Source organism: Caretta caretta, chromosome 8 (genome assembly GCF_965140235.1).
Source record: "Caretta caretta isolate rCarCar2 chromosome 8, rCarCar1.hap1, whole genome shotgun sequence".
Classification (NCBI taxonomy): Eukaryota; Metazoa; Chordata; order Testudines; family Cheloniidae; genus Caretta; species Caretta caretta.
Window position 1 is genome coordinate 54740129 of NC_134213.1, and position 58836 is coordinate 54798964.

Sequence of the window (58836 nt, forward strand, 5' to 3'; positions counted from 1 at the left end):
GGCCGAAATCCCCAGGGTAAACAAGGCCTAAGGGAGCTGTATCCGTCCCCCCACTATCCTTCTCGCTTGTTAATTTCCCAGAGGTCATTGCAGCGTGTGATGTAAAGTGTTTTTCCCCTCCACAGAGACAGCGGGAAGCCTAGTGCTCCGATGTTATTAGCGGATGCTGCAATGGGAAAAAAGTTCTGAGTTTCAAGAAACATGCACATGCACAGAGAAACTTTCTGCTCAGATGCTAACAAGTGCAGAGAATAAAAGGTTCTGTTTCCTTGATCTGTTCCTAGTGCCCTTCTGTCTTCGTCTACATAAAACTAGCAGAGCAACCTCCACAATGAATTCCTGTCCCTTCACACTCTGAACACACCATATGAGCCTCTGAATCCATCTCCTGTTCTCACTCTCATCCCCTCTTTGGAGATGCTAGAGAACTTCTGGCCCTGGGGCATTTACACCCTGTTAGCATAGACCAGACAACTGTTTCTCCCCCGCCCCCCCAGCGTAAAGGTGGCAGTGGGAGGGAGGGGGAGGAGCAGAGACCTTGGCTTCCAGAAGCAGCCGGCAATGTCTCTGCGGCCCCTGGGGGGAGCCAAGGGAGTCTCCGCATGCTGCCCCCGCGCCGAGCACTGACTCCGCAGCTCCCAGGAGTCAGCAAACAGAGCTGTAAACAGGGGAGTTTCAGTGGGAGTTCTGTTGGAGGAGAAGGTATTTGTATTTGGTTTTGTATTTGTATTATTTGTATGTGTAGAGGCTTGTAGGGGCTTTGTGCTGGGAGAGAAGCTGAGCCCTGATTAGGGGGCGGGGCTTCTCTGGTTAGGGGTCCTATAAAGGTAGCCAGCCAGCGGCACAGGAGCCAGCAAACAGAGCTGTAAACAGGGGAGTTTCAGTGTGAGTTTGAAAGGGGAGTTTGTCTTGTGGTGCATGTTTGGGGTTTGTTTTTGCTGTGGGTGGTGGGTTTTGGTGTGGTTTGTGTTTCCCAGATTAACAGGATTTAGGAGGGAAGACTATGACAGATACAGAGGCAGCAGTGGGAGTGACCCATGTCATGGAAGACACAATGAAGATGGCTGGATGTGGAAGCTGCGGTATGTACCTGATCCTGGAGGGGGTACCTGGTAAGAGTTTTTTGTCTGCATGAAATGCCATCTGATAGAGCTGATGGAGGAAAAGATCTGAGGATTGGAGATGCAGGTGGAGACTCTGGTTGAGTTTAGGAGCGGGTTTGAGTGGATTATGGAGCAAAGACATGAGGCAGCTGAAGGGAAAAGCTCAGACTTGCAGATGGAAGCAGAACTGAAGAATTCTGAGGGGAGACTGCTGGGTGAGGAAAGTGGACAGTGGAAGCATGTGACTAAGAAAACCAGGCAGAGGAAAAGATGGCTAGTGAAGGAGAAATAGAGTTCAAGAATAGGTTTGCAGAGTTGGAAAATGAAGAAGGGGCTCAGCAGGTGGTCACTGAAGGTGGAAGGGCAAGGAAGAAGAGAAGAGCGGCTAGTCCTATAGGAAAAGGGGAAGAGTCAATGGAGACTACACCAAATATGAGCCTCAGGAGGATACAGGATGTGTTGAAAAGGATTACAAGGGAGAATAGGAATGGAAAGAACTTGCAGCCAGAGGGAACAGGGGATAGACTGGAGAATAGTACCGTCACCAGGAAAAGGCAGGTCTACATGACCGGGGACTCCTTACTGAGAAGAATAGACAGGCCTGTAACCAGAGCTGATCCAGAGAATAGAAGGGTGTGCTGTCTTCCAGGTGCTAAGACACGGGATGTAGACCTGAGGTTGAAAAGGATCCTAAAGGGAGCGGGAAAGAATCCACTAATTATCCTTCATGTGGGAACAAATGATACAGCTAGATTCTCACTGGAAAGTATCAACGGAGACTATGCCAGGCTGGGGAAGACGCTTAAGGAAATCGAGGCTCAGGTGATCTTCAGTGGGATTCTGCCTGTTCCTAGAGAAGGGCAACAAAGGTATGACAAGATTATGACTATCAACAGATGGCTCAGGCAGTGGTGCTATAAGGAGGGCTTTGGGATGTATGGCCATTGGGAGGCATTCATGGACAGAGGACAGTTCTCTCGGGATGGACTTCATCTGAGTAGGGAAGGAAATAGACTTCTAGGATGGAGGCTGGCACAACTGATTAAGAGAGCTTTAAACTAGGAATTTGGGGGAGATGGTTGGGAGATGTCCAGGTAATCTCCACGCTGGATTTTAGCATTGAGAGGGAAGAAAACAAAGTAAAAAATGATACAGTCGTGGGTAGGAGAATGGACATAAGGAGGAAGGGCAGTGTGGATACCAGTCTAATAGGTCATACTGGCTGTAGAATGACCGTGCCTAATAGGGTACAGAATGTAAGCGAGGCCAAACAGCAAAAATTAAGATATCTGTACACCAGTGCGAGGAGGATGTCACCACAGGATGACTATGAGCCGCCAATGTGATATGGCCGTGAAAAAAGCTAATGTGGTCTGCATTAGCATTGGGATGCATCAGGCGAGGTATTTCCAGTAGAGACAAGGAGGTGTTAGTACCGTTATACAAGGCACTGGTAAGACCTCACTTGCAATACTGTGTGCAGTTCTGGTCTCCCATGTTTAAGAAGGATGAATTTAAACTGGAACAGGTACAGAGAAGGGCTACTAGGATGATCCGAGGAACAGAAAACCTGTCTTATGAAGGGAGACTCAAAGAGCTTGGCTTGTTTAGCCTAACCAAAAGAAAGTTGAGGGGAAGATATGATTGCTCTCTATAAATATATCAGAGGGATAAATACTGGAGAGGGAGAGGAATTATTTAAGCTCGGTACCAATATGGACACAAGAACAAATGGATATAAACTGGCCATCGGGAAGTTTAGACTTGAAATTAGACCAAGGTTTCTAACCATCAGAGGAGTGAAGTTCTGGAATAGCCTTCCAAGGGAAGCAGTGGGGTCAAAAGACCTATCTGGCTTCAAGATTAAACTCAATAAGTTTATGGAAGAGATGGTATGATGGGATAACATGATTTTGGCAATTAATTGATCTTTAACTATTCATGGTAAATAGGCCCAATGGCCTGTGATGGGATGTTAGATGGGGTGGGATCTGAGTTACTACAGAGAATTCTTTCCTGGGTATCTGGCTGGTGAATCTTGCCCACATGCTCAGGGTTCATATTTGGGGTCGGGAAGGAATTTTCCTCCAGGGCAGATTGGAAGAGGCCCTGGAGGTTTTTCGCCTTCCTCCGTAGTATGGGGCATGGGTCACTTTCTGGAGGATTCTCTGCCCCTTGAAGTCTTTAAACCATGATTTGAGGACTTCAATAGCTCAGACATAGGTGAGAGGTTTATCGCAGGAGTGGGTGAGTTAGATTCTGTCACCTGCATTGTGCAGGAGGTCAGACTAGATGATCATAATGTTCCCTTCTAACCTTAATATCTGTGAATCAATGGGAGCTGCGGGGGCGGTGCCTGCAGGCAGGGGCAGCGTGTGGAGACCCCCTGTCCTGCCCTCGCCTAGAGCCGTTGCCAGAGAGATGTACCAGGTGGGAGCCGCCCGAGGTAAGTGCTGCACCCATCACTCCCTCCCACACCCCAACCCCCTGCCCCAGCCGGGAGCCAGAACTCAAACTCCCTCCGAAAGCCCGCACCCCCTCCTGCACCCAAACTCCTTCCCAGAGCCCGCACCCCCTCCTGCACCCAAACTTCTTCCCGTACCGTTCACCCCCTCCCACAACCAAACTTCCTTCCAGAGCCCACACCCCCTCCCGGACCCCAAACCCCTGCCCCAGCCTGGTGAAAGTGAGTGAGGGTGGGGTGAGAGCGAGCAAGGGAGGAAAGGGGGGATGGAGTGAGTGGGGGTGGAGCCTCAGAGAAGGGGTGGGGCAAGGGCTGAGCATGGGGGGTTGGGGGTCCCTGGAAATTTTTAAGTCAAAATGGGGATCCTTGCGTTGCTGAAGTTTGAGAACCACTGGCTTAGACCTTTGTTGTAAACAGACCTCACACAGGAGTGAACAACAAGTTCCCAACACCCCGTGGTCTGGCTACATGAGAGTTACTCTATAGCGAGGCCAGGATTGCTTGCTCATGTCGCCCCGGCCTCTGTGGGGCAGGTGTAACCAACTAGTTCTATGCCTGATCTGCAGAGGATAAGAGTCCGTTACAACCCTAGCTAGAGAACTTTAGCTCAGCTGTAGCAGCCCACGCATTTAGCTCTGAAGGTCCGCAGTTCAGCCTCCCAAGTTGTTTGAGGGGAGTGCACCCAGAACTGTGAAGAGAAAAGATATGATGCAGGGAACTGAGAGCTTTCATAAAGACACATCAGCCTCGGGGCCAATGAAGGCCTTCTCTCCATTCTGATTAACACTGGCAGAGCGTGCTTGTGAAAATGAACTGATTAATTTGAGTTCCCAAACTGGAGATATTTACCAAATAGATAATTAAATCCCACCAACCTCTGTCTACACGGCGCAAATGCTCATAGACATAAAATGTCAGATCTGGGAACCGGTCAACAAAATACTGTGATGGGTTCTGGATTATTTCCTTGAAGCTAGAATAGAAAACGGATGATTTTACGTGGGGCATCTCAATTCATTGAGAAGTATCAAAGAAGTAGGTTTTCCCACTTTTTGCTTCTGCTAGTGAAGTTTCACCAGCCTTGAGAGAATTTCCTGAAAACCAACTAAGGTTCATGCTCTCCCTGCTTTGCGTCTCTGGCTTCTTCCATTCTCACCCTAGTTCTCATGCCCTGGAATTTAAAAAAAAAAAAAATCACTTCATGGGGGGAAGAGCATTTGGCCACTAGTTTTCAAAATCTGGTTGCAAAATGCACTTAAAGTTGTTTTTTGTTTCTTTATAATGCTGGAAGTGAGAAAAGGACCTGTTCCACCCTAAGTCCCCTCGCAGCCTCCCCGAAACAATCTTCATCTGGGACATCAATCCCGATACGACCACTTACCATTGTGGTTTTCCACCATAGTGCGCCCCGACATTTCTGATTAACCTCAACAGGTCAGTGACAGTATCTTCATAGGGGCGTCTCTTTTCCATGTTTTTCAGGACATCTTGATCAATCTGAAAAATGACCCATAAGAGATCGGTCACTCCATGAGGTTCCCATACCACAGAAAATACTCTCTTCCTTCCCCCTCCTTCTTGTCCCCTGGCTACTGCGATCTCCCACACTGGAAACAGAGTCACTATCCCATTATTTCTTACATTTTCAACAGAATTGACCACACCTATTTTATAGCTACAGCGATAGTTAAGGCTGCATAATTGTTTCCATTGTAACCCCCTATGTCAGTCACTCAGAGCTCTCCAAAACTTTTCACATCTCAGGCTGAAATTTTCCAGGTTCAGTGTCTGTCTGGGGATGAATTGGGCTGTTTTTGTTTTTTCACAGAGTATGAGCTAAAACAGTCCCGCTGTTAAGAACATGTTAAAAAAAAAAAAATTAAGAACCTTCCCTATTATAAACAAAACCACTGCCCAACCTTGCAACCCCTGAGAGCCAAAAGGACGAGATCAAAGAAAGTTGAAATTTAGCTGGGAGAAAATAGACCTATGCAAAGAGAACTACCTCTGGTGACTTGTGGTTTTGTTTCTGCAGAGATTGCAGGGTCTTGAAACCACAGTTTGCACACCCACAGTGCTTTGTACAAGTACAGGGTTTTTTAGCCACTCTTAGCAGAGTTCTAAATGCAGGCATGCAGCACTACATGTGTGCTTGGCTAGCCTAGATGCACTGTGAGCATGCACAGCTATATTATGCATTGAGGCCCCAATATCTGTACAGAGACTCACTGAAGTGTCATAGGGGGCTACCCAGACCGAGCAACTTACACAAAGGCCTCAGTGAGCGTACATTTACTGCACACCAAAAGTGTTTGTTCCAACAGGCAGGGCTCCACACAACCTTTTGCATTACTGACTAAGGTGCACAGTCACTGCACACCTGATATAGAGAATTCTGATGGGTCAAAACCATTCTAAGTTATGGAATTTTTTTTCCCTTTGAAGCCATAGGAATACCATTCAATGTCAGGAAGTGCCACAGTGAAGACTGTATATGTAACCTTAACTAGCCTTATACCAGGGGTCGGCAACCTTTCAGAAGTGGTGTGCCGAATCTTCACTTATTCACTTTAATTTAAGGTTTCGCGTGCCAGTAATACATTTTAACGTTTTTTAGAAGGTCTCTCGCTATAAGTCTATCTATTATATAACTAAACTATTGTCGTATGTAAAGTAAACAAGGTTTTCAAAATGTTTAAGAAGCTTCATTTTAAATTAAACTAAAATGCTGATCTTACGCCGCCGGCCCGCTCAGCCCACTTCCAGCCTGGGGTTCCGTTCACCTAGACCGGCAGCCAGCTGAGTGGGGCCTGCGGCTGGGACCCCGGCTGGCAAGGGGCTGGCAGCCAGAACCCCAGACCAGCAGTGGGCTGAGCGGCTCAGCCTGCTGCCACTCAGCCCGCTGCCGGTCCGGGGTTCTGTCCACCGGCTCCTGCCAGCCAGGGTCCCAGCTGCCGACCCCACTCAGCCCGCTGCCGGTCTGGGATCCTGGCCCTGCCCACCTAGAGTGGGTACCTACCTTCTCCCTGGTTCTAGCCCATTCTCTTCCTCTCTCTTTCTGCACTGAGCTGAGGGTGGGAGTGCACTGAGCACAGGGCTGGGGGTGAAGGAGCAGGCTGGGGGTTGGGGTGTAGGGTCTGGTCAGGAGCTAGAATGAGGGAGGGGGCTCAGGGTTTGGGTGTGGAGTGCTTACCTGGGCAGCTCCCATTTGGTGGAAGGGGTGCAGGTTGGAATGTGTGGGGGGTGCAGGAGCTCCCGTTTGGTGCTCAGGGTGGGGGTGGGAGTGTGGGGGGTGCAGGAGTCAGGGCATGGTGTGTGGGGGGTACTGGAGTCAGGGATGGGGTCGTGGGAGGGTGCAGGTGTCAGGGCAGGAGGCTGGGTATGTGTGAAGGGGGTGTAGGGGTCAGGGCTGAGGGCTGGGAGTGTGTAGGGGTCAGGGCTGAGGGCTGAGGTCGGGGGGGCAGGGGTCAAGGCAGAGGGATGGGGGTGTGGGCTAGGGTCGTGGGGGTGCTCCCAGCCCCCTGCCCAGAGCAGCTCACGGCAGGGGGCTGGAGGGGATATGCCCTGATTCCACCCCCCCCCTTCCTCAAGGCCCCGTCCCCACCTCTTCCCTGGAGCAGCGCGCGCGCTGCGGCTCCACTTCTCCCCAAGGGCCATCAGCTGATCGGCGGCAGGGAGGGAGAAGAGGAGAGGGCAGGAACCCAGCACGCTGGGGGAAGAGGCAGGGGAGGGGGGACCTTGCCTGCCCTGCAGCAGCAGCTGGCAGGACCAAGCTTCTTCATCCTGCCCCCCGCCCCCCAGGGTGGGGGGGGGCGCAGAGAAGAGCAGGCCGGGGCGGGCAAGATTGTTAATGGCACGCTGCTGCCTGTCGGGGTCCTAGCCGCTGGCCCTGCTCAGCCCGCTGCCGGCCTGGGTTCGGCAGCCAGCTGAGTGGGGCCGGCGGCTAGGACCCGGCAGGCAGCAGCATGCCATTAAAAATCGGCTCTTGTGCCATCTTTGGCACGCGTGCCAGAGGTTGCCAACCCCTGCCTTATACATAATGCATAGTATTCAGGACCAAATTCATGTAACAGATTTCAGAATTTGGCTCAAAGACTCTAATTACGTTACATACTATTTCTCAAATAATACAACACAACACTGTTTTCCCCCCTAGAACCTTGAAAGGTGCATCTTGTAAGGTGTGCAGTGAGGGCTTGATCCCTGACACCTATGGAAAGGCTTCCATTGACATCAATGGGCATTGGATTAGGCCCTGTGAAGCCCATTCACTACATATCTTCAGGCATACACAAGGGGGCAGAGTTAGAGGAATGACGGTTTTATGGTTAAAGCACTGGACTGGGACTCAGGAGATCTGGCTCTGGATTCAAGTTTCCAGCAGACTCCCTGTGTGACAGACTCCCTCTGAGCCTCCAGTCTCCATTTGTAAAATAAAAATTATACTTTCTTTCTCCCACCTTCTCTCTCTTGTCTATTTAGATTGTGAGTTCTTGAGGGCAGGGATTATCTCTCACTAGATGTTCACGCAGCACCTAACGTGATGGGGCCTTGGTCTTGGTACAGGCTGCTAGGTACTACTTTAATACAAAAATAAATAATAATTAGCATTACATGTGTAACTTTAATTTTGTCATTTCCTAATATCTGAGTGCTCAAGTGTGCAACCTGCATGATAGTATGTGGGGGAAGGGATTTGGAATGAAAAAATGGCAAAAAAATATACTTGAAAAGGTACAAAACTGATGAAGTTTTCAGATATTTAAAATATGAAATGGCAATATAGGAAAAACACAATACATTTTCCTGAGAAGAAAATATCTAAAGTATATTTTAAATATCAAATGTATATTAGCAATTTGGCAAACCAATTCAGATTCCATTTGGTACAGGAATCCACTGATAATGAAGTTATTTAGTATCAGTGCACTGGAAGAATATGTATATTGGATGATGCCTTGATTATGTGTCAATTTCATTCTGCCAAATCCCTTGGTTGGCCATTAGCTGCTTTTGATCACTAAATCAAGTAGGCTTTGGCAAGAGGTCCTCCATTTCACTTTGCAATGGACAGGCTGAGTAATAAACAGCATTTATGGTTTCCTTCGGCCTTGCCACCAGCAACAGGTATCCTTGTCTTTGAAGACACGGTGGACACAGAACATGAGCAAACTGAGAAAAGGTTGAATACAGGCAGTAGTCCAACCAACCATCAAGCAGAAAGGACTATGATGACACTACCAAAAAGAGAGAAAAGGAAATTAGTCTTGATCCACAGTAAGGAATCTAGGCTGAGACATCTGTGGCCCACATACAGAAAACCTTTGGGCCTAGAGGTCTTCAGGGACACCTTTCCTAGTACAAGCTGCCTATTGTTATTTATTTTATGATTTAAATGCCAGCAGTGTGCTGGGTGCTGTATAAAACACTAACTGACAACGGTCCTAGCCCTGGAACATTTGCACTATACAACAAAGATAGAGAGAATACAAGACACAGCAGGAAGCCTATTTGGAGGATTATTCTTAATATATAATTAGCTGATTAAAGCTTACCTTCTTAGACCTGGTAGAAGTGCTTCTCAGTTGTTGCCTTATTGCAACTCAAAGCTTTCACAATCTGGCTCTCAGAATTGCGTTTTTCAATGTCTGGATTATTCCCGACATCCACAAGAAACTCAAACCTGCTGTGGAATTGAAAGAGAGGAAGGGATGGCCTTCAAGAACATGCACCTCCTAAGGTGAGTCAGGGTCGTCATGGCACATTTATTATCCCAGAGCTGGGAGGTTATGGCAGGAGCATTGCAGCTATTGTATCTATTGTTTGAGATCCTAGAACTATTGTTAATGACACTTACCTCTCATGGGTCCAGAAAAATGGATGGTGGATCAAGTCTCCTAACTGAACTGTGTTTCCTCCATGGGGGGAGACCAAACTTCTTATGAGATCTTCAATCTCCATGTGACCCTGCAAATCCGTTGGACATCTTGCAGCCACATCCTCTCCATCAGGTCCATCAAAAGGGACCTCACCCCTTGTTACAACATATAGGACCAACCTTCCGAGTGCCTGAGCAGGAGAACAAGCATCAGAATATTTCACTTCCAGAGCCAAAACCTCCAGCAGAGAGAGCATATAGGGTTTGATCCTGCTCTCCTTGAGTTCAGAAGAAGCAGTACTGAGCTCATAATCCGCATAGATTCAGTTATATGTTCATCCTATGGGCCAAATTTTCTTTGTTCTGCTATTCTCAAGAAACAGCAAGTACAGGGTCTTTACCAAAAATAGGTAAATGAATTGATAATATCTCCCACTTACAGTATCCCTTAAAAGAAGCTGTTTTGATACTGAAATCAAGGTTGTTGGGCTTTTTAAAAAAATGCTGCATGTAAAATAATGGAATCCGTGGATCAAGGTTAAGGTTGTTGTGTTGTAATGAAATATACATTTCTTTAGACTAAGAAAGAATAACGTGCTTACGTTTATTACATGGGTGTAAGATGTTATGATGTTTTAACTATTCACTTCCTTGCTGTTAAAGGTTTGGGTTTTGTAAATGATATGGTAGTTAAATAAATTGTTGATACTTAGCAACCTTCACTGTTTTTTTCTGTTTGGGAGTTGGATGAACAATTGAACCAGTGGATGAACTGCTTTGCCTCTGGTGTATTCCCATAGGCCTAAATCCTGCAAAGGTTAACACGTGTGCTTAACTTCACACACCGTGAGTGATGCCGCTGAAGTCAATTGGATTGTGGCCTAAGGCCTATTTTATGTATCTGTTACTCTCCCTTTATTGTGCATGTAATATAAGGAAATGACTTGTCCTTCAACAGTTTTATTTATCTTTTCTCAATGAGTAGGTTGCAACCCCAGGGAGTCCTGAAAGGTAACCAGGGGTGTCATGAGGCATTGAAATTTTTAATTAGAATCTAAAGCAAAGTAAATTTCACTCCCCCACTCCCAATTCACCTTACCCTTCAAAATCAAGTATTCTCTGTCAACCTCTCAAAACACACACACAAATAAATTTATATAAGCTTAGCATTATCATCGATACTTTTTTATCCTTACATTTACTGTAAAAGTAACGAGGTTGCAACATTTTTTTAACTTTCCATAGGAAGTTATCAACCTGAAAAGGTGGAGAAACATTGATCTACACTTAAAGAAACTAAAAATTAACTTAGCTATAGTGAATATAGCTATATTTGCAGCCAATTTTTGTCTGTTTCATTTGAAGTGAACACTAATAAATACATTACAGCAGTCAGCCCAGTTGTAGCTTAGAACATGCTGGCCATTTCAACCAGAATAGCAGAGATCCTCTTGTCAGATTAGTGCACATTGTAAATAGCAACTTGCAATAGCTCAGAGGAAAAAGTCTTCAATGTTCACCTCTTGTAACACCCAAAGGCCTTGCTTCTGATGGGGAAAAATATCCTTTTCTATTAAAAATTCCATTTTCCTAGGAGCTATGTCAATTTCTTGTGATCTATGGCAAGAAGCTGACCAGCTCCTGGTCAAATTGCCCATATGCTGCAGTGTGCTGTAGGTGTCACGGCCACTGTATTTTTATATCAAGTTTAAAATAAACTGAAAACAAGATACATAGAAAAGACTATGGGCCAGATTGTCTCCATCTGTGTGAAAAGCAAAGGGATGGAACTTTGGGTTGTAAGATTTTCATATACATTGTTCCACTGATGGAGTTACGTTTCATCTCCTACCCCCACAGGGAAAAGCAACTTCCTACCAATAGATCTGGCACTTGGCAGCCCCCTTCCTCCGAAGCTCCTTGCCTGCATGGCTCCAATGGACTGGTATAGCAATAAAAACAATATAGGTATAAAAGCATGAAAAAAAAAATCACAAGACATAGATCTAGCCAGGGAGAGCTGGCTCTGTCTAAAGAATAGATTGCAGTGCCACAACATGGCTGCAACCCTTTGATTTCTTGGCTGTTTCTGACACATCATTATATTAGCATGTTGAAATTAAAGGATCAAGAAGGTCCCTTATCAGAAGTGACGGAACAATCCCTTATTTCTATCACATGCACCTGCAATTTGTATTTTTTTTTTTAGAAGCATTGGAAGGTCCAAGAAATCAAGCCATCTGATTGGCTGATGCCAAATTGATTTCCTGTCAACAATACTCTGACCTTCTGCATTGTCTATTTCTACGTATGATTCTGCAGAGACCAATAACTATATTGTTAGGTTGGGAGTTGTGTTAACCACTGCCATTTCTTCTGTATAAATGTAAGAAATAATCGAGCTCCTTTATGGAATAGATAGCTGAAACAATAGAGACCACCACTCAAAACACCAGCCATGCAGATCAGGTCAGAAACTGAGCTACATGGGAAGAGAGGTTTTGAAGTGTATTGTTTGTTGGAGTAGGACTTGTGGCGGGGGGAAGAAACCCACAGAAGCAGACAGAGAAGGCAGCCAAGGCACAGCCAAAGATGCGCTTACAGCCTGACGCTGACAAAAGCTAAGAGACAGCACTTTTGGGTTGAGTGCTGGCTGGGCAAAAGGCTTGGGACTGTGAGCAAAGAAACTGTCGCCAGCTGTTTGATTTCTTTTGTGTTCAGGAAAACTGGACTTTATGTGCATTCTTTGTAAATAAGCAGGCGTGCATCAAAGAAATACCTGGCTCCATAATTTATTTCTTTTCCTAACAGAATCAACTCACAAGACCCCAAATGTTAGCTAATCACTTGGCTCAAAAGGCATAACCACATGTTATTTTTGTATGAGCAGAGCAGGCTAAGATCTCTCCCCCCAGGAAATTAAAAAAAAGAAAGAGACTAGGAAAAAAACAGAAAAGAAAGGGCAGAAAGTTGAAAAACTGTAAACACAATATTGATATTAAGGAAAAGTACCTCCAAGTCTTCTTTGATTATAAGTTCCCTTTGACCTTCAGCAAAACTGCTACTCTTATCAAAATCTGCAAGGAAAACTTTATCATCCGCATCTAGCAAAGCAACATAATTTGTTAATAGTAAATGAACAGTTCCTGTGCGGTGTTCCACCTTTCTATTGTGTGGCTGAATTAACCCTTTGTTCCCCAGAGCAGGATTACTCAGAGGGATGCCCTGATCCCTCCAAATAGTGGTAAAGCTGCTCAACTGCAGGCTTTGTTGCCACTGCGATCAGGTTTCCTTCCCCCTTGTCTGTCTGTCTGTCTGTCTGGGATACACACAATATCCTTGTCTTTCACACATATACATACTACAACATCCTTGTTGTGAAAACACACACACACACACGGTGCAAGTCACGGGTTTGAATCTTCTCTAATACCCTGCTTTCTAGAATTTCTCTCCCAGCCAGGCTGCAGGATTAAATGGAACTGAATGTAAAACACACAAACCTATCAAAATGTTACGTGGGTGCAGGTCTCCATGGCCTAATTCCAAAGAGTGCAGATCTCTCACTGCTTCCAAGAGTGTCTTGAGGATGTCATGATTATTCACTCCCTGTACAGATTTGCTCAGATGATCCTCAAGGTTGCTCTCACAGAAGGAGAGGCAGAAGAGCTGGCAGTTGCCATGAGTCTCAGTCCCATGAAGTTTTACCATATGTCTGTTTCTATGGCAGTGACTGAGACACATGGATTCTTGTTTAGCCTTATCACTGCCAAGAAGGAATCTCTTCACAGCCACCTCTTTCCCTGCATGGAACCCCAGGTAGATGCCTCCTTCAGAGATGCTCTCAATGCATAATACTCATCAAATACGATGTTGAGTTTTCCAATCTGAGGGGAATTTATACCGTGAAGACGCCGTAGTGCTCTCCCCAGCATTTGCTGGTGGGTGCCCACTCTTTAGGAGGCTGACTATTAGTAGCCGTTGCACGGTATTTGAGCAGCAACACCACCATTTCATTGTTGTAGTTCTCTTTGGCAGCAAAAACGTCACTACCATCTGCCCTGGCTCCGTTCTCACATAACAGCTTGGCTATTTCCTCATGGTTGTTTTCCACAGCTACCTTCAGCGCTGTTTCGCCATCATTGCCCATGGCGTTAACATCAACTTTGCTTGTCTTCAGTAACAATTCCACCAAATCCTGACTTTGCCTCTCTGCTGCCAGGATGAGTGAAGTCTTCCCATTTTCATCTCTTCCAGTAACGTCAGCGCCACAGTCCAGCAGAAAGGAGACGATCGATTCTATATTCTTGTTTTGTCTAAGTATGGTGTTCCTCTTCTGAGGCAGCTGTAACGCGTGGATCAAAGCGTTCCTGCCAAAGTTATCACAGGCATGCACGCTGGCTCTCATCTCTTTCACGAGGGTTTTCACAGCTGAGAGGTGGCCTTTCCTGGCAGCATCCATCAGGGCTGTTTCCCCGCCTTTGTACATTTGTCTTTGTTGTGTACTGACTATCCGGCCCAAATTCACATCCCTCTCTTTCTCATCCGAGAAATTCTCATACAAGAATTTCAAGGCCTTCTCCCTCCCATACCAAGCAGCCTCCATAAAGGCCGTGAAGCCGTTGTTATCCTTCTCATTGATTTCTGACCCCTTAGAAAGAAAGAGCTCCAAAAGGTTCACATTCCCCACTATGCCTGCTATAATAAAGGAAGTGGCACCATTGTCCTTTCTGGCATGTGGATCAGCACCCTGCTCCAGCAGAAAGCTAACGATCTCCTCCTGATCAGCCTGTACAGCACTGTGCAGAGGTGTCCAACCACCTTCTACCTTGGAATTGACATTTGCACCTTCCTCCAACAGCTGCCGGACTGTCTTTACTGAACCTTTTTTGATAGCCTCATCTAACTGAGACGCTGTGGCTGCTGCTGTTCCATTTCTGCAGCCGTTTGGTGCCGCTGGCTGGCTGTTGCCTGTGGCCTCCATGAAGGATAAATCAGTGGCTGTGCCCTTTGCTCCTCTTTGTCCCTTTCATGAGCAGTTTTTAGAACAAAATTTATTTCCCATACAATCGAACTGGGAAGAAGGACGTGGATCTACATCTGCCTTTGATGAGAGCTGCACACAACGCTTCACTGTGCAGTCCTGAAGATTCCCTCAGGAGTTTTTTTCAGCTATTTCATCTGGTTAACAGAAAAAGTAGCATCTCCTGTTAACTTAATCCCGGAGTTTACAGTTACAATAAGTGTTCTTTACAGCCATCCCCACTCTACTCCCCTCCCCTGTACTCAAGACTTATAATTATAATGAATTCATGGGAACGGAGCGGAACTCATGTTTTCTAATCTAAGGGACTAAGATGAATACTATTAAACTCATTTTCTTAATCCTGGATTAGTGCCCAAATCCCAAGAGGTGAAAACCTACTGTGCAATAAATGCTGTATTATGTAACCCCCTAAATGGATAGATCAATACATTCAGAGGGAGCGTGGAGTTGTCCCTTGCTTTCGAGTGGGGAGGGAGGCCACTCCACCTCACTACAGGAAGACAACAAGTTTATAGGGGAAACTCCGGACCTCTGGGCAGGGCAGAGCCACAGCCAGTCTTTAGCCTGCAATCGCCTGGCTGGGGCTGACAGCAAGGAACAGTCTGGGGGGGGAGGAGGAGCTCTGGCCCTCTGGGTGGGGCAGAGCCACAAACAGTCCTTAGCCCAGCACCTCCTGGCCCAGGCAGACAGGAATTAACAGTCTACGAAGGAGCTCTGGGCAGCTGGGTGGCTAAATTCTCTGTAAACTGCACAGCCGCGCAGCAGCCTATTTAGCACCGTGCAGGTACTCAGGGAACCCAGCCCTGGCCCAGACCTGCAGCGGCCGGGACACCATTCCCCTGGCCCCAACTCAGCCCTGGACCTGCCACACACCCCAATCCCCTATCCCAGCCCTGAGCCCCTCATCCCTGGCCCCTCCCCAGAGCTCGCACCCCCAGCCGGAGCCCTCACACTCCTGCACCCCAACCCTCTGTCCCAGCCCTGAGCCCCCTCCCACACTCCGAACCCCTCGGCCCCACCCCCACCACATGAATTTTGTTATGTGCACCAATATAGAGGTGACATGTCACACATCACCTCCATATTGGTGCACATAAGAAAATTCATTCCACACTAGTGTGGAAAAAAATTAGAGGGAACACTGCTGAGTGGGGCAGAGCAGGGAGCATGCTTGTGCCTAACCCTCTTGGCTAAGGCAGCCAGCAAACAGTCTCTCAGGCAGGGGTAGTCAGTAGTCGGACCACAGTCCAAATCTGGACAGCCAGATGCTTTTCAGTGGACACCGGGGCAGAGGTGACGTGTGGGCAGGACACACAGGGTCATATGTCCTCCCCCCCTCACATTTCTCCAGACGCCTCTGGCAGCCGTGCTCTCAGTGTGTCACTGCAGCCTGGGGAGGGAGCAGGGTGGCTGGCTGAGCTCCTCCCCCCCATGGAGCTGCTTCCTCTTCTCTGCAGCTGGAGTCCCAGCGCTGCTGTCTACTTCGCAGAACATCCAGACCAGCGTGCGTGGGGGGGGGGGGGGGCGGCAGGGGGGGCACTCTCAGGCACAGAGATTGGAGCGGGGACAAGGCACGGGGCAACCCCTCAGCAGGAGAGGGGGTGGAACAGGGCATGGACCAACCCCATGCGCAGTGTCCCCTTTTTCCTTTTGGAAATATAGTCACACTGCGCTGAGGATGGGGGGCACATGACCTTCCAGAACCTTTCATCTGTGCCCCCCCACCCCACTAGCCACAGCTACATGCTGCCTCTGCATGCAGGCTGAAGCTGAACTGGGGCTGGAGCCATGCGAATCCATGCTTGTGTTCTGAGTGGTCCCTGGTGTCGACCCATCCCACCCCAGTCTCGTGCCCCCCCCACCCAGGAGCAGTTCCTGGAGCCTGCCCACCCACCCTGATCTCACACCCCTGAGCCAGCCCTGCCATAGGTGCCAACTCTGTGGGTGCTCCGGGGCTGAAGCACCCACGGGGAAAAAATGGTGGGGGCTGAGCACCCACCAGTAGCCTCCCTATCAGCACCTCCCCCTCCCCCAGCGCCTTCTGCCCACCAGTGGGTGCCTCGCCCTCCTTCCCAGCGCCTCCTGCGATCAGCTGTTCCGCAGCATACAGGAGGCTCTGGGAGGGAGGGGGAGGAGCAAGGATGCAGCAAACTAGGGGGAGGGGGAGGAACTGGATGGGAAGAGGTGGGGTGGGGGTGGAGCAGGGATGGGGGCAGGAAGAGGCAGGGTGGGGCCTTGGGGAAAGGGGTGGAGTGGGGGCAGGGCCTGAGGCAGATCCAAGGGTCAAGCACTGCCCAGCACTTTGGGAAGTCGGCACCTGTGGTCCCCACAGCACCCCCACCCTGGCCTCATGTGCTCTTCAGCCCACGCACCCAGCCCCAACTGGCCTCTTTCCCTCCACAGTCCGCCTCCAGTCACCTGCTTCTGCCACATCCTGGCCTCCTGCCATCTCCCCAGGGCTGCTATCTGGAGTCTCCTTGGTCCCTCCCACTACCCAGAGCCTCCTTCCTGCCCCTCTGCTATCCCAGCCCCGAAAGGGGCATCGCACTGCTGGCTGGATCATAATCCAACAGCTTCACCTCCTAGCTACGAGCTCAAAGGTACTCACGCATTCACACCCTGCTTTGCTGCCCAGGTCCTTGCCCATACCCATTCCTCCATCCTCATTCTCCCCACCGCATCTCTGCTACTTGGCTCAATTGGGAGCACGGAGGAACACTGCAAGAGGGGCAAAGGGTAAGCAGCAACATCAGATGACTCCGGCCCCAGCCCCTTGCGTCCCATTTTCAGTTGAGGGAAATAAGGTCACCTAACTCTCCAGGCAGAGCGGACGGGAAGCTGGCAAACAATCGGGGAGCTTGTGGGGTTAACGGGACAGACCACAAGCAACACACAGGCCCAGGGGTGGCGTTGGCAGCAGGGGGTTCCACCGGGTCCCAGCCCAGGGGGTTAAAAGTGGTGGATGGGTGTGCCACTGGGTCAGTGGGGGTCTACCCACAACACGCTGACTCACTCTCTGGCAGCAGAACCGGATTGGAGTCTGGTCCCCCGGGCTACTTCCTACCACAGTCTGTGGCAGAAGTCTGGGTGTAGGGCCCCGTGGTCCAAACATCCTTGTCTCCTCGGGGTACTTGCCCACTGGCAGCTCCTTGGGGCCCTTGTCTGCCTCCCCTAACTGCAAGGCATTGGTCCACTCAGGGGCTGGGCTGGGATCTTGCAAAAGCTCCCTAGAAGCCACATCCTCTCCCTCCCATGACTCAGCAGCAACTGAGCTCCAGGGCTCTCCTTTTCTTGGCTCTCCTGCAGAGTGTTGCAAATATAGGAGTACACTGAACAGCAATGACTTTTGACATTACTGTAGGGCATGGGGAGACCTCCCCTTTGAAACCTTTGCCCGAGGAGCCCTACCTCTGCAACCCTATCCCTATCTAGAGGGCCCTACCCTTTGGAACCCTAGCACTAGCCTAGGGAGCCCTCCCCTCAGGAACCCGATCCTATCCTGAGAAGCCCTAAAATATGGGACCCTGACCTACCAGGGGCAGTGAGTTATATGGGCCCATGGTGCCTGTGCTCCAGCAATATTCAGAGCACAGGGACCCAGCTCCACCAATGTTCAGGGCAGGGTCTGTCCCCCAGCCCCGCCCTGCGTCCCCCGAGCGTCCCTACCTGTGGCGTAGGCAGCCTATGGCTGCCCCCTGCAGGTCCCCTGCGCACTGCCCTGCCGGCTCCCAGCATCAACTGCTGCCGCAGGGTCCTAGTGCCCCCCAAACACTAGTGCCAGGGCAGGCTGACCCAACCTGACCCTGACCCTGCCCTTCCGCCTCGGACAGACGGACTCTTCCCTTTTCCAGCGGGACCCTCCACCAGCAGTCACCGCTCCTGCCCCATGCTGGGCAAGGGGCAGCCCCATCCCCCACCCCCAGCAAGGCTACAATGAGGGGCAGCAGCAAGGAAGAAGGCGCACACATGATGGCAGTTCCACCCCACCCCACCCCATCAAAAGGGAGGCAAGGGGGCTTCCTGGGCCTGAGAGGGGCCCTAGGACTAAGTGCAGTGACAGTGGTGCAAGGTGCGTGTGCTGCTGGGGGGGCCCCTCCCCCAGAGCTTGCTGCTGCCAGTAGGGGGGGCTGGGGAAAGTCCTCTTCTCTGGCCCCAGCCGGGGGCAGCCTGCCTCCACCCCAAAACTCCTCAGCCTCAGCCCCACCCCACCACAGAGCCCATACCCCCAGCCAAAGCCCTCACCCCTCCCTCTCCCCAACCCTCTGCTCCAGCCCTGAGCCCCCCCTTGAACCCCTCATCCCAACTCACCCCAACCCACCTGAGCCCCCATCACCATGAACCCCTCATCCCCAGACCCAGCCCACACCCCAACCCTCTGCCTGAGCCCTTCCCACATCCAGGGGTGAAAGTAAAATACAGCTCTTACCAGTACCGGTCCCACTCTTCCCCCTCCCCCGGAAGGGGCGGGGCCAGGGGTGGAAGTAAGTTACATTTCTTACAGGTACAGTCCAAACACAAGCAACCCACCTCCCCTAAATGCTTCATGGATCCCTCCCATTGCATGACTTAGCTATAGAAAATAAAGCTACTATTACTACTACCAAAAAGAAAAGGAGTACTTGTGGCACCTTGGAGACTAACCAATTTATTTGAGCATAAGCTTTCATGAGCTACAGCTCACTTCATCGGATGCATACTGTGGAAAATACAGAAGATGTTTGTTTTTATACACACAAATCATGAAAAAATGGGTGTTTATCACTACAAAAGGTTTTCTCTCCCCCAACCCCACTCTCCTGCTGGTAATAGCTTACGTAAAGTGATCACTCTCCTTACAATGTGTATGATAATCAAGGCCATTTCCAGCACAAATCCAGGTTTTCTCCCCCCCCACACCCCTCCCCAAACAAACCCACTTTTCTGTTGGTAATAGCTTATCTAAAGTGATCACTCTCCTTACAATGTGTATGTCTACTACCAGTACTGTCTGGAATAAAACTTTACTATTGCAATAAGCCTGAAAACTCTCTGTCCCATTTGTTTGTTTCCCTCTCCTCCTCCAGCCAGGCTGCCCACAGGGCTAGGCTCCCCGTTCCCCGGACCCCCGCACTCAGCAGGGGCTGCAGCAGCTCCCCTCTAGCTTGGAGCAGGGGGACTGGCTGAGGGAGAAGCCTCCCCAGGTAGCCTGCTGCCTGCATAAGAACAATTGAAATTTAGCTGTTCGCTCCAGGGGCTGAACCACCATTCAGGACTATTTCTGATTTCCTTGTTAATTTCATTCACAGTTGTTGGAGGTGGGGCCGGGGGAAGGTGAGACCAAGGCAGGGGCAGAATACAATAGGCATTTTACTGCACAGCTTAAATCCAGAGCTAATAAAAGCCAGTGGAAGGGGAAAACTCACTGTCACATTGGTTTCTTTCCTCCCTCCTCCTCCAGCCAGACTGCCCGAGAGGGCTCGGCTCCTGCCCCCTCAGCAGGGGCTGCAGCGGCTCCCCTCTAGCTTGGAGCAGGGGGACTGGCAGAGGGAGAAGCCTCCCCAGGATGCCTGCTGCCTGCATAAGAACAAGTTTAAATTTAGTTGTTCACCCCCTGGTCTGAACTGCAGAATTAGGTGCTATTTCTGGCTTCCTTGTTAATTTCACTCAAGGTTGTTGGGGGGGGGGGGTACCAAAGCCTGGGCAGTTCTTTTCTGCCCCCTGGATGAGGCAAATACACAAAAAATACAATCAAAATCAGGAACCATTTCCAAGTTCAAATCTACCATTTCCTCCCCAGCAGAGGATCATGGTTGTGATGTCCAAACTGCTTGCAGATCCTCTTTGAAATGTTACTGTTTAAAAAAAAAAAAAAAAAAAAAGAGAACATGGTGGGAAGATGTGTTCTGATGATCAGGGTTTATTTTGGGCAAAGCAATTTTGGTAAAACAACTAAAGATTCACAGGGAAAGCAAATAGCCCCGTAGACAAAACCACAAAGGGACTGAAGGGGAAAACTGGATATTCAGTTAAATTATTGTGCCTCCTTTGAAAGAAATAGTAGTTTTCATTCCATCCTCTTTATATATTGAATTAAACACCTGAAATGTCCTTAGGACATTGGGGCTCAGATCTCTTTTTGTTTTGTGGGTGTCTGTGTCCTGCAGAGTGCAGAGGCTGAAATTGACAAAACTTTCTCTAAGTATCTTGTATATTTCATGGCAGCTATTCTAGTTGTCCTTCATTCACCCAGTCTTCCCCTACTAATAGCCACCCATTGGTGTGCCCCCTGCACACTTTTATGTGCCTGGGAGGGAGATTAAACAATCCTTGATATCTGACTTGCTAGATCTAAATCTACTCTTATTCCAGGTATGTTCTCAATGTATCTGTCCAGTATGGATGGATCTCTCAGAAAAGATAGCTCTTCAGTGTAGGAATCGGACCAACAGCCCCCCAGGAGCAAGATGCCATGAAGCAGCACACATTAAGCAGAAGTTCCTGAGGTGTTAGCTGCAAGGGTGCAGGGGGCACACCAATGGGTGGCTATTAGTAGGGGAAGACTGGGGTGACTTTCCCAAAGCCACATAGTGAGTCAGTAGTACAGCTGTGATTAGAACTCAGGGCTACCTACTTCTCAACCCTCTGCTCATTTCACCAGCTTACATTTCCCTTCTAGCACTTAGTTCTAGCACTTTCCTCAATGTAATTGTCCTCCATGACCCCACTGAAACATAGCATCTTTACCGCTGAGTGCTTTAGTGCTGAATCCAGAGACCAGATCCACTGACTGAAATTCCAATACTCTCTGCCCTCCCAGCCCCTTCCCCACTTTGTATGACACTTTTTGGCAGCTGAACGAAATGGTCCTGAAAAGGAAGTCAGTCAATGGGATTCAGCCATATAACCTGAAGCAACAGAACATGCTACAGCTGAGAAAGACACTGAGGGCTTGGGAAATGCTTATGATGCTGTATGCCGCGTAAACACTTGTAGACATAAACTGTCAATTCTGGAAACAGGTGCATGAAATACTCCGAGGGCTCCTTGATTATTTCCTTGACCCTGAAACAGAAGAACATCAATTGATTTTTAACTTGGGAAGCCCCTACCCTGCTAAAAAGTGTCAAAGGATCAGAACAAATGGTCAGGTTTCCCCATTTGTTTCCCTATACAGTGAAAGCCATTTCAACAGCTTTCTGAAAACAAGAGTAAATTTCCTAAAAATGATTAATATCCATTATCCCCCTGATCTAACACATTATGCCTTTGCTAATCTCTCCCGCTATCCTTCTATTTCTCCATCCCACGGGACTAATCTCTTCATGGATGAGAGGCCATTTATCTCATTATTTTCAAAATCCTCATACAGACCAATCATCAAAGCACTTTAATAGGGCATGTCTTCACTGCAGATATAACATGGGTGACTGGAACCTGGCTTAACCTAGACAGGGTGTGAGCACTGCAGCCACATGGCAAAGCACACTTGTGTTACCGTGTTCTCACTGGTGTTGCACTCCCCTCTCTGTGTTACTAGGACTTCTGAAATCATATCCTCTTTGTGCTGCAATAAGCAGAGCTGCTCTATGATACTTCCCCAGTGCGTTGCAGGAGAACTTGTCTGTCCTTCTGGGCCCCCGTGGGAAAGTTTGGAGGACTATCAGCACGGCAGTAATTTAGCCTGACTCGGCAAAGTGGGCAGAGGAGCATGGGCTGAAAGCACCACTGAACTTGGGCAACAGAATTTCATCTGTGGGTGGGAGGAGGGGCTAATGGCAACACCTTAGTAAGAGCTTGAGTTAACCCTGCAGTGAAGACAGACCCATGTAGGAGGAGAGAATTATGATCCCTTAGCAGCAGGACCGATGCTTCGTAATTTATAGATAACGCACCTAAGTACTATAAAGATAAGTGCTTGAGAAATACTTAGGTAGATGAGTTTTTTAAATGTTGGATATAATAATGAAAAAAACTATAGTACAAGCAGCCCATCCTGGGGCTGTTTGTCATAGAAGGAAGCACCAGCATCCGGTGAAAACAGAAGGTCAGGCAACTGATATTCAGAGATGTCCTGCTGCAGCATCACACCATTACATTAGCCGAATCATCATCTATCCCACAGAGCTCTTCCATATTATGATTCTAGCATGTGTTTCTCCTGTTCCTAAAGCATGAGGATGTGGAAATAGTTACATTACCTCTCTGGAGATGCCTGGTAAACAACACAATGGAACAAGAGCTGCTGATCAATGTGTGACTACAGGGATGATTTGGAACCAAAAACTAGTTCAGAAGCATCTTGATCGTGTAAACTGCCTTTGGGTGGTGAGCCTGGGGTTATCTATTGTTAGTATTGGGACTTTCATAATATGATACACTGTATCCACATAACATTATTCTCTGCAACTACAGAGCACTGTGCTGCTGGAGAGCCTCTCTTTCATAACCTGGACACGCTTTAGTCTATAACATGCTGGAGTACCGGGAAACGGTCTTTTCCCCACACCCTGCATATTTTTACCCTTCTTGAATGGCAGCATGTCCTTCTGAAGAAAGGATTCCTGCTCTTACACCTACAGGGACTTGCAGCCTTTTACAGACAGACAAAGATTCCTAGGGACTGTTCATCCCTGGCACGGACTGTGAAGCAATCACTTACTTTTCTTCCTTCTCATCAAAGTGCTCGCCCATGTTCCTGATGAACTTCAGTAGGTCTGTGACATAGTTTTCATATTGTTTCTTCTTGTTCTGGTTCTTGTTCTTGTTCTTGTTCTTGTTGTTGAAGGGGTCGAGCATGCAGTCCAGAACCAATTTGTCAATCTGAAATAAAACACTCTGGATTATTCCATCCCATTCACACATCACAAAACAACAGCCTCCCCTGGCTGCAGTGGTCTCACTCTGCAGAAATATCATACACATGCATTTCTCATAGATGGAGCAATATTTTATAGCACTTATATTAAAATGTATGCTTAACAACATACAAAATTTCTATGGGTTTATCTTGTTTGATTCCCCTCTGGGTTCACCAGAGTGTGGATTTGTTAATCTTCACGACACAACGCATCTCTTTCCCAAATGCCCTTCTCTTTGCACAGCCATTTGGGGAAAAGCAGGGCTGAGAGATAGACAGGCATGATTATTATTATGGCTGTCATCATGATTTAGTGCTAGATCTTCCGGGGTGTCTGAGTTCTACTGGGTGAGAGGGACAAAGGTGGTTTTGTATCACCTTTCCACCCTCATAGTTGTGGCACTATTTGGAAAGGTCCATGTGGACTACAGGACTGTCCGAGGATCACCAGAGCTCAGAGTACCCTGGCCATCTGCATTTCCACTTCAAGAATGCTCCCTACACCATGCAGGCTAGGAACAGGTGTCACAGAGCTGATTACAACATTTTTATGACACCTGGATATTTCTATGTCCAAGGGGAATCCTCAGTTACTCCATTAGGGCAGCCCTCCATCCTGTGTACACCACGGAAGAGGTCTGAAGGGGACAGAACTTGGGCAGAGGATCTGGGTGGTACACTGTGTAGCTATGGTTTTTTACTGTGTTGAAAGTGTGAGGCACATGGGGCCTAGGATGGATGCCTATGTTAGTCTTTATACATTAATTCATTAAATAAGTGAAAGCTGTCTAGAGGTTTGTCTATATTAGAAAGTTTTGCCATTTTGACTATATTGGTATAATTAAAGCAGCAACCTACCCCCTGCTGTGGACAGTTATATCCATAGAAAAGTGCCTTGTATCAGTACAGCTTATTCTGGTTCTGGAAGCAAAATAGGCTGTACCTGTATAAGGCACCTTTATACTGATGTAACTGTGTCCACATTAGGGCTCATACCAGTACAAACACATCAGCTAAAATAACAGCCCTAGCCTACAGTTATTTACCCAGATAAAACTTTTAAGTGTAGACCAGGTCTAAGATTCTTCTGTACTGCACTCATTGCCATTGCAGTCAAGCACCTTCCAAGCTCAAATGCTTTTTAACAAGTTCCCTCTTTTCTCCTCCCTTTGCACACCCTCACTGCTGCAGTCCAACACAGGGAAAATTACTCTAACCACCTTCTCCCTTTAAAAGGCTGGTCACAACTTAAGCAGCAAGTCGCTAGGGTGATGTCTACAAACCACTCTCTGGAAGCTCCGTGTACACCACTCCAGCAGACAGCGACAGTAATTTTTAAATCTCTTAGATTTGTTTAGATTTTGCCCCCACATTGTCTGGATACAGATGGAGTTACACTTCCAGTTAAGGTTTAAAATGGGGCCTGTAAGTCCTGTAAGAAAACTTGCTCCTTGTGCATCCACAGCAAAAACAGCTTACCTGCTCAGTCCACTGCTGAAAAGGGTGCTCATCACAATTCAAAGCTTTCAGAATCTCACTCTTGTTGTTGTGATGTTTGGTGTTGCGACTTTTGATATCGCTTTCATTCCCAACATCTCTCAGGAACCTGTACCTGCTGTGGAATCAAAGGCACATTGGGGATGGCCTGCTCCACTGATTCTTGACAGAATGGGGCAGCCAGCAAATCTGCTGTTTGAGGGTTTGTAATTTTCATTCATGGCACTTACGTCTGCTTGCTCCAGAAAAAGGGATGTTGGATCAAGTCTCTCAGCAGGTTTTCAACTGGGATTCCTTCATCAGGGGAGACCAGACTTTTCCTTAGGTCTACAGTCTCCTCGTAGTCCTGCACATCCTCTGGACAACTTGCATCCAGAACGTCTCTATCATTTTCCTCAAAGGGGACCTTACCCAGTGTAACAACATACAGGACCAGCCTTCTGAGCGCCTGAGCATGAGAACAAATGGCTGTTTCAGCCCAGGGCAAACAACTTCCCATCAAAAAGAAACAGAGACAGACAAACTATCTTCTAAAATCAGCACACTGATTGTAAAATCAGTACACTGTGTGTACACTTGTGTGTATGTATATGGCAGCAATCATGTCATGAAGTGTTTGTATTAGAGAGCCCACCACACTGACAGCATAGAGCAAAATCAGGGAGAGACTTCCAGGGTTTGGAGAAAATCTTCATTCCTAATCACTGTCACTTCCTTGTACTGTGGTCTCTTGTGCTATGGGAATTTCCAGAAACCACGCTGTTATACATTTCCCTCTGAATATGCAGGAAGATCAGCTGATTCACCCCAAGAAAGCAAAGAAAATAAATGAACAGAAAGAAGTGAGCAAAAGAGAGAAAAGGTGTGAGGGGTAATCTGAAACATAATTTTGGTTTAATGGAAAGTTACCTTCAGGTCTTTGATTATAACATCCTTCTGTCCTTCACTCAATCTTTTGCTCTTATCAAAATCCGCTAAGAGAACTTTACCAGCAGCATCTGACAAAATAACAGGAACAGTTAATCTGTTGTCTGTCTTTATGTGTGTGTTGCGCTCCTTTTCTCTAGTACCTGGTTGAATTATTCGCATGACCCCAGAATTCTTTGGTAGATTATTCAGTTGGATGACCTGATCTCTCAGTAGGAGGGCAAAACTAATGTGATACTTATGGCTGCTATACTACATGAGCACGAATGCACACACACCCTCTCTGCGCAAAAAGATCTCTACACTGCTGACGTATACGGTCAGCTCTATAATGCCTCACTTTCTCAACTATGGGCAATAGGAGAATAGAGTAAGAATGATAAGAACACACAAGCTAACCTATCAAAATGTTACGTGGGTGTAGATCCTGATGGCCAAATCCAAATATGTGTAGTTCTTGAACTGCCTCAAAGAGTGTCTTAAGAACACTCTTGCAATTCACTTCATTCTCTGATGCACTCAGGTGTTCTTCAAGGTTCTTCTCACAGAGCGAGAGGCACAAGTACAGGCAGGGTTTCTTTTCCTCAGCACCAAAAAGCTTTACTAAATGCTTGCTGGTCAGACATTGTTCAAGGCACATTTTCTCTTGTTTAGCAATTTCTGTGCCAATGCAGAATATCTTCACAGCCACCTCCTTCCCATCAAAGAGTCCCAGGTAGATGCCCCCTTGGGAGGTTCTCTGAATCCTGAAATCATTATGTTGGAGGATTTTAAGTTTTCCAATCATAGGACGATACATGTTGTAGAGAACCTTCAGCTGCTCTCCCCAGCGTTTGCTGGTGGGTTCCCAATCTTGAGGTTGACTTGGACCAGCCTTGGCGCCGTACTGGCGAAGAAGAACTGCCATTTTCTTATTGTATTTCCTATTGACAATCCCAATAAGGTCCCCAAGGTCAGTCCTTGCCCCTTTTTCACACAGTAGCTTTGCTATTTCATAATAGTTTTTCTCTACAGCTATCACCAGGGCTGTTTTGCCCTCTCTGTCAGCATCATTGATGTCAACTTCATTCTTCTCCAATAAAGCTTTCACCAAATCCAGACTTTGTATCTCAACTGCCAGCATGAGGGTAGTTTTCCCATGCTCATCTCTTCTGTTCACATCAACACCACAATCCAGCAGGAAATGAACAACTGGAGCAATAGACTCCCTTGTTTTGTTATCACTTGAAAGGAAGGCATGGATTAAAGCATTCCTGCCCTGGTTGTCACAGATGTTCATGTCAGCCTTCATCTCACTGACAAGAATTTTTACGACTGAGAGGTGGCCCTTCGTGGCAGCATCCATCAGGGCTGTTGCCCCACCTTTATTCAGTGTTCTTTTCTCCTCGTTAACCACCCTCCGCAAATTCACATCTGCCCCATTATTGTACAAGAATCTTAAGGCCTCCTCATTCCCATAGTGAGCAGCCTCCATAAAGGCTGTGAAACCATTGTCATCATACTCATTGATTTCTGATCCCTTAGAAAGGAAGAGCTGTAAAAGTCTCACATTTCCCACTATCCCTGCTACAAGAAAGGGAGTGGCACCGTTTTTCTTCCTAGCACATGGATCAGCACCCTTCTCCAGCAGAAGATCAACAATCTCTTCCTGATCAACCTGTACAGCGCTGTGCAGAGGTGTCCAACCACCTCCTACCTTGAAATTAACATCTGCTCCTTCCGCCAACAGCTCCCGGACTTTCTCTATTGAACAGTTTCGGACAGCATCGTTTAGCAGAGAGGCTTTGTCTGCTGCTGTTTCATTTCCGGAGGTCAATACCTCTTCCTGGCTGTTACCAGTGGCCTCCATCACTGTTAAGATAAGTGGCTGTGCTCTTGTTCCGTGTCCGTTTCAGACGGAGATTCTTCAGTAAAATACTTCCTGGGCTCTCCTTTAAGATGGAAGGCATGGATTGGTCAGTGCCTTTGTTGTCAGGACATGAATGGAGTTTTGCTGATGAAGTGCACCAAGTGTAGTTGAAGTGTACCCAGCTCCAAGGGCTCTATGCTTCACATATTCCACCTGATTAGCAAAGAGAGAAAACAAACCTGTTTACTGATTCTTAAGACTTTACAGTTGTGCTTGACAGGTGAAGTTAAGGCTACATTTTAGTCACGGGTATTTTTAGTAAAAGTCATGGACAGGCCATGGGCAGTAAACAAAAATTCATGGCTTGTGACCTGTCCATGACTTGTACTATACCCCTGACTAAATCTTGGGAGTGCTGCGGGTGCTCGTGGTGGGGCTGGGGCTGCTCATGGGGGGAGGAAGGGGGTAGCCTGGGGGACTGTGGTCTAAGACTGCCCCAGCAGCAGCTGGTGCGACAGGCCCAGGGGCTGCCTGAGCTGCTTGGGCAGCCCCGGAGCCAGCCGCACCAGCCACTCCAGAAGTCATAGAAAGTCATGGAGCCATGACTTCCATGACAAACTCACAGCTTTAGCGACAGTCTATGGATCAGTAAGAGACAGGACAGTGAAGATTACACCACATGGTTTTCAGAGCCATGAGTGAGTGAGAGAGAGAGTGTGTGTGTGTGAAGGGGGATTATAACAGATGTTCTCTGGGTCCACATGCAACAGCCCCTGCTAATTTGGTTCTGAGTTTCTTATCAATACAGATTGACAATCATAATGAATTGGTAGGGGTGGAAAGAGTAGTTTGTACCTTTAGGCACACACCCGGTACTCTTGGGTGTTCTTGTCAATGGGGAGAAGACACCCCAAGAAGGGTGTTTGTCATTAGATGTTGAGGGTACTTGGGTTATATAAATATGGCTCTTTGTATTCTTCAGTTCTGAAGCTGCTTGTGTTCCTACAGAATTACTCTCTGTACAGAAGAGTGCAGGAGATTCCAATCTTAAATTTTCAAAACATAAGATTCTAGTCATCATGACTCTGAAGATAACCTTTCAAATATGATCTGAATAGAAGCTGATCTTAATTGGATGGTGCCTCTGGAATGTAATGAGGAAATTTAACTATTCACCCCCAGTAAGTGTATTAGAAAGATCCAGCTATGGTGCTTCTCTGTAACTTTTACATTCTCCAGATGCTGCTGCAGAATTTTCAGTTCACTCCAGAAGTTCGCACTATAGTGCCACAGAAACCATAGGTCTTGCTGTGAAATTTAGGTTAAACTTGCTGCAAAATACACATGGCCTTCATTATATGCACCAAATACCTGATGCTTCCTGTTCTTTGTTGAAGAATATAAGTATACACATATCTATTACACCATTCAGTTTTGGACAGGTGGCTATGCCCTTAGCCCAGTGAAGAGACCAGTCAGAAAGCAGTATTAGATAAAAAGTCCCACCTTACCTCTGCCCCCTTTCTGCCCAGTGAGAAGCCCGTATTTGTCCATTAGACTTTCTTGACCCTTCCATCATTTTCTGGGGTCAATCAGGAAGGAATTCAGGGTCTGGAGGCACACCTGTCACTGACAGGCAACTGTCAGAAAGTCTTTAAGAATAGTGGGCACATTTAAGACTGTTTGTCCCCCGAGATATAAAATGGGCCATTCGTTTAAAATTTAGGCGTATCATAATCAAAATGCAAGTAAGGGTTTACAGCATTATATGCGAGGATGGAAAAATGGTACAATATGAAATTAAAAAGGTGTCTAATGAATACTCTTCAGAATCAAAGGGTATATTATTCAGTTAAGGTTTGTTGTTGTTCTGTCTTATGAAGGAAAAGAAACCGAATAACAAAAGTAATAACCTCTTTTCCCCTTTAAAGAGAAGTTATAACGGTTACAGAACAATAAAATTCAGCCTAACTGTCAAAGGTGACAGTTGTTAAACATTTTTACCAAGGACTAGCTCCTTCTGGGCTTGTTCGTGGATCTGACAGAAAAGAATGATTTCAAAGGGAAACTGGCAGAAAAGCTGCAAAGTCTTAATTACAGGAAAAGTTTAATTCACATAAGCTTGATTGTCTTCTGAGAAAACCAAATGAATCGAATCACGTATCACAGTTTTTGTTTAAAAAAGTTTTTTAAATGTATAATTAAGTTGCTTACATATGTTTGAGTTGCTTCACAGTATTCATTTTCTACATCTTTTGAGACATACTGTAAAAATAAAAGGCTCTTCTCCGAGCCACCAAAAAAAGCTACAGCCTTGTTAGAGGAACTATTACCAAGAGTCTTATCATATAAAAGGGGGAAAAACAAGAGAGTCTTGAGAAAGGGTAGAACAAAGATTCAGAAGTTTCCTTATTGAGCACCGCCCCAGTCCTACTGACAACATGCTTCTATTCTGCCCTCTTTTCCTGATTCATGTCATAGAGGGCAGGTGTTTGTGGGAGTTAGCGAACATGCTGCTTTTTCAGGCGGTGCTGCCACTCTCTCTCAGAATGAGGGAAAGGGTTACTATATATCTTAGGGGAAAAAAACAACGAGGAGTCCTTGTGGCACCTTAGAGACTAACAAATGTATTGGGGCATAAGCTTTCATGGGCTAAAACCCACTTCATCAGATGCATGGAGTGAAAAATACAGTAAACAGTATATATTATAGCACATGAAAATATATACCATTGTAACCATTCAAGTTATGTATATGTCAGGCTTATTGTTGGTTTTGAAAAATATTTAATGGAAAAATTGCTCACAGCACTAGGTTTTTGACATAAATTGTAAAAAGAGGCTCAAACTAAGTGATCAATAATGTCAACTTAAACAGCAGGTATAGCTAAACTTGCATTTTGTTTCCCCACACATTACCGTAGTCTTTTTTTTGCCCACACAATCCCACCCGCAACAAAGTACATCTCTACCCTGATATAACAGTCCTCAGGGACCAAAAAAATCTTACTGTCTTATAGGTGAGACTGCGTTATATCGGGGTAGAGGTTGGGATTGTGTGGGCAAAAAAAACCAAAAGACTACGGTAATTCGTGTTACCGCAAGTGGTTCCTCTGCGCCCCACCTTTACTTGCTGAGGCCCCCCCCACCCCAGCTCGCCTCCGCCTCCTCCCACGAGCATGCCGCAGCTCCGCTTCTCCTCCCTCCCAGGCTCGCTGATTGGTGCGGCAAGCCTGGGAGGGGGGAGAAGCAGACCTGCAGTGCACTCGCGGGAGGAGGTGGAGCGGAGGTGAGCTGGGGCGGGGGGGCCGCAGCAAGTAAGGGGGCGGGCTCAGAGGAACCGCTCCCCACCGCAGCTCACCTCTGTCTCCTCCCCTGAGTGTGCCGCTGCCGCTCCGCTTCCCCCCCAACCCCTTCCAGGCTTGCCGCCGCCAATCAGTTGTCTGGTGCGGAAAGCCTGGACGGGGTTGGGGGGAAAGCGGAGTGGTGGTGGTGTGCTCAGAGGAGGAGACAGAAGTGAGCTGGGGCGGGGAGTGGTTACTCTGCACCCGCCCCCTTACTTGCTGCGCCCCCCCCCGCCCCAGCTCACCTCCGCTCCGCCTCCTCCCGCGAGTGCGCTGCAGGTCTGCTTCTCCCCCCTCCCAGGCTTGCCGCACCAATCAGTGAGTCTGGGAGGGAGGAGAAGCAGAGCTGCGGTATGCTCGTGGGAGGAGGCAGAGGAGAACTGGGGTGAGGGGGCTTCAGCAAGTAAAGGGGGGGGCGCAGAGGAACCACTTGCGGTAACACGAATTTGGATATAACAAAGTAAAGCAGCCCCACTCCCTGGAGTGCTGCTTTACCACGTACTATCCAAATTCGCGTTATATCGCACCACATTATATCGGGGTATAGGAGTACATTTTACTCACTCCCACTTTATGGCAGTGGGTTCTGCAGGACCCCATTCTCACTGCAGGGCTCTACCTTGGTCCCTATTTATCCTTCTTGATGCTGACGCTGATGATGAGGATTCTCTGTGTTAATTCCAGTACCACCTGCAGTGTACAAGGCCCTTTAGATCAGAACATGGAGAAGACGTGGTCTCTGTCCAACCAAGATGTGCTTAGAGCAGAGCCACAGGGGAGAGGTACAAACGTCTTACCTCACTTCTCTGATCCCCTGATCCGTAGGAATGTGCCTGACATAAGTCAGAGCAGCCTCAGTGGTACTCTGACTCGCAGCTGCCTCCTGTAGACAGCTGCATATCACTTGGGCACAGCATTCTCCCAGCACACTGTGTATGCCAAAAGCTGTGAGCGAGGCTGGCGTACAAAGCGATATCACGAGTAAGACTAAGCTGTTGAAGTTGTGAAGGCTACAAGCCCTGCTGCCAACTCTGACATCCTACTGCACTTCACACAGTTGCTCTCAGTCCCCCTTAGGTCCTTTCCCTTTGTATTTCCGTGAGCAAAACACAATGGGCACAACACCGTCCCAAGCAGCTGCTGTCATTAGCAGCAAGGAAGCAAAACTAGTAACTCACCCCAGCACCCTTTCTCCTGAGGATGGAGGTACTTGCTGCCCAGCATCTCCACAGCCCCGACCTGCCTCCCTGTCTGCTGTGTCCCTGCACGCTGAACCCATATGCCAAGCACTCACCTTGTTACTACATCAGAGATCTGCAATTAGCAACCAGAGTTCCAGACAAACAGCTCAGCTCAACTGGGCAAAGAAGGGGTGAGGAATAGAGGGCTGGGCATGGGAGAGAGGAAGAGAGACAGTAAGAAGTGGATAAAATGAAAGTGTAAATGAGGGGAATGAGAAACAGCATGAACAGGAATGGGTTTGGGGGAGGACCACAACTGCAGGGGGAGGTCGATGGGAGACGGTAAATGTGAACATAAGGACTTTTCTGTGATATTTTTCCTACGACACGTAACAGATAATTCTAATGGACTATTTACATGTTTCTACACCTAGAGGCAATTTTCTTCCGGCACCAGATACACACTAAATCCAGATTTCAAGTCGTTGTGTCAGATGGTTTTGTGGGGATAGAAAGGCATGGATTCCTTCCTGAAGACAAGGAGCTGCAATGGGGTCTCTCCATACTAGTTACTGCAGCCTCAGGTCTCTAGTAGTATCTGCGACACTTTGCACCCTTTTCCCTGGCGGGGAATGGCCTGTGGATCTGCTCCTATCCCTCTGCAAGCTGGGGCTCAGGAGCTGGGCCTCACAGGTGCAAGAAGAGAGGATCAGCTGCACCAAAGGAGGGATTGTGTCGTCTATAAAGATGGTGCTTGCTTAAAGAAATGTATTGAAATGTAAGCAGGGCCGGCTCCAGGCACCAGCTTTCCAAGCAGGTGTTTGGGGCTGCAATTAGAATAGGTCGGCGGTCCGTGTCCCGCGGCAGCAATGCGGCGGCAGCTCCACCGCTTTTCCCACAGCTCCGGCTTTTGGGGGGCAGCTCCGCCACTTTTGGAGTGGCGGCAATTCGGTGGCGACTGCTTGGGGTGGCAAAATTGCTAGAGCACCCCCTGAATGTAAGTAGCCCAAAAATGTATTTCCTAAAAATAGGCTTGACAATAATCAAGAGAGGCCCTACGTCATGCTGTAAACATGTTTTGGTCCTAACTGGTTTTTACAAGCGTTTTAAATAAAATGTAAATGTTTTCAAAAACACGATCTATACTGATTGTTAGCTTAGCATTTATGCAGATGTTAATTAAGACAATACTTCATATTAAATAGACAATAAAAAATTACAGAATATTTCATTATAGTAGTGGAAATATAAATATGGTAAAGGGTAATGTTAATTAATTATAATTGGTTAGGAAAAATGTAGCATGCCGATTTTAGATTGGCGCACCCATCCACCATCAAGGTCCTATTAGAAAAAAAATTATTCCCATTCTTCCCCTCCAGGGATTAATCAGCCCTGCATGCATCATTTCATCTTAAAATGTAAGCATGATATGCAGTGTGTACTTATATTCGTTATTTTATTTTAAATTAAGTCTTTGATTTTATCTCTCATTGTGTCATTCGCAGTCCTCCACTAAATTAAATAATCTGTAATTGCCCAATAAGAGGGGATGCCATTTTAGATTTGAACCATAAAGAATTCAAATTGGTTTTATTCCTTATCTTTAAAGTACTAATTGGGACAATATAAATCAAAGGTTACAACAGGGGGGTGAATTCTGAAACTTCTCCTTCCACCACCCAAGTGGAACAGCACACAATTCTGCCATGTCTTAAACCCTTCCCTAATCTAGAGATGACATGACAGACAGCCACACTAGCTCCAACATAGATTCAGCAAAGGTTACCAACTATCAGTAAATGTAAGACCTGTCAGTTAAAACAAAACAGTGAAAATTACCTGCCAGAGTCATGACTGTCTAAAAAAACATGTAGCCAGAACTACAAATGGCAAGATACTCTAGAACAGTGGTTCTCAACCAGGGATACGTACATAGAGATCTTCTAGGATGTACTCGACTCATTTAGATCAGTGTTTCTCAATTTGAGGGTTGCAACGCCCAGGGGGGTCATGAGATGGGTTTAGGGATGACATTGGGGTAGGGGGCGGTGCAAACAGGGCAATTGTCTGGGGCTTAATGCCACAAGGGACTCTGCAAAGCTAAATTACATGCTTCCGGCCTGTCCCCCAGGGCCCTGGCTTCAGACAAGGCTCACAAATGAAAAACAGGCTTAAGTATCACACTGAAATGTAAGTACAATCAATTCATTTTATAACGATATGGTAAAAATCAGAAAGCAAGCAATTTTTCAGTAAGAGTGTGCCGTGACACTTTTGTATTTTTGTGTCTGATTTTATAAGCAAGTAAAAGGAAAAGGAGTACTTGTGGCACCTTAGAGACTAACAAATTTATTTGAGCATAAGCTTTCGTGAGCTACAGCTCACTTCGTCGGATGCATGCAGTAGAAAATATAGTGGGGAGATTTTCTATACACAGAGAACATGAAACAATGGGTGTTACCATACCTGATCACTCTCGTTACAGTGTGTAAGGTGAGCTATTACCAGCAGGAGAGAAAAAAAATCTTTTGTAGTAAAACTATTTCCCCATGTTTATTTCTCCCCCCCGTTACTGTTCCTCACACGTTCTTGTCAACTGCTGGAAATGGCCCACCTTGATCATCACTACGAAAGGTGAGCTGTAGCTCACGAAAGCTTATGCCCAAATAAATTTGTTAGTTTGGGAGACTAACTTCCCAGACATAGACTGGAGGACAAGTGCTAGTAATAATAATAAAAAGAAAAGGAGGACTTGTGGCACCTTAGAGACTAAGCTGCCACAAGTCCTCCTTTTCTTTTTGCGGATACAGACTAACACGGCTGCTACTCTGATACCAGTAATAATGGGGCTCAATTTTCCTGATGTGATAGCTGATAGATTTCTTCATCAAGTAGTTGCTGAACCAATAAGAGGGGATGCCATTTTAGATTTGGTTTTGGTGAGTAGTGAGGACCTCATAGAAGAAATGGTTGTAGAGGATAATCTTGGTTCAAGTGATCATGAGCTAATTCAGTTCAAACTGAACGGAATGATAATCAAAAATAAATCTGCGACTAGGGTTTTTGATTTCAAAAGGGTTGACTTTAAAAAATTAAGGAAACTAGTTAGGGAAGTGGATTGGACTGAAGAACTTATGGATCTAAAGGCAGAGGAGGCCTGGGATTACTTCAAGTCAAAGCTGCAGAAGCTATCAGAAGTCTGCATCCCAAGACAAGGGAAAAAATTCATAGGCAGGAGTTGTAGACCAAGCTGGATGAGCAAGCATCTCAGAGAGGTGACTAAGAAAAAGCAGAAAGCATACAGGGAATGGAAGATGGGAGGGATCAGCAAGGAAAGCTACGTTATTGAGGTCAGAACATGTAGGGATAAAGTGAGACAGGCTAAAAGTCAAGTAGAGTTGGACCTTGCAAAGGGAATTAAAACCAATAGTAAAAGGTTCTATAGCCATATACATAAGAAGAAAAAGAAAGAAGAAGTGGGATCGCTAAACACTGAGGATGGAGTGGAGGTTAAGGATAATCTAGGCATGGCCCAATATCTAAACAAATACTTCGCCTCAGTCTTTAATGAGGTCACATGGGGAATTATTAGTTAAATTGGAAAAGATGTGGATCAATAAGAAAACTGAAAGGTGGATAAGGAATTGGTTAAAGGGGAGACTACAGCAGGTCATACTGTCAGGCTGGAGGGAGGTTACCAGTGGAGTTCCTCAGGGATTGGTTTTGGGACCAATCTTGTTTAATCTTTTTATTACTGACCTTACCAAAAAAAAGTGGGAGTGTGCTAATAAAGTTTGCGGATGATACAAAGCTGGGAGGTATTGCCAATTTAGAAAAGGACCGGGATATCATACAGGAGGATCTGGATGACCTTGTAAACTGGAGTAATAGTAATAGGATGAAATTTAATAGTGAGAAGTGTAAGGTTATGCATGTAGGGATTAATAACAAGAATTTTAGTTATAAGCTGGGGACACATCAATTAGAAGTAATGGAGGAGGAGAAGGACCTTGGAGTATTGGTTGATCACAGGATGACTATGAGCCGCCAATGTGATATGGCCATGAAAAAAGCTAATGCGGTCTTCGGATGCATCAGGTGAGGTATTTCCAGTAGAGATAAGGAGGTGTTAGTATCGTTATACAAGGCACTGGCGAGACCTCACCTGGAATACTGTGTGCAGTTCTGGTCTCCCATGTTTAAGAAGAATGAATTCAAACTGGAACCGGTACAGAGAAGGGCTACTAGGATGATCCAAGGAATGGAAAACCTGTCTTATGAAAGGAGACTCAAGGAGCTTGGCTTGTTTAGCCTAACCAAAAGAAGGTTGAGGGGAGATATGATTGCTCTCTATAAATATATCAGAGGGATAAATACTGGAGAGGGAGAGGAATTATTTAAGCTCAGTACCAATGTGGACACAAGAACAAATGGATATAAACTGGCCATCAGGAAGTTTACACTTGAAATTAGATGAAGGTTTCTAACCATCAGAGGAATGAAGTTCTGGAATAGCCTTCCAAGGGGAGCAGTGGGGTCAAAAGACTTATCTGGCTTCAAGATTAAACTCAATAAGTTTATGGAAGAGATGGTATGATGGATAGTGTCATTCTGGCAATTAATTGATCTTTAACTATTCATGGTAAATAGGCCCAATGGCCTGTGATGGGAAGTTAGATGGGGTGGAATCTGAGTTACTACAGAGAATTCTTTCCTGGGTTTCTGGCTGGTGAATCTTGCCCACATGCTCAGAATTCAGCTGATTGCCATATTGGGGGTCAGGAAGGAATTTTTCTCCAGGGCAGATTGGAAGAGGCCCTGGGGGTTTTTCACCTTCCTCTGTAGCATGGGGCATGGGTCACTTGCTGGAGGATTCTCTGCCCCTTGAAGTCTTTAAACCATGATTTGAGGACTTCAATAGCTCAGACATAGGTGAGAGGTTTATCGCAGGAGTGGCTGGGTAAGATGCTGTGGCCTGCATTGTGCAGGAGGTCAGACTAGGTGATCATAATGGTCCCTTCTGACCTTAATATCTATGAATCTATGACCCTAGCCCAGGAAGGCCTACTGATAGGAACCTCAAACCTAGCTCCAAGTACCCCACCCATAGGAGCCCTACCCATTGCAACCGTAACCATAGCCCCATTTATTCTATCCATAGGAACCCTAACTCGGGGGGGGCGAGAGCCCTACCCATAGGAACCCTAACACTGGGGAGGGGGGGAGAAGGGACCCCTACCCAATGCAAAGTCAACCTGAGGAACTCCTTGCCAGAGGATGTTGTGAAGGCCAAGACTATAACAGGATTCAAAAAAGAACTAGATAAATTCATAGAATAGGTCCATTCCTGCCCAGCTAGGATGTCCCTCGCCTTTGTTTGCCAGAAGCTGGAAATGGGCGACAGGGGAAGGATCACTTGATGATTACCGGTTCTGTTCTGTTCATTCCCTCTGAGGCACCTGCCATTGACCACTGTCGAAAGACAGGATACTGGGCTAGATAGACCTTTGGTCTGACCCAGTGCGGCCGTTCTTGTGTTCTTAGGAACCCTAACCCTGGGGGCGGGGAAGAGACCCACTCACAGGAACCCTAAATCTGGGGGAGGAGGGAAGACCTATCCATAGGAACCCTTACCCTAGCTCCAAGTACCATACCCTTAGGAACTCTAACCCTCGGGAAAGAAGCCCTAATCAATAGGAACCCTAACCCTTGGATGGGGAGCCCTACCCATAAAAATCCTAATACTAGGGCAGGGAGCCTTACCCTTATCAACTGTAACCTTAGCTCCCTTAACCTTATCAACAGAAACATTAAGACTAGGATGGGGAGCCATACCCACAGGAACCCTAACGCCAAGTATCCTAACCTTAGCCAACCAAACCATAGCTCTAAAGACCCTACCCACAGCCACATAAACCTAGCTCCAAGTACCCTACCCTGTAGCCCACTGGGCTAGATTGCCTTTATTATATTCACTGCTTTGCGTTATATTCTGTTTTGCGTTATATTCAGCAGTAATGCAAGAAACCTACAGGCCTGTATCCTGTAAGAGATTAGCTTCAGCAAGTTAGCATAAGGCTTTAGGCCTATGAGCTTTGAACAGATAAACTTTGCACAGATAAACGGCCCAATGGCAACCCCAACTATTGGGGAGCTGAACATAGAGTGTTTAAGAGGAATTTCTGACCACAGGAACAGGACCCAACTACAAGAATGTCATGGCAACAAACTGATGTACTTAACAGGTACAAGAGCTACATCTGTAGATACCTAACCACAAGAGGCCCATGGTAATGGATTGACATATATGATAATAAGTTAAGATCTTTGATATACTAACCTATACAAGAAGGACACACCAAAATTAGTAAGGTGAGGATATACAAATAAGGAAAAAGGGAAATACCCCTACTGAATATGCATCAAACATAGCGGTGTCAGCACATCATATTATAAAAGTTGCATCCCAGCCTAGGGGCCGTAGGAGAAAGAGATGTAGTCCTTGGGAGGTGCCAGAATGATGGCCACTGGTGATGAGGAAGATGATGGCTAACATTTCAGATTGTTTCACAACGGATTGTGGGAGTATATGGATGTGCAGATGTACATTCTGTAGTATCTCTATCTTACTGAGTTGGGGTGTTTGTGACTGTGCTAAATGTATTAATAAACTATTTTTAAATACAGAAGAGTTCCTATAGTGTGAGTGTTCCAACTGTGCACATTAGGGTTCCCAACTATATAATAATTTGAATAATACTGGGCCTGATCACGGGACAAGATCCTGTCAACCCACAAAGTGATAACTGGGGAGTCTTAAGAAATCAATGTAATTAATACATAAGCTACAGTTCAGGCTACAACCCATAGCAACCCAAATGCTAGGGTGCGAACCCTACCATAGAAACCCTAACCCTAGCTCCAAGTACCCTATCCATAGCCACCCAAACCCTAGCTCAAAGTGCCCAATCCCTAGAGATGCTACCTTTAGGGCAGAGAGCCTGACCCACAGAAACCCTAACCCTAGGGTGGGGAGCCCTACCCATAGCCACTTAAACCCTAGCTCTAAGTACCTTACCCCATGAATCCTAACTCTAGGGCTGGGAGCTCCACCCATAGAATCCGTAACCCCAGCTGCAAGTACCATACCCATAGGAACCCTAACTCTAGCCCAGGGCATCCTAGTCTCAGAAACCCTGGCCCGGGGAGCCCTCCCCTTCCGAACCCTAACCCTGGCCCAGGGAGCCCTACCCTCTGGAAGCCTAACCCTAGCACGTGGAGCCATAACCTTTGGAACCTTAACTCTAGCCTGGGGAGCCCTACCCTTTGAAACCATACACTTAGCGCCTGGAGTGTTATGTTTTGGAACCAAAACCCTAGGCCCAAGAGCCCCACGATCTGGAACCCTGTCCCTATCCCTAACCATAACCCCGTAAGCCATACCTTGGGAACCCTAACTCTAGCCCAAGGAGTCCTACCATCTAGTTTAGATATGCCCACTAGTGGCAGCATGTGGCACTTACACTATCTAACACCTTTAACCATCAAAGCACTTTATACACACTAGCCAGAGTTGTCAACATTCGAAAATGGTTTCAATGGACATTTTCTAACTAAGCTGAGATCTAGCTGATGAGATCCCAAGCTCTGGAGGGTTGTGTGCATATTCTGCTGAGTGTGAGGTGATTTTTTCTTTTTGAGGAAGAGGCAGAGAAAAGTGCCTGAAATTCAGCAAAATCGGCTTCGAACTATCTAGTGCCTGGGCCCAGCACGTGCATGACTGGAAAAAGTGTCACTTGACTATGTCAAATCGTTCCTCTCCCCAACCTTACAGTTCTCTCTTCCTCCTACTCTCCCTCCTCATCTCCATTCACTGCTTCTTCTCATGCTGGAGGAGTATCCTACTGTGTAAGTACAAGGTAAAACACCTTGTTCAGGATCTCCCCCAAGCAGGGCCTGGACTGGCCTCTATTTTGCCTGCGTTGAGTGTAGATGTGCTCAGCAGGAGCTTAGGAGGTGACGCCTGTACTTAGAGAGGCCTAAATGGTCACACCAGGTACAGGCATCATCTCCCCTTCCCCCAAGCTCCTGCTGAGCACAGCTGAGAGGCACCCAGGTCTTCAGGACCATGTGGTGATTCTCAGAGCTCATCACACCTCCTCAGCTGCTAGAACGATTCTTCACCAAGCCACTTGCCTTACACCAGGGGTAGCCAACCTGAGCCTGAGAAGAAGCCAGAATTTACCAAAGTACATTGCCAAAGAGCCACAGCAATACGTCAGCAGCTCCCCCACTCCGCTCCCAGCACCTCTCACCCACCAGCAGCCTAGCCGATCAGCGCCTCCCCACACCTGCTAATCAGCTGTTTTGTGGCATGCAGGAGGCTCTGGGGGGGAGGGGGAGGATCGAGGGCATGGCAGGCTCAGGGGAGGGGGTGGGAAGGGGTGGAGTGGGGGTAGGGCTTGTGGCAGAGCCAGCGGGTTGAGCAGTGAGCACCCCCCGGCACATTGGAAAGTTGGCGCCTGTAGCTCCAGCCCCAGAGTCGATACCTATACAAGGAGTCGCATATTAACTTCTGAAGAGTCGCATGTGGCTCCGGAGCCACAGGTTGGCCACCCCTGTCCTACACCCTGTGGCCATCTCTGGGAATTGCAGCAGCTCACAGGCCTGGAACCCTGGAAGAAACTGAAGTTACCTGGGACTTAATTGCAAATAGGAGCAACAAAAATTATTAAAAGTCTAGAAAACATGATCCATGAGGGAAGATTGAAAGAATTGGGTTTGTTTAGTCTGGAAAAGAGAAGGCTGAGAGGGGAACATGATAACACTTTCCAAGTACATAAAAGGTTGTTACAAGGAGGAGGGAGGTAAATTGTTCTTGTTAACCTCTAAAGATAGGACAAGAAACAATGGGCTTAAATTGCAGCAAGGGCAGTTTAGGTTGCACATTAGGAAAAACTTTCTGTCAGGGAAGTTAAGCACTGGACTAAATTGTCTAGGGAGGTTGTGGAATCTCTGTCATTGTCTAACCTGCTCTTAAAAATCTCCAAACACCTGTCAGGACTCGATAATACTTAGTCCTGCCGTGAGTCCAGGGGATTGGACTAGATGACCTCGAGGTCCTTTCCAGTCCTATGATTCTATGAAATAGAGAAGCAGCAGGGGCATAGCCGCCGTTTTTTATTGGGGGAGGAAGCTAGAGTTAAAAAAAAAAATTACTATTGCTTTAATGAGTAGTTTTGTACCATAGCTAAATTTGTCCACTTTTAATAGAGACAGACGAGCTTCTGTTCCAAACCCTGTGTTTCCTTTATTTATTACTGCAATCCCTAACATTTTGGAAGGGCTAAAGACCCTACAAGCTCCCAGGTCGTATATCCATGGGCAGTAACCTGGAGGTAGAAGGTCTAAAGCAGAGTGCAAACTCAGAGATGAATGACGGAGCAACCAGCATGACAGAGGATATCCTGAAACAGAGAAACACCTGCTTCCACAGTATCCAAAAGAAGAGGGAGTGTGAGAAGAACTCCTTCAACTATCAGCAACAATAGAGCACTCATCACTAAAAAGTAATGAGGAAAAAAACTGTCCTTGAACCCTAGGCGAAAGAGGGGAGAAAGTACAGACAACATCATGCGACAGAGAACCCTCTCAACTCCTCAGGTATGGGCAGTAATGACTAATGGATATAGGGGATCAGACCTCAAACACATCAGGAAGCCCTGTCCCAGGCAGATGGCTCCCAGCTCTGACATCCCTGAGGTGCTGGCTCCTTTTAACACTTTGGCAACACTCATCATGCTGATAAAGCTTTATTGAGTGGGATGGTGTCAGTCTTGCCTCTCCACTTTCAGATGTCACTGGTCTTCAGTGAGAAAGGGACAGCGAAAGCCGCTGCAGGAGGATGAGGGAGGGAGCACGATGGCTGACCTAAGCAGTGTGCATCTTCTCTGAAAATACTGTCACTGTGGCCCAACTAACTGCCTTGGAAAGAGGAATCACTATCTTCCTGGATTTAATCATTCCTCTGCTCATGGCTCATCTTGCACACCTTGCCTTTGTAATACAGCCAGACTAAAACTGAACCATCCCTTCAACCACCTGTAACCACAGTTGCCAACTTCCACATGGTAAATAAGCACCCTGCCTTTCACAATAAGCCAAACATCAAGCTAATCCCATTTCAAAACAAGGCAATCCCCAAGAACCCCAACACTCTATGTGACTAGCAGGGGCAGCAGGTTTGTATAATTTTTGGTGGTCCCCAGAACGGGGTCAAGTCATGCCCCCCCCCACATGTCCCTAAGGGACTGGGAGGAAGTTTGGTGTGGGAGGGGGGGGCATTTGGGTGCAGGCTCTAGGCTGGGGCAGGGAGCTGGGGTGAGCTCTGGGCTGAGGGTTGGGGTGCAGGCTGGGGCAGGGGGTGGGCTCTGGGAGGGAGTTGGGGTGTGGGATCTGGGCTGGGGCAGGCAGTTGGGATGCAGGGGGCAGGCTCTGGGAGGGAGTTGGGGTGTGGGATCTGGGCTGGGGCAGGCAGTTGGGATGCAGGGGGCAGGCTCTGGGAGGGAGTTTGGGTGCAGGGTCTGGGCTGGGGCACAGGAGGAGGTGCAGGGGTGGGCTCTGGGAGGGAGTTGGGGTGTGGGATCTGGGCTGGGGCAGGCAGCTGGGGTGCAGAGGACAGGCTCTGGGAGGGAGTTGGGGTGTAGGGTCTGGGGAAGGGGGTGGGGGTGCAGGAGGGGGTGCAGGGGCAGGGCTGGAGGGCAAGGGGTGAAGGCTCTGTCTGACAGGCTCTGGGGTGGGGTAGGGCAGAGCCAGGGATGAGGCGCTTAGGGCGCAGACAGGCTGCCCCAGGGATAGGGCCAGAGAGGAGGACTCCCCGCAACCCCCTCCCCATCGGCAAGCTCTGGAGGAGGGACCCCACCTCTTCCCACACTCACCCTGCACCCACCGCTGTCACTGCACTTGCTCCTTGGGCCCCTCTCCGGTCCAGGAAGCCCCCTTGCCTCCCCTGTGGTGGGTGCCAGGGGGGCTGCCATCATGTGTGGCCTCCTTACCTCACCGTAGCCTCATTGGGAGTGGGGGATGGGGCTGCCCCTTGCCCAGCGGCAGCTGGGGGCGCGGAGCACAGGGTCAGAGACTGGCCGAAGCCCAGCAGCTGTGCAGGCGAGTGAGGCCGAGCCCCGCCCAGCCGGACGTGCCTTTCGCAAGGGGAGGGCTGCAGCTGCTCCCGCCTTAGGCAGCAGGCGCGGCAGCGCAGACGGGGCGGAGGAGCAGGGCAGCCGCCCTCTGACTCAGACGGAGACGCTCCCGGGCGTGGGGGAGGCGCGCGGGGAGCGGCAGTGGGGCCCGGCTGATGCTGCAGGCAGGACCTGGGGTGAGGGGAGACCCGGATCCAAACATTGGTGGAGCTGGGCCCCCGGCCCTGAATATTCCTGGAGCCTGGGCCCACATAACTCCCTGCCGCCGGTGACTCGATCCCCCGGGCATGCAGTCTGGGACTGTGGTGGGCCCGCTGTGCGCCCCGGACTCTCTCCCCCTCTTGCCCCTGCTTGTCGGAACCGATCAAAAAAAGAAGCTACAAGCCACCTAAGCCAAAAATAAGCCCAGTTTCTGTATTCCCCCCTCCCCCGCAGGGTTGACATGTCTGCCCGTAGCCCTTCTCTCCTTTTGTTTCCTTTAGTAAGGCACCACAGACCAGTCACTCACCTCCCTTCTTCCTCAGACACCTGCGGTCCCACACAGCAGTGTTTGCCTAGTTGTTTGTTCAGAGTTCTAGCTGCACAGCTCAGCAAAGAGAAGGGAGAACAGAGTTTGGACTGCAAGGGATGGAGAAGAAAAAAGCAGAGAGAGGAGGAGAGAAAAAACAGTGCAAACAGAGTAATGGAGGAGAGAGAGGCGCCGAGGGCTCAGCTAGGTATTTTAGTTTCATTTCTCCTGCAGTTTCGGAAGGAAGTCAAAGACTTCCTTATGGTCTTTTCCTTTATGACACATCATAGATAATTCTAACGAATGGATATGTTTGCAGTGTAAAACTTTCATCAGGGTTCCTAGCTGTTGGTACATGTATAGCCTATCAGTACAAGAGACAGCACCAATTGCCTACCAAAGACAAATCCATCCACAAAACTGTGGGTGTCTTGGCAAGTGGCAAGGTCCTCTAGGAAATGCTTGCCTCTTATCCAGTGTGTGTCCTGTGTATTTTCAGAGGTGAATTTAATACAATATAGTTTTCAGATATAAGTTGTCAGCTCCCAAAGCGAGAATGCTCAGTCACTACTCTGCTCACTGACTCATGCAAAACAGACTCAGGAAAATAACCCCCCAAAAGTGTGTAATCTGTAAACACTAAGTAATTATAAACAGAAGTATTGGAGCTATTATTAAAAATGGAAAAAAATCAGAGCAGATTTTCTACCTGGTTCTGCTCCCTTTTCATACATCAGGAGCATACGTGGAGAAGAGACTGGCCACAAACCCCTCGCTGTCCTCAGTGAGCATAGAGCTGGCTACACTCCCCTTCTCACAGCCCCCAATGCAGGGGATATGGACTAAGCACAATATGCTCCAGCAACTTCCAACTGGTGTTTGGTCTCACTGAATAATGAGGTTGCCATCTGCTGGTAAGGCATCCTTTAGGAACCATTGGCAGCTCACACATTAGAGTAGCCCACAGGCTGCTCTATTTTACACCCTGGGCTCACTGGAGAATCAGGGCATCATAGCTAGCACACGGATCATCCCCTCCCTACTACATCCAGTGGGAGCTGGTCATGGCAGAGCTCTGGCACCTTACGTTTCCATACAGTCAGGTTCTTTCTATAGTTAATCTCTACTCTTTGGTTTTTAGAAGCTGCTGAAATGTTGTCATTAAAAATGTGAACAGACATTTGTTTTTTTTCTAGCTGTTGGTAAACCAGCATTCAGTCACTTACACATAAAGGGCCTGTGTATGCTATTAACTGTAAGGACCTGGGACTAGAACTCAGATCTTCAGAGCCTGGGGTAGCTGATAGTCCCACAGTGGCACCAGGAGGCTATGCTAAGCTCCACCCAGGGAGCACTGTGGAGAGAATGCATCACAGGATGTACCACCCACAAGACAAGGAGTGACAGAACCTGCAGCCCTCTGATTGGCCAAGTGCCCCTTCTTAACCCCAGGAATTGTTCAGGCAACCATACGGACCTTGGTCTGCTACAGTGCCAGACTTTGCCTTGTCTCCTGATCACCAGCCTTTGACTCCAGCCTGACTTCAGCCCTGATTCCTGCCACTAAATTCTAGCCCAGTGCTGCTCTGATCTCCAGTCTCTAACTCCAGCCTGACTGACCCTGACTCTTGTTTATAGGATCTGGCTTTGTGATGCCTGGGTCAGGCACTAGTGACCGACAGCAATTGAAGTACAAAGTCAAGGACAAACCAGGATTGGAACCCAGAGTCTAGCACAAGCAGGGCCTGGAACAGAGACAGACAGGCACTCTGTGTTGTTGTTCAGACAGCTCCCCTTCATGGCTTCCTGGTTTAAGTACTGGTATGGGCAAATCAGGGGGCTGTGAGGGGCTGCCACTCAGGTCTTGCTGGTAGTATGTTCTGCCAGCACCAGCCTCACAGGGTCCTCCTGTAGAAGCTTAGCCTAATCCTCCTGGAGTGATGTGGAGGTGTTAGTAGCCCAAAACCCCCATGGTGCTATGTTCCTGCCCTGCAGGACCTTAACATGATGTCATCTTTCACCATTTTTCATGTTTAGTAGAGTATTATTAATCCATGACAAAATGATGCGAAAACTATAACAGTATAATTTACATTTGATACCAGTTACCTCAAGATTAACAAAACAAGGCACTGACATGTTGATATATTAAGGCAACTGTATTAAGATAATATGTTCTGAATTTTGTTTTAACCTTTAAGACAATAAAATACTCACCCAGAAGAGAGCAGGCAGAGAATTTAGTTCATAATCCAACACCACATCCCCATCACAGAAAATGTTTCTATTTACACATCAGTCACTAGTCATTTGTTAGCATACACACTTCTGTATCTTCTTCAAGTGATAGAGAAACTGTAATCCTAAGGTGTTTCTCAGGATCATATTAATTAGGGCTGTCGATTAATTGCAGTTAACTCATGTGATTAACTCAAAAAAAATTAACCAATTTATTTGAGCATGAGCTTTCGTGAGCTACAGCTCACTTCATCGGATGCATACCGAGGAAACTGCAGCAGACTTTATATATACACAGAGAATATGAAACAATACCTCCTCCCACCCCACTGTCCTGCTGGTAATAGCTTATCTAAAGTGATCATCAGAATGGCCCAACCTGATGATCACTTTAGATAAGCTATTACCAGCAGGACAGTGGGGTGGGAGGAGGTATTGTTTCATATTCTCAAAGTCTGCTGCAGTTTCCACGGTATGCATCCGATGAAGTGAGCTGTAGCTCACGAAAGCTCATGCTCAAATAAATTGGTTAGTCTCTAAGGTGCCACAAGTACTCCTTTTCTGTTTGCGAATACAGACTAACACGGCTGTTACTCTGAAACTTGTCAAAAAAAATTAATCGTGATTAAAAAATTAATAGCGATTAATCACAGTTTTAATCACACTGTTAAACCATAGAATACCAACTGAAATTTATTTAATATTTTGAATGTTTTTCTACATTTTCAAATATATTGATTTTAGTGACAACAGAATACAAAGTGTGCAGTGCTCACTTTATTTTTATTTTTGATTACAAATATTTGCACTGTAAAAAAACAAAAGAAATAATATTTTTCAATTCACCTAATACAAGTACTGTAGTGCAATCTCTTTATCATGGAAGTTGAACTTACAAATGTAGAATTATGTACAAATAAACCTGCATTCAGAAATAAAACAATGTAAAATTTTAGAGCGTGCACATCCACACAGTCTTACTTCTTGGTGAGCCAATGGCTAAGAGAAACAAGTTTGTTTACATTTACAGGAGACAATCCTGCTCTCTTCTTATTTATAATGTCACCAGAAAGTGAGAACAGGCATTTGCATAGCACTTTTAGAGACTAACAAATTTATTAGAGCATAAGCTTTCATGGGTTACAGCCCACTTCATCGGATGCTTAGAATGGAACACACACATATATATATATATATTATATACACATACAGATAAGTTGGAAGTTACCATACAAAATGTGAGAGGCTAATTAGTTAAGATGAGCTATTATTAGCAGGAGAAAAAAACTTTTGTAGTGATAATCAAGATGGCCCATTTAGACAGTTGACAAGAAGGTGTGAGGATACTTAACTTAAGGAAATAGATTCAATATGTGTAATGACCCAGCCACTCCCAGTCTCTATTCAAATCCAAGTTAATGGTATCTAGTTTGCATATTAATTCAAGCTCAGCAGTTTCTCGTTGGAGTCTGTTTCTGAAGATTTTCAGTTGCAAAATTGCCACCCTTAAATCTTTTACGGAGTGGCCAGAGAGGTTGAAGTGTTCTCCTACCAGTTTTTGAATGTTATGATTCCTGACGTCAGATTTGTGTCCATTTATTCTTTTGCATAGAGACTGTCCGGTTTGGCCAATGTGCATGGCAGAGGGGCATTGCTGGCACATGATGGCATATATCACATTGGTAGATGTGCAGGTGAACGAGCCCCTGATGGCGTGGCTAATGTGATTAGGTCCTATGATGGTGTCACTTGAATAAATATGTGGACAGAGTCGGCATCGGCCTTTGTTGCAAGGATAGGTTTCCTGGGTTAGTGTTTGTGTTGTGTGGTGTGTGGTTGCTGGTGAGTATTTGCTTCAGGTTGGGGGACTGTCTGTAAGCAAGGACTGGTCTGTCTCCCAAGATCTGTGAGAGTGAGGGATCATTTCTCAGGATAGGTTGTAAATCTTTGATGATGTGCTGGCGAGGTTTTAGTTGGGGGCTGAAGGTGACAGCTAGTGGAAAAATTGCTCACAGCATTAGGTTTTTGACATAAATTGTAAAAAGAGGCTCAAACTAAGTGATCGATAATAAGGTCAACTTAAACACTAGGTGTAGCTAAATTTGGATTTTGGTTCCCTGCAAATTACCATAGTCTGTTTTTTTTGCCCACACAATCCCACCCACAACAAAGTACATTTTACTCACTCCCACGTTATGGCAGCAGGCTCTGCAAGACCCGTGGGATCCCATTCTCACTGCAGGGCTCTACCTTGGTCCCTATTTATCCTTCTTGATGCTGACGCTGATGATGAGGATTCTCTGTGTTAATTCCAGTACCACCTGCAGTGTACAAGGCCCTTTAGATCAGAACATGGAGAAGACGTGGTCTCTGTCCAATCAAGATGTGCTTAGAGCAGAGCCACAGGGGAGAGGTACAAACGTCTTACCTCACTTCTCTGATCCCCTGATCCGTAGGAATGTGCCTGACATAAGTCAGAGCAGCCTCAGTGGTACTCTGACTCGCAGCTGCCTCCTGTAGACCGCTGCATATCACTTGGGCACAGCATTCTCCCAGCACACCGTGTATGCCAAAAGCTGTGAGCGGGGCTGGTGTACAAAGCGATATCACGAGTAAGACTAAGCTGTTGAAGTTGTGAAGGCTACAAGCCCTGCTGCCAACTCTGACATCCTACTGCACTTCACACAGTTGCTCTCAGTCCCCCTTAGGTCCTTTCCCTTTGTATTTCCGTGAGCAAAACACAATGGGCACAACACCGTCCCAAGCAGCTGCTGTCATTAGCAGCAAGGAAGCAAAACTAGTAACTCACCCCAGCACCCTTTCTCCTGAGGATGGAGGTACTTGCTGCCCAGCATCTCCACAGCCCCGACCTGCCTCCCTGTCTGCTGTGTCCCTGCACGCTGAACCCATATGCCAAGCACTCACCTTGTTACTACATCAGAGATCTGCAATTAGCAACCAGAGTTCCAGACAAACAGCTCAGCTCAACTGGGCAAAGAAGGGGTGAGGAATAGAGGGCTGGGCATGGGAGAGAGGAAGAGAGACAGTAAGAAGTGGATAAAATGAAAGTGTAAATGAGGGGAATGAGAAACAGCATGAACAGGAATGGGTTTGGGGGAGGACCACAACTGCAGGGGGAGGTCGATGGGAGACGGTAAATGTGAACATAAGGACTTTTCTGTGATATTTTTCCTACGACACGTAACAGATAATTCTAATGGACTATTTACATGTTTCTACACCTAGAGGCAATTTTCTTCCAGCACCAGATACACACTAAATCCAGATTTCAAGTCGTTGTGTCGGATGGTTTTGTGTGGATAGAAAGGCATGGATTTCTTCCTGAGGACAAGGAGCTGCAATGGGGCCTCTCCATACTAGTTACTGCAGCCTCAGGTCTCTAGTAGTATCTGCGACACTTTGCACCCTTTTCCCTGGCGGGGAATGGCCTGTGGATCTGCTCCTATCCCTCTGCAAGCTGGGGCTCAGGAGCTGGGCCTCACAGGTGCAAGAAGAGAGCATCAGCTGCACCAAAGGAGGGATTGTGTCATCTATAAAGATGGTGATTGCTTAAAGAAATGTATTGAAATGTAAATAGCCCCAAAAATTTATTTCCTAAAAATAGGCTTGACAATAGTCAAGTGAGGCCTAGTAAAGTAAAGTAAAACAAGTTAGGGCATAAGCCTATGTCATGTTTTAAACATGTTTTGGTCCTAACTGGTTTTTACAAGCGTTTTAAATAAAATGTTAATGTTTTGAAAAACACTATACTTATAGTTATTAGCTTAGCATTTATGCAGATGCTAATTAAGACCATACTTAATGTTAAATAGACAATAAAAAAGTACAAAATATTTCAATATGCTAGTGGAAATATAAATATGGTATAAGGTAATGTTAATTAATTACGAGGTGTTATTATAATTAGAAAAAAAGTAGCATGCCGATTTTAGATTGGTGCACCATCCACCATCAAGGTCCTGTTAGAAAAAAAATTATTCCCATTCTCCCCCTCAGGTCATTAATCAGCCCTGCATGCATCATTTCATTTTAAAATGTAAGTATGATATGCAGTGTATACTTATATTCATTATTTTATTTTAAATTAAGTCTTTGATTTTATCTCTCATTGTGTCATTCGCAGTCCTCCACTAAATTAAATGATCTGTAGTTGCCCTGTAGGCTTGAACCATAAAAAATTCAAATTGGTTTTATTCCTTATCTTTAAAGTACTAATTGGGACAATATAAATCAAAGGTTACAACAGGGGGGTGAATTCTGAAACTTCTCCTTCCACCACCCAAGTGGAACTGCACACAATTCTGCCATGTCTGAAGCCCTTCCCTAATCTAGAGATGACATGACAGACAACCACACTAGCTCCAACATAGATTCAGCAAAGGTTTCTAAGTGAGGTGAAACCTAGGATACGCAAGACAAATCAGACTCCAGAAAGGGATATAGTAGTCTGGAAGGGTTGAGAACCACTGCTCTAGGACAATAGTCCCTGAACTGTGGGGCACGGCCCACTAGCGGGGCATGGAGGAATGTTCGGAGGGGTGCACAGTGGGGACTGGCTTAGCCCCCAGCCCAGGGATGGGAAGAGAGCACCACCCAGCCCCGCTTTGTCCCAGCAGCAGCTCCACTCTGCCCCCAGCCCAGCTCCAGCCACAGCTCTGCTCTGCCTCCAGCCCCAGCTCCACTCCAACCCCTGCTCTGGCCCCACCCCAGCTCTGCCCTCATTCCCCCTCTGCCACCAGGTCAGCTCCACCTCTGGATCCAGCTCCTCCCCCATCCCCAGTTCTGCCCCCCAGCTCCACGTTCAGCCTGAACTCTTCTGCTGAGTAATATAGTAGTGCAGTAATAGAGGGGGCCTGGACAGATTCCATTACTGGTAAGTCGGGGGGGGTGGGTGGGCATGACAGGAAAACTTTGGATACCACTGTTCTAGAAAATATTTTCCTATTATCCTGGCGTGAATTTAATGCAGAGAGAATTATCAGAATCAAAATGGGAACATGTACAGATAGAATGCTTAGTCAGAAGCTGCATTTTCTATCTTTGCTGTTCTTTTCTCTCCCCTATTGTGTGTGTGGTTTTGTCTTCTGTGAAATGGGATTGGATTTAGGAACAATAACGATGACGATTAGGATGATGTGATGGGGTGTTCAGCCCACACTTGCCCAGAAAGATGGGGGGGGGGGGCTAATTAACCCAACAAGCCACAGCTGAGGGGAATTAGGTAGCCAAGTAATCCTCTGGCTGAGTGAGGGAGTCCAGCTGAGGAGGAATAGCTAGGTTGGGGCTATAAAGGCTGGGAATTGGCATCAGAAGGTAGAGTAGTTTGCAGTCGCTCCCTGGGTGAAGGGAGGTGGGTTGGGACTATAGAGGGTAGATAACAGTTACTTCCTGGAAGGATGGAATTGGGAGGCTGGCAAACCCAAAGAGAGGGGAAGGTAGGAGAAGGGTCGGGGGAAAGCAGAGAAGAATAGGAATGCAGGCCTTATCTGCTGACTAGAGGGCCCCTGAACTGGAACCTGGAGTAGAGAATGGGCCTGGGTTCCCCTACCAGCCACTGGAGACATGGCACAAATGAGGGAAAGAACAATGGACTGCCAGGGATAACTTGTTCTGGAAAGATTTTGATACCCCCTGGAAGGGAGAACCACATACTGTCTCTGCTGGAAGGTGGAGTCATGTAGAGGAGGCTGCGGTTCCTGGAGTGAGATTGGTCCTAGGGTGAGAAGATGACAGGAGAACTGCTACCAGAGGAGGGCCCAATGCTTGGCCAGAGCTAATCCCTGGGGTGACCAGGAAGAAGTGCCACCTGTGGTGAGTGAACCCTGTGAAAGGAGACCACCTATGCATTCCCGGAATATTGGACATTCTAGTCCTTCCAGAAATGGTGTGGGGCTGCTCCCATCAGTGTGGCATTGCACCCACTTGTGAGACCTTGCACACACGGTGTGTGTAAAGTCATGCCGCATGGGGATGCCATTTTGCAGTGTGCGCCACCCTGCCCTTGCTGGCATGACCTCACATGCACAGTGTGTGTGAGGTCATGCTGCGGGACAGGGGCGGGGTGCATGTGGAACGGCATGCTCTTCAAAATGACGTCCTCTGTTCGGTACTGGACAAAACCACATCTGGTTTTGTCTCAGTCCTGGATGTGGGACACACGAACCAAAAAGAGGACTGGCTGGTTCAAAACCAAACTAGTGGCCTCCCTAGCAACAACAACTCCAGCCCATCTCAACTAAGATTTTCTTTTTTGCCAAAAAAGGACAGTTATTGCCATCTTTAATACCATCGAGAGGCTGTCAAATGGGATTGTGTGCATCAGGTATTGCTCCAAAACTCTCTCCAGGGAAAGGGAACAAGGGATATTGTGAAAATGAAAGGCCTACTTAATACTTTACAATTCAAACACTAACTGTTTTTCTTCTTTTCTATCTTTTTAATAAAAGGTTAAAGAGATATTTAATGATCTGTTTGCCATAGTACTAAGCAGGCTGAGGTCTCTGCATACTGAACTCTGTTGAAAATTATTTTATGTAGGACAATGGCTAGGTCATGTTAACACCTTTTACACTTTGGGCCCCATACTCCAACTAAATCAGGGGTTGGCAAACGTTTTGGGCCCGATGGCCACATTGGGGTTGCAAAACTGTATGGAGGGCCAGGTAGGGAAGGCTGTGCCTCCCTAAACAGCCTGGCTCCTGTCCCCTATCCATGCCCTCCCACTTCTCACCCCCTGTCTGCCTCCCTGACTGCCCCCCTCAGAACCCTCGACCCATCCAACCCCCCTGCTCCTTGTCCCCTGACCACCCCCCTCTTGGGACTCCTGCTCCTGCTGGGGAAATGGGGTTGGGGTGTGGGGGCTTGCCCCGCCCTTCTCCCCTCCCAGCATTCCTGCTGGGGAGCGGGGTTGGGATAGAGGGGCTTCTCCCACTCCACAGCAGGAGCGCTAGGAGAGCAGGGCAAGTGTACCTGTCACTGCCCCATCAATCTGCTTGTACACTGTGCCCCTTCCCCTACCCCTCATCCCGCTCCGTGTCTTTTCAGACTATAGGGCATGGACTTTGTCCTCCTATAAGTCAGTGCAGAGCCTAGCATGGTTTGGACACTACTGGAATAGAAATAATGAAAGGCAGACATGCCTCCCAGGACAGTAACAAGAGGGCACGGCAGGTAGGAGAGAGGGTTCCAGTTGTGTCACCGACAGGGCAGATGGAAAGAAAGAGGGGAATGGACCCTCGGAAGGGGAGTGAAAGAGAAAGAGGGACACATGCTTCACAAAGAAGATGGAGGAACGACAAGCAATGTCTCACCAAATGCTGTAAGGGAGAGTGGGCTGATGGTACCCCCTCAATCACACCAGCTGGGAGTGGCAAGCCACTTGGCTCCCCTCAAGAAAACTACAAAAAGTATGAGAAGCCAAGGTCTTTTGGGAGGAATGATTGTTTTGGAAAGCTCAAAGAGCCTGGTGGGGGGGCTCTGCTGTTTTGCAAAACCTTCTGAACTTGAGGCGGCGTATCCAAACCACTCTCAGATCCTAAACTTTTGGGGATCTCCCCTCACTGATTTGATATGTGTTTTTTGCAATGTTGACTGGGGGGGTTTCCATGCTCTCCTGTTTTCAAGATTCCCCCCCCCCGTCCCAGCTATTTAATTGTACTCTCCAGTCAAGAAAGTTCTGAACTAGAGATGGGAGGAGGTGAATTGGCTAGCTCTGGGAAATGGAGTGAGGAGGGGGAGGGGTGAATAGAAACAGGAATGGGTGTGACTCACAGAAGCCATCTCTCAAAGGGGACGGAGAGTGCATGGGTCAGCTCAGAAGAATGTGATGTATTCAGAACTTTGAGCAAAGGGTGAATTACAGGGACTTTTTTCTGAAGGCAAAAATTACACAATGTTCTTCTCAGGTCTTAGAGAAGGTCAACATGATAATACAGTTCCCAGGACCAGTCATGCCCAGTTGTGATTTTGAAAAGCACCAAGTAAAGGTTCCTATGGGAATCTCAAGCACAGAAGGCTGAGGTTTTTTCCGCTGGGTACTGATTCTGAGATTTGAGTTTGTTTCTGAGTTTTCAAAACCCAGAACCAAATCTTGTTTTCTGATTCCAAATTCACAGAGCCCTTTCCCTGGGAAACTGTCAGACTTTATTGGAACCAAACATAATCACCATGTCCAAATGAAATACTGATATAAGGGTTTTGATTATATTTCTCAAGTCTTTTTAGTGTTTTCACAGCTTTAAGTCCGTAAACAAATTAAGATTGGAGTTTGCTAGCAAAGGCTGTGCCCATGATTATCACTTGCAGAGTGCCAGCATGATTTCCATGAATATACTGGTCAGCTTTTATTCCAGAGAATCTTGCTAGAACTGTGATATGAAATCAGACTGCAAACTTGATGATGTGTGTGACGTTATTGACATGAACTGTAACCGTATAGATCATTGTTGCAACCACAGTCCTATAGTTGCACCTAATCTTGTAAAAGGGAGGTCAAGTAAGGTGTCTATGGAAAGGTTGTAATTTGCTGGTTATGTTTATGCTGTCTGTAGGTGTGTATCATTTTTGTATTTGAAGTTATGAATATTGGTTATGTACTTGTATCTCAATGTGTTTGATTCTCAGTAGCATCAGTGAAGCATTTGGTCAGCTTCTTGAGAAAGGACTATTCTTAGTAAGTTCCCAATCAAGAAACACTTAACTGACAATGGACTTTGGGAGACGCCAATCTACATCTGAGCTTTCCTGGGAACGTTCAAACTAACATGTAAATAATGTAATAACATGTAAACTGGCCACCAGGAAGTTTAGACTTGAAATTAGACGAAGGTTTCTAACCATCAGAGGAGTGAAGTTTTGGAACAGCCTTCCAAGGGGAGCAGTGGTAGCAAAAGAATCATAGAATATTTGGGTTGGAAGGGACCTCAGGAGGTCATCTAGTCCAACCCCCTGCTCAAAGCAGGACCAATCCCCAATTTTTGCCCCAGATCCCTCAATGGCCCCCTCAAGGATTGAACTCACAACCCCGGGTTTAGCAGGCCAATGCTCAAACCACTGAGCTATCCCTCCCCCCGAGACATATGTGGCTTCAAGACTAAACTTGATAAGTTTATGGAGGAGATGGTATGATGGGATAGCCTCATTCTGGCAATTAATTGATCTTTGACTATTAGCAGTATGTATGCCCAATGGCCTGTGATGGGATGTTAGATGGGGTGGGATCTGAGTTATTACAGAGAATTCTTTCCTGGGTGTCTGGCTGGTGAGTCTTGCCCACATGCTCAGGGTTTAGCTGAGGTTGGGAATTTGGGGTTGGGAAGGAATTTTCCTCTAGGGCAGATTGGCAGAGGTCCTGGGGATTTTTCGCCTTCCTCTGCAGCGTGGGGCAGGGGTCACTTGCTGGAAGATTCTCTGCCCCTTGAAGTCTTTAAACCATGATTTGAGGACTTCAATAGCTCAGGCCTAGGTTAGGGCTTTTTTACAGGAGTGGGTGGGTGAGATTCTGTGGTCTGCGTTGTGCAGGAGTCAGACTAGACTATCATAATGGTCCCTTCTGACCTTAACGTCTATGATTCTATGAATGGTATCAGCCTGCAAAAAGCTGAATCATTCATGGACATGTGACTTGCCCAGGTGGCTACAAACTCCATCTTGTTGTTGTGATTTTGCACAGAAGAACAAAGGGTTTTCTGCCTACAAGAAAAGAATATAAAAGGCCCTGGAATCCTCTCCATTTTTTCTTCAACTGGCTCAAGAGATGGCCTCTCCACCCCCAAGAGATGCCTGAAAGAAACTGGAACGAAGGACAGTAATTACGAGGGTGTGAGTGATTGCTGGATCCAGGCCATAAACTACAACATTGGTCTGAAAAGGATTGAGCCCAGACTAGGAAGGAGTCTAGTCTGTGAAATAAGCTTATTGGGACCTCTCTGAGGGTGAGATTTACCTGTATTCAGTTTCCTACTGTATTAGGCTTAGACTTGCATGTTTTGTTTTATTTTGCTTGGTAACTTACTTTGTTCTGTCTGTTATTACTTGGAACCATTTAAATCCTACTTTTTATACTTTATACAAAATCACTTTTGCTTATTAATTAACCCAGAGTAAGTAAGTAATACTGGGATAGCAAACAGCTGTGCATATCTCTGTCTTATAGAGGGTGGACAATTTATGAGTTTACCCTGTATAAGCTTTATACAGAGTAAAACGAATTCATTTGTGGCTTAGGCGCCCAGAAAGACTGAATACTGGGTGCTGGGAAAGTCCCTGTTAACTAAGAAGCCCCTGAGCTGAGTGGATCCTAGTTTCAGTGAACTGCAGAGAGGTGCGGCCCAACCTCGCAGTCTGTGCTGAAGCTGACTGGTTCGTCTAACTCAGCAAGACAGGAGTGTAGGGGCGCCTGTTCCGGCAGGAGGGTTGTTCTCAGTGGTATCCCAGCACATCTAATGACAGTCTTGAGGGAGTGTCTGTGACCAAACCCGTCACAGTGATGTATTCGAGCAGGATCTGTGCACAGCCAATTGCTTTGAGATACTGGTGGTGGTTTTGAGTGTGGTGGCTGGAGAACAGACAAAATGGTTACTGGTTTATTTTCTGTTTGTTTATTTTGGGTGAGGGGAAATAAGCACAAGAAATCAGGAAAATGACTGTCAGTAAGGCAGCTACAAAACTAGAGCTGGCCAGACTGGAAGCAGAAGAGAAGGCAAAGGACCGTGAGTTTCAAATGAGGCTCAAAGAAGCAGAGGCAACCAGGGAGGAGACTGCACAGAGAAGGGCTATGGAGGCAGAGGCAGCCAGAGAGGAATCTGCTCACAAAAGAGCCGTGGAAGCCCAGAGGTTAGTCCAACAAGCTGCTCAAGAAGAGAGGCAGAAAGCCCTGGAACTCAGACAGCTGGAAACTGACGAAAAAAGGCAGGAGAAGGAGAGAGAGAGGCAGCTAGCGCTGGAGTTAAAAGACAGAGAAATACAGACCCAGATTGAGATCCAGAAGCATGAACTGAGTGTAATGGAGTGGAAAAGACAAAACCCTTCAGCTGCTGGCTACACTTCCCCAAAAATCCATAAATGGGAGCGGTTATGTCTGCAGTATGATGAATCCAGTGATATTGCTGAATATTTCATCACCTTTGAGAGACTGTGCACTCTCCATGCGATTCCTGAAGATCAAAAAATGACCACTTTGGTTGCAAAATTGACTGGGAAAGCTCTGGACATATTCAAGAAGATGCCTCTTGATGATGCTTCAAACTATGGTAAATTTAAGGAACTGGTTTTGAAACAGTTTCAGATTACACCTGAAACCTACAGGGTTAAATTCAGGAGTCTTGAGGAAGTTTCTGTGACCCAACCCATCACAATGCAATTTCAGCCATAGTGGACAGAGCATTGTTCACCAAGGACCAAATTACGCCCAGTCCAGTGATTTCACTGAAATTATACCAGGGATGGATTAGACCCCATATTTTAAAAAGAAAAATGGAGAGTCAAATTCACTGCTGGCATGAGTGGGCTGTAACTCCATTGACTCTATTTACCAGTAGCGAATTTGTCTCTAACTACCTAATATGTAAAAAGAGCTACCTGACAACCTTTTGTTTTTGCTTGAGTATCGCTCATATAGCATTAAATTTTGCCCTCTGTTGTACCAGTGTAAATTTGGAAGAACTCCACTGACAGTAATTGAACAGAATTTGGCCCTATATCACTCTCTTAATTTTTAGAGACTATTCTTCAGGCTCTTGAAAAGATTTCAGTTGCCTCTTAAATATTTTTTCTTCTATGGTAATTTAAATATTTTGCTCTATTTAAAGATTTTCTACAATAATTCAGTTTCAGAGTAACCTTTAATGAGTATTAAGAAACAGGTTTCAGAGGAACAGCCGTGTTAGTCTGTATTCGCAAAAAGAAAAGGAGTACTGGTGGCACCTTAGAGACTAACCAATGTATTTGAGCATGAGCTTTCGTGAGCTACAGCTCACTTCATCAGATGTATACCGTGGAAACTGCAGCAGACTTTATATACACACAGAGAATATGAAACAATACCTCCTCCCACCCCACTGTCCTGCTGGTAATAGCTTATCTAAAGTGATCAACAGGTGGGCCATTTCCAGCACAAATCCAGGTTTTCTCACCCTCCACCCCCCCACACAAATTCACTCTCCTGCTGGTGCTCACCAGCAGGAGAGTGAATTTGTGTGGGGGGGTGGAGGGTGAGAAAACCTGGATTTGTGCTGGAAATGGCCCACCTGTTGATCACTTTAGATAAGCTATTACCAGCAGGACAGTGGGGTGGGAGGAGGTATTGTTTCATATTCTCTGTGTGTATATAAAGTCTGCTGCAGTTTCCACGGTATACATCTGATGAAGTGATCTGTAGCTCACGAAAGCTCATGCTCAAATACATTGGTTAGTCTCTAAGGTGCCACCAGTACTCCTTTTCTTATTAAGAAACAGTTACTTTTCAGTTAGGAGCTTTAGTTTAAAAAGAAATCAAAGTATTTTTTTTTCTCCTTTAACACTATTTTATTGAAAATCCTCTCTGACCCTTTCCTTGCTGTGTAACCTAACAAGAGCGTTCTGGACATCTCTCAAACGTCTTTCCTCTCCTATGCAAAAATAAGCCAGTATCCAAGTACAGTGAATCTAATTTATCTGACTCATTAAGGGAAACTACATTTAATAAAAAAGGAAATAGAAAATGGGAAATAAAAAAAAAATCTATACCTCAAATGGGCACTTGGCGG

At 46.9% G+C, this 58836-nt stretch overlaps 1 protein-coding gene and 1 pseudogene across 5 annotated transcripts; both read right to left on the reverse strand.

Annotated features, from left to right (window-relative positions):
* Positions 1 to 11291: 11291 nt before the first annotated feature.
* LOC125641305 (2-5A-dependent ribonuclease-like) lies at positions 11292 to 14847 on the reverse strand (annotated as a pseudogene).
* A 4270-nt stretch (positions 14848 to 19117) lies between these two features.
* LOC125641356 (2-5A-dependent ribonuclease) lies at positions 19118 to 44068 on the reverse strand. Of its 5 annotated transcripts, XR_007358030.2 has the most exons (8): positions 43066 to 43364; positions 26152 to 27814; positions 25735 to 25823; positions 25056 to 25273; positions 24808 to 24943; positions 23131 to 23291; positions 21042 to 21533; positions 19118 to 20722 (listed from the first exon to the last, which is right to left on the reverse strand). XR_007358030.2 is itself a non-coding variant. In XM_048861185.2 (7 exons), exons 2-7 carry the CDS (start codon positions 27599 to 27601, stop codon positions 21395 to 21397), a joined length of 2193 nt encoding a protein of 730 aa, XP_048717142.2. In that variant the 5' UTR covers positions 27602 to 27814; positions 43835 to 44068; the 3' UTR covers positions 19118 to 21394. The 5 variants fall into 5 exon arrangements, 4 of the variants coding, with proteins under 4 accessions (XP_048717142.2, XP_048717140.2, XP_048717141.2 ...); XM_048861185.2 differs by lacking the exon at positions 43066 to 43364 and adding an exon at positions 43835 to 44068 and having other exon boundaries at positions 19118 to 21533; XM_048861183.2 differs by having other exon boundaries at positions 19118 to 21533; positions 43183 to 43364.
* Between the last annotated feature and the right edge of the window lie 14768 nt (positions 44069 to 58836).

Bases quoted from the DNA above. Each gene is read 5' to 3' on its own strand.
- LOC125641356 (XM_048861185.2), bottom strand. From the start codon at position 27,601: ATGGAGGCCACTGGTAACAGCCAGGAAGAGGTATTGACCTCCGGAAAT. The intron at 25,824-26,151 runs GTTAGCTTGTGT...TTATTTTGTCAG, and splicing joins CCCACGTAACATTTTGATAG to ATGCTGCTGGTAAAGTTCTC. The intron at 21,534-23,130 runs GTAAGTGATTGC...CTTCTGTTTCAG, and splicing joins TTTGATGAGAAGGAAGAAAA to GGTCAAGGAAATAATCAAGG.